Genomic DNA, 72089 nt, shown 5'->3' on the forward strand with positions numbered 1-72089 from the left:
AGAGTAAAGTGGAAAAAGAAGAAGTGCAAGGTGAACTAGACATGGCTATTTTTGAGAATGCAACCTTGAAGGAATCCAATGCTGCTATTGCCAAAGAACTCATTAAGTCAAAGGAAATACTTGGCAAATTCAATAAGAGCACTATCAAGCTTGAGTGGAAGCTTGAATCAGCTAAACCGGTAAAGAATACCAATGGACTTGATTTCTCTGATTATGAGGAAGGTGAGACCTTTGGAACAAAACATGGAGCATCAAAGAAGCAACTGACACCAAAGGATAAAGGTAAGAAAAAGTTCAAAGTTGTTTTCTTTAATTGTCTCAAGGAAGGACACACTGCCAATGTATGTAGAAGTAAGGCTTACAATAATTTTCGTTATTTTCTAAATGATAAGCCTAGACCTAATAGATTCAATGGTAATTGTTATGCATGCAACAAGTTTGGGCATAGAGCATTCGAATGTAGGTCTGTCATGCACAACATCGGAAGGTATACTCAAAGGAGTCAAGGAGTGTTTTCTGAACCCTCTAGGAACTGGAACCCAAATTGGTTTAACACCTATAATCATTAGTGTGGAAGCGGTGGATATCAAGCAGCAACCGGATGGAGAGCAACGTGTTTGTTTTATTATGGTTATGGTCACACTACTGCAACATGTAGAAGGAAGAATGGAAACATGAATAATGGACCTTGGAGAGCACCTAGAATGGTTTGCTATCATTGCAACAAACCAAGTCATACAACAAGATTTTGCAGAACTAGAAAGAATATATTGGATGATTACTTGGTCACTCCAGAAGGAAAGATTGATGTTGAAACTGTTTAAGTGGATATGAAGAAAACCTAGAAGAAGAAGCTCGAAGAAGTGATTCAAGAAGAACCGATTTCTGCACCTAGTGTGGAAGTCGCTAAACCAACAAACTAAGCATCAGAAAAGCTTAGGGGGAGCAAATGGTGAAATGTTTCGAACCCCCAGTTTACAATGGTAAAAGACCTTAACTGGTATGTGATACCTGTCAGTTGGAAGAAGACCAAAAATGGTAAAAGGCAAATTAGGGTTTAAGCCCTAATATTGGAGCATTTATTAGGGTAGGTGAAGAACTTGTTTAAAAGAATTTTTTCAAAGTTATTTTTCACTTATCAGTTCTTAAGAGAAAAAGTTTTCAAGCACCGAGTGAAGAAAAGCGATTTGGATTGCGATTCAAAGAATTTTTCAAAATCTTGAAGAAGAATCAGAAGCAAACATCTGTTGGTGAAGTGTAGAACACAAAGCAGCATTTCAGTAACCAAGGGAGTGTGTGGTGAAGTATAATTTGCGAGCCCTAAATTTTTATTTACGAAGGTACTTTTCAAATTTTTCTGTTTATCATGGCTTCTGCATCACACCCTAGCTCTAGTGCACCCATTGATTCTGTAGACTTCATTCAATGGAAGACAAAATATAATGCCCTATCTCAAATACCTGCTGGTGTCATAGTCAAGGAAGGCATTTCCGATTACATTGACTCTAAGATTGAAGATCTAGGATCTGTGGTGAACCATTCTTAGTTGAGTTTGTTCTATGGAAAGGACAAGAAGATTAAACTAGAATTTAGCATCCTAGAAAAGAAGAAACTTCACAATACAGTCTACTTCTTTGAAGAGTTTTCAGATGATCACATCCACATCATGCTGAGCAGAGTGCATGGTCATAAAATGTACTTAGAGTGGATGCATGACATCACACCAAAAGCGATTCATGTTGTCACTGGTTTCTGCAACGTCGGTGAAGTGTCAGCTCTAAGGAAGATCAGCAAGACGAAAATGACCAAGCTCACCAGTTCTGTGAGTGCTCACGGGGAATGACTGTCAATTCCATCAAGGATGATCTAGTAAAATATGCATGTATGGTGATAGGATACTAGATGTTCCATGCCAGTAGAATCAACTTTGTCTCTAATGTAGCGATAAATGCGGCCTATAGGATGATCAAGGAAGATGCATCGTTTGATTTGTGCACCTATATGCAAAGACAACTTCCATTGAACCTCAAGTCGATTAAACAGGACAATGTCTTGAGATTTAAGTTTGGACAACTATTGGTTGGGTTGTTCTTCTACTTCCAAGGTTACTTCATAGGAGTCAGAGATATTCAATGGTCTGCCGACCAACTGGTTATAAAGTAAATCAAGGAAAGCCTTCAAGTGGTTGGAACTGGTTATCCAGAAGTTCTAAACAAATACTTTGATGAGTTCAAATGCAAAATGAATCAAAGAGTAAGAATATATGGTGATATTGTCAAGAAGTATGAGGAGGACATCTGCTTCACCATCAAAGTTGATGAGTGCATAATGGAGGCCGTTGAGCTTAGACATGAAGAAGTGGAACCGATGGGATATGAGGTAATGCATGACATGCTAGATGGGTATGCCTCTACCCTACTCACCTCACCCCTTGATCCAAAGGCAAAGAGAATCAACACCTATTTGGAAAGGGTGACACCAGTTGAAGAACCCTCAGTAAAGAAGGGAAAGGCAGTGCCTTCAACATTGACACTGGTTATTGCAACCATTCCCAAAGTGACCAAGCAGTCACCAACAAAGAAGAAACCAGAAGCTACACCCGCTAAAGTCTTTGAGAGGAAGCGGAAGACAAAAAGTAACACACCAGACTCAGAGGACACTGTGTCTGAAGAACAACCTAAGAAGACTAAGCAAACGAGGAAAAAGACAAAGAATAAACCGGCAACATTTGCACCAGTAAATATTGATATCTCCTCCTACATACCTTTGACACATTATCAAAAAAATATTAAGAATATTCAGAGAAAAGTGTTTGGTGATTTGAAAGAGCGCTTTGATGATTTTAATGATGATGAAAAGAAAGAAGTTGAACAGGAAGTCATTAATTATTTATGTATTAATGACCGATGGCCTTCAGAAATTAAGTCTCAGACACCTGATTCTTTATATAATTTTTAGATAACAAATGATGCATTGTCATAGAGAAGGAACGGGAAATAAGAGAGGAAGTATTTGTATAATACTTTCCTGATGTGCCTAAAACAGAACTTTATGAAGTGATGGAAAGTTATAAGGGCCTCTTCTTCATGAGAAGGAGACTCCTATTGCTTGAAGGAAAAGTCCCAAAAGTGGTCAAAGATACCCACTCCCTTGATCAATATGCTTTAAGGTTGCATCAAATGGCTGAAGCCAACGAAGAGGCTGAGCAAGAACCAGAAATCAATCAACTGGATGAAGTTTACGACAGTGAAGGAGAACCGGTCACTACTCAATTAGAACCTATTGATGTCGATGCCTTGAACAGTGAAAATGTTACTCCATATGCACCAACAAAAACAACAGGTTAGGAGAAATAGGAGGAAGAAAAGAGAAAACAGGCAGAAGAGGAAAAGAAGCAAAAGGAAGAAGAGAAGAGAAAAGAGGAAGAGAAGAGAAAAGAGGAAGAAAAGAGAAAAGAAGAGGAGAATAAGAAACAATAAGAAGAGGATAAGAGAAAGGAAGAGGAGAAGAGGAAGCGGGAAGAGGATAAGAGAAAGGAAGAGGAGAAGAGGAAGCAGGAAGAGGATAAGAGAAAAGAAGAGGAGAAGAAGAAGAAGGATGAGGATGAAGTGAAGTGGAAAGAAGAAGAAGAAGAGAAATGAAAAACAGAGGAAGAGGAGAAAAAGAAGGCAGAAGAAGACATGCTAAGTGCAAAAGAGAAGGAGCAAGTGACACAGAGCACTCAAGTGGAGACTCCAAAGGCAATCGGTAGTCAAGCTAGACCGGCTGACATTACTAGTCCCATTGACCTCCAATCTACAAATGAATTGGAGCTGTTGCAAAGCATTAAGCTTGCTCAAGAGCGATTGGATGCTCTAAGGAGGAAAAATGAGGAACATGTGATTTAAACAACAATGGAAATACTCACCAATTTGATACCCGATACCAACCTCCCCAGTACTGATTCCTCCCTTGCACAATTGAAGCTCCTATGCATAGTTGTAGATGACCAGGTGAAAAGCCTAGAAGTTGCTGAAGCCAGTGCCCAAAGGAAGCATCAAAAGGCTCTAGACACTGTCTTGGTGAAAAAGTTAACTGAGCTCTAGTCCGATCTACAGAAGGCACATAAGGACATCAGAGATGCAATGGATGAGGGAAAATTACTGCTCAGTAAGATATGTCAACCCCATCTATTCTGTGATGATGTGCTTGCTCAAAAAGACAAACTGCAAGCTGATATGCAGTCATTCATAAGCACCTTCAAGACTCCCTATGATTCCTTCACCACATATGGACAAACCGCTCACTGATTTCAAATCTAGACTGCAAGGATAGAGGCAGAGATAAGCAACTGGACATGAAATTTGCAGGAACTTCTACTGGTCCTACTACTAAGACTACAAATTCTCCAGAAATGCTATCTCAATCTGGATGCCCTAACGGTCACTCAAGAGATGAGTACCTTGGATGCCATGGAAGAATAGGTCTATCAGATGCAAACAGAAAATGAGGTTGCTACCTCTTTGCTTGAGTCATGGTCCTTATCCATGAAGACATTTATGCAGGACTTTAAATCAGTTTTTGACAAGTTTCACTCTTTATTGTCATAAACTCTTATTATTTTAATGCTAATGGAACAGGGGTTATTCAACTGTACTTTATCATTGTTGGCAAAGGGAAAGTAGTATTCTGGTATTTAAAATTTTGATGCATGCTATGTATACTTTCATGTTTATCTCTGTAAGGAGTAGTATACATTATATTTTCTGCAAAGGGATAGTGTATATGCTTAGGGGGAGTATTTTTTGTTAGGGCATAATTTTGTTGTAAAACACTTAGCTGTCAAATTTTTTCCCAAGTGTTGCCATCAATGCCAAAGGGGGAGATTGTTGGAATTTTTGATGACTTTGTTGTGATTTTCATTGATGGACACACACTTGCTATGAGATCACTTTTTGAATGTATGAATTATGCTCAACAGGTATTTATTCCAAACCGGTATTATGTTGTAGTCTTTAGAGTATAGGTGTTATGCAAAAAGTGTTTACCGATCTCAAAGTGGTATGAAGACCCAAGTGGCATGAAGAGCTCAAGTGGTTTGAGGATCTCAAGTAGAGTGGAACAATGGAGCTAGAAGAGGCAGTTATCATTTTCCCAGTCTTCATTTTTGTCAACCGGTACTCTGTTTGAACGAGTATTACTCTAAGTTACCAACCGATAACTGGTAAAGTTGTACAAACTGATAATACTCTATGATGAGTTACCAACCGGTATACTTTTGTGATGAGTTACCATCCACCGATACTTTGATGGTAATTTTGTGTCATGTTACCAAATGTGTCTAGATACAATGAACCTAGGAACTTGCAATGTAATCCTATTGGACCAACATGAAATCGGATTCCTTTTAAGACATCATGTATTTTTTGGGTTTTTGGTGGTTGACGAAGTTCTTGTATGTGCGATCTTAACTGAGAAGATCAAGTCTGTGTGCTATAACAGAGTGTGGATTTACTGAAGACTGAAGTAATGCTGAAATGCATTAGCAATGAGCTACAATGGATCTAATCAAGCAGATTGTGCCATTTCCTAGATCATTCACTTGTTGATTACTCACATCTTTGACAAGTTAGAAACCCTTAATCGAGTAGGCCCAGAAAAACCTTTGTAAATCCTCTAACAAGGCGATTCACTTCTGTGGATCTGAAATCCTCTCACAAGGTAGTCTTTAAACGGACTTATCTCATAACAGAGATTGAGATTCCTAACACGATCTGTTCTCGTAAAGAACATTGTATGACCTTAACCAGTATGACCTTAACTGGTTTGGTTACTATTCTACAGATAGTTACTTGTGAGTTTTATCTCACCGTGGTTTTTCCCATTTGGGTTTCCAAGTCAAAATCTTTTGTGTTACGGTGATTGTGCTTCTATGGGTGAATGCCTTATTTTCTATTTGATTTGTATGTGTGTTAACCGGTTTGTTTGTGAAACTGTTTTACCGGTTTACTGCTAGACTGTTAAAGTGTTTAAGTACAGTATTTATTGATATACTAATTCAACCCCCCCCCCCCCCCCCCCCCACTCTTAGTATTCATCACTTAGTTGCACTTAAGGGGGGGTGTTGGTGTAAATAATTAGTCATCTTGGATATTACACTATACTTAAGTTTACTTAGGAAATTCATTTCATAGTAGTTTGGGTATGAGACACTTGGGTGTTTGTGCCACATTGGGATAATGTGTGTAGGAGAATTTCCACCTTTTATGGTGTTGATCTTGTTACTACTCTATCATATCCACTTATTGTGGAGTGATAACTCCACCTTCGGTGGGTGATCCACCTCATGTGGAATATTTTATTGTTTCTCCTACCTACCCACACCTATTTCCTACCTTTCCTTGTTTCTTATTGAGCCACATGTCATGTTTGTGTGCTCACATATCCATATTGCCTTGCTTATATAAGCAGGCTCATCTATATTGTATGTAACAACCATTTTTATCTATTGATGAGAATACAGTTTATTATTTTCTTATATTTTGTCTCTTTATTTTGTACATTTCAATGAGATCTTCATCTTGGCAAAATCTCATAGATACTTTGGTTCCCTATGAATGATTCTAGAAGGTGTTAACATTGGTGCATTGCGTGGAGGTGTATATTCATCATTTAATTGATTATTCAATGATGTCTCTTCTTCAATTGCATTAGGTTAATATGGTAAATCAATTGTCTCTTCTTCAATTGCATTAGGTGCATTATGCTTGTTTGGTAAATTGAATTGAGATTTTGAGGATGACATACCTTCTTGTCCCATTGTTCTTATGTCATGCAATTTCTTGTCTTTCCTTTTTAGCCTCTCGTTGTTCCATCATTCTTCGCTTTCTCTTTCCCATGGTTGATATCGGTTTTCCTAAATAGAATCATATTATATATATGTAAACAAAAGTAATTTTTTGAATCAAAACTATTAAACAATCACAATAATATTGATAAAACTAATAAGAACAACAATTCAGTCATTTGAAATCATGCAAAAACATAAAATTCACTAACTTCTATGTATAAAACAGTGAGAAAAGTGCAGACATAGTTGTAGTGGGGCCTTCAACGACCTCAAAAACTTCTTTTGAGGTTGTTGAGGCTCTTGGGTAACTAAAACTATGTCTAAGTACTGCGTGCGTGGTATATTACTAACCTTGTATGCGGTTTATTATTGACTATGTACGAGCTATTAGTCCCTAAATGTTTGCAAGCCCAACAATATTTTTTGGTATCCTATATGCGTGTAGAACTCATAAATACTGCATGCGTGCTCCTAGGCCTTAAATTTTTTATGGAAGGGCAGTGAACTAATAGGGTTAGTACCCTGTACGCGCTATTTGTAGTAAATAAAATGTGAAGGAAAAGGGAGGGAGGGAGATATATATATATATATATATATATATATATATATATATATATGAAGAGAGAGAGAGAGAGAGAGAGAGAGAGAGAGAGAGAGAGAGAGAGAGAGAGAGAGAGAGAGAGAGAGAGATCAATCTTACTGCATAAGCTAATAAGATAGTTAAATGCAATGGAATTAATTTCATTGGTATGGCTATAAATTGCTACCGAGACCATGAGTTTGGAAAACACTTCGTATTCTAAGAATTGCAGGGGAGCAAATTAGGAAGAGAAAAAGTGCATTACCAAAGATTTCCCAAAGCCCACCTCAGGAGGAGTGTAGTGGAGGGATGATGCACAATGTGTTTTGTACACTAAGGCAAATGCTGAGTCTATCAAGGAAAGCATGGCCTCTCGAGCTCAAACTATGGACCTTGGGATTATTAGGTCTACTATTCATCTAAATGGCGACCACTACATGGTAGACCTAATTGCAATACAACAATATAAAGTAAGAGAGGTAAAGGGGGTAGGGAGAGAGAAAGAGTGGGGAGGGAGAGAAGAAAAGAGAGGGGATGGGGTATGGAGGAAGGGAGAAGGAGAGAGAGGGGGAGAGAGGTAGAGGGCAGGAGAGAGAGAGGGAGGGGGGGGAGGGAGAGAGAGGGGAGAGAGGGAGGCAATACACATACATACACATATATACCTAATATATTATATATTATATAAAATATATTATAATTATTATATACATATATATATATATATGTATATATATATATTATATATTATATTTATATACATATATTATATATACAATACCATATTATACATATTCTGAGGGAGGGAGAGAGAGAGAGAGGGGGGAGGGAGGGAGAGAGAGAGAGGGGAGAGAGAGAGAGACAATACACACATATACACATATATACTTAATATATTATTTATTATTATATGTATATATTATATGTATATACACATATTATATATACAATATCATATTATACATATTCTACACCCAAATTTTAAACAAAAAGTAGCACGTACACGTTGTTTTAGCTTTATTACCGTATACAAATTTCTTATAGCATAGGTACCCCGTACACACTTTTGACTGTTTAGGCTTGGAAATAGGCCTAGATGACAAATCTATGGGTTGGAAGTTTGATTTCCCTCTATTTCCCTCTATTTCCCTCCATTTTGACATGTTTTATTTTATCAACTTGGTTTCTCAACTTTGTCATGATTAGGTTTATACTTCATCAAGTGGGTATTTCTAAAATTACCAACATATTTTCACCCATCTTCTGAGCTTTCTAACCATATAATTTTTTTAAAAATTTGAACATCAATAACATATTTATTGAATCTCTTTTACCAATGTCTTCATAGTTCTCACAGATGTACGTGTATCATTTTTTTAATAACTTTTGATATACTTATCCAAATTTAAAAAACTTAATATATTATTGTAGTGCACTTGATTCTTTACAATTTAAAAAAAATGTATTTTTCAATTTTTTTAGTGCAAGTTATGCTTTGCGCACGAACAGGTACCTAATTTTCAAGATGTGCTCGATTGGAAAAATCATAAAAAAAATCTTCAACCAAAAATTACAAAAAAATACACAACTTCTAGTGCTCACCCTTAACTATCTTTTTGCTAAAGGATTTGTCAAAATACTAAATCTAACTATGACTTTTTTGACATGCACGTCAAATACTATGTTATGTTTTATAAAAAAAATTGGGGTCTATTTTTCGTGCGTGAAGGATTTGACCCCCTTAAGCTTATCCAATTTTAAAATTTTTTAGCAATCTGGAAACTGAATTGAGAGTACTATAATATTTGTTCTTTGATTACCTTCATATCTTGAGTGGATGACTTTCAAATTTTGCCTCCAAGTTTAGGTTCACTTGATTTAAAAAAAAAGTGTCCATTTATAACCCCTTTTTGACCACGATCTTTCTGCACTTACCCAAAACCATAATCTAATGTGGACTTTCATCGCATGTCATCCTTGTAAATGCCCTGGTAGAAATGTACACAAAATGTCGAAACCAACAAAAGGTGGTAGAATTGTTTGACAAAATGCATAAAAAAGAAGCAGTCTCATGGAATGTAATGATTTCATGATGTGCACAAAATTGATTCTTTGGAAATGCCTTAGAATCTTGCAAACAATTGACAAGTGTGAAGACATCTTCAATTTTAGGACCAAATTCTCTAGAAATGTCTTCTGCCATTTCCAATTTCCATTTCCTCTGTGTCATCTTGCAAGGTCAAAGACAATTCGCCTCTCTACACAATTACTTCTTTATAAATGTATCAAAAATAAGTCCTTGCCTCCTCCACACCAATAATGATGTGGAAGATCTATCTAATGTCAATCTCAAAATACCTTGTCGTGTCCTTCATATTAAGATCTAATTTTTATTTATTATAAATAGATTGAAGCAATGATGGGGTTCACCTAGTTTGCTTAACACTTCACCTAGTTGGTGTTGCTCAATTCCACCAACTCACCAATCCTAGTTGCTCTCCATACCTCCAAGTCCTTCTCAGTCTTTTCTAAGGCTTGAATCTTTACCTTTCCAAGGTGTTTTGTTCAGGTGTTTTGGCTAGGAACCCTACCAATTCACAGTGCTTCCCATGTGCTCAATTAGGGCTTCTTGGCTTCCAGTTGTCAAATTGACCTCCTATCATTGTGAGATGATGCAGAGGTTTGGAGGGGTCTTATTTCATGTTTTGAATGAATATAGGGTCCATTTTAGGTTTGCAACTGTTAAGTTTCTTACCGATTTCAAAATCTTGCTTAGAAAAGGGCTGCAAGGAATTAGCCCAATTAGGCCTCCTAAAACCGGTTTTTTTAGGACTTGAGTGAAAATAGTCCAAAAGACCCCCTAGAAATTTTGGTTTTCCTTCAATGGTTCATTTTTTTGGGTTTGGATTCTTATTCCACCATACAATATGCTAATCCCAAAATGAGGGTTTTGAAGGGTTTTCTAGGCCTTTAGCCAGCAGTGAATGGTCAAGTTGGGGTTTGAGTATCAAATGACCTTGTCAAGGCTTCTCCTTGCATTGGAAACTCTGTCACAACTCCTTGGACCCCTCCAAAAACTTATTAAGTGATTTGGCATTCACCTCTACACTTGGCACTTCATTTTCACCTTATTTCCTCTAGCCGGGTTGCTCTTGGACTCGCCTAGAACAAGGTGACAATCACATTGAAGCTCTTGGACTCACATAGAACAAGGTGCCCCTACATATGTACACTGTAAAAGTTTTTTCCCTTCATTTCCCAACAAGATGTGATGGTAGCACATGTGGAGTTCATGGGGCAACCATTTTCACATAAAACTGTTATATACAAGCCAAAAATGGTTGTTTGCAAACTAAAGCAATAAAAAACTAATGGACAATATCTACAAAGCTTGAAATGGAAACAACAATACTATAACACACTAGTGAAACTCAATCCATTGTTGGATCCATGGTTTCAATCCATTTTCAATTACAAAATGAGTAAAATCGAGCCAAAATGCTGCCAACTAGTCTGAAAATGAGTAGTTTCAGATTGTTGAGCTTACATAACACATTCTCCAACCTTGGTAACCATAAAAGAGAGGGTACTTATAGATTTCCCACATTTGGAGTCTTCCTAGGGCATTGGACAATCCATAACTCCATCGCTAACCAATTTAGGACAAAAGTTGTCATGACAACTTTTTGCAAAGTTGTCATGACAACTTTTTGCAACTTTGCAATTTTGCACTTTTTGGTCTTCTCAACCTATAAGACCTATTATAAGTCATCACAAATTACTTTTCAAACATGTTTAAGAATAATTTAACCCTCCCTAATGCCTATACCAAGTTTTGACATCTTCGACCATCAAGAAGGTCAATTACCTACTCAAACCCACTATTTATGCAAAAATGCAAACCTAAGAAGAATGAAATCAACCTAGGCCTACATTGACTCAAAACACTAACTCTTGGACCCTCCAAGAGTCCTTATTCACTACTGACTTCGCTAGGGTCAATACAAGCCGAAATTAAAAAAAATAGATATTCTAAGTCTTAGGCGCTCCTGCACCAAGCAACCATTGTAGGAAGATTGGTTTGGGTTTGGCTCATCTTTTGAAACAATGCCATCCAAAAATACACTGAAAATAGATAGTCCAGGCTAGAAGATTCTGGAATAGATAGTCTTAGCCTAAAAGGACTCTGAGATAGATGGGTGCCAAACAACAGAAATTCCAATCAAACTTTCAGATAAATTATTATGCTAGAATGAAGTAGTCAAATGCCACTATTTTAGAGAGAATTGAATGGATATTTGTGGTTAGAACATTTCAAAAACAATAATAATTTACACAAAACTGTAAGATGGGATGTGAAAATTTTGTGTTCCATTCCAACACAATCCAATTGAAAAACAAAGAACTTAAAAACTTTATTTCAACTCAATTAAAATCTACATGTATATCATCTTAAGAGAGAGAAGGCTTCAAAAAATTGTATAAATTAGTAATCAAAATCAACTTGCTTTACAATTATGCTGTAATGCTACAACAATAATCTTAGAAGGGTATTCATATAGCAATTCAAAAAGATAAATTTGGCCTAATTGCAAGCATATGCACTTAAAATTAGGTCTTGCAGAGAAATTTGCTTAAAAAAAATTGATCGAACTGATGCTAGACAACATTTAATCAAATGAACTGGGAGGTATAAGTGTATCTAAATGCTTTGTCATTGTGAACTTAGGGAATAAACTTGCTTGACACATACGTGCTATTTCTAGAATATCTCCTTCTGATGTGTGTCTACCTATTAATAAATAGACTCACCTGTCCTTGATTCCTCCCTACTATCTTTTGTTGAAAGTGTTCCTTATTTGAAATGGATGGGCTGATTTTTCGAATCAAGGGTCCACATTTCATTGAGGGACGCGAAAGACTGTTGCAACACCCACAACCATTCGATCATTTATCTTGGAATTTTGTATTTTGCCGTTCACGATTTTTTTCCTACCATTTGTTCACGTGTTGACCATCACTGTTTTTCCCTTCTCTTCTAGTATATTTGCCTACGCCACATGTGGAATTGATATCTGTTGATTGGATTGAAATGTATTGATGACGATGGGTAGTCTTCGTTGTAGCTTGGGTAAAATGCATATGAGATTGAGAGATTATTCAAGAAAAAGGAGACCACTTTGAAATCGTAGCCTCCATTTTAAAAGCTAACTTTAAACCCCCCCCAAAAAAACTAATAGCTCTTTTTAAATTTTTTTTATGGAGGTCTAGACCTATGAGCATGATAGCCTAGCAAGAGCATGAAGCCCACGAGCTACCAGTTCAACAAGGGCCTTCACAAAGTACTTTTTGCCACCCTATAGGCTGAACCTCTTCGGCTAAGAGCCAAGGACTTAGGGGTATCCATTCCGCCAAATTCGCCTGGGGCACGATCCCGGTCTCATTCCTTATGATGTCAGAGCCTTCCACTCAGCAAGACTTGATCTTGGTGGGCTCATTTGGAGCCATTCAACTTCACAAAAAGACCAAGGGCCTATTGACAATAGCTCTTTTTTTGGATGTACCTTAATATTATAAAATATTATTTCAAAAGAATTCTTTCTTAAAGATTTTTTTAAAGAGTATTTTGTGATGTATTGTATTATCTTTTATATCAATTATTTTATTATATATATTTAGTTTAAAAAAAAATTATATTATAATTATATTATTATAAGGTTATAAATTATATATTTAAAAATATTTATTATTTATCTATATATATATATATATAATATTTATATTTATCTTATTTAAATTAATGTATAAGAAATCTAATATTTAAACTAATCTTTTAGAGAGATAAAATGATAAGGGTGAAAGGTGACAAATTAGGTAGGAGGCAAGAAGGGAGGGACCAAAAATTATTACTTACCCCAAATAATGTAAGCCATTAAAACTTATTTGTCCAAACACTAGCCAAGTGAATTGTTTAAGCTATTAAGAAGCATTAAGATTAAGAAATCAATTTGATTGTTCTTAGATTTAAGGTTATTTAGTTTACATGGCAATTCTTTTAGGTTCATCAATAAACATATGAGAAGCTTTAATCTCTCTATCTCTATCTCTTTATATATCACTTATTATCTCTATCTTCCTCTTTCCACCTCCTCCTCTCTCTTCCCCCTCTATATCTCCCTCTTCCCCCCTTCTTTTTATCCCTCTTTTTGCCCCTCTCCCTATTACAAACATAACATAAGCCCATTGATAATGAATCTATATGATTTTTATGATTTAGAGGTTTTTTTTCAATCATGTTTGAATCTCTTTACTTCTCCATTGATATCTTTGTTGTACAAACAACATCATTTGCTAAATGATCTATCAATTGACTTTATGTACTCTATAAAAATATACGAAATAATATCAATTTTGTTATCTACCTTCCTATTGTTCGACGTACCCATTGCTAAATTTACAATGTCCGCGCTGTCAAATCGAGGTTCTTGTTTATAAAACAAAAGTCCGCGCTATCAAATCGAGAAAAGGGGGGAAAAGTTCAGAAAACAAATTAAACGAAAATACACATTTGAAGTCCGCAAGGAGGAAAAAATTTAAAGAAAACAAATCAAACGGAAAAACCATGTTCTGCACCGAAGAAGAATTCAGTGAGAAGAGCCATGACTCTTTGCTTTGTAATTCCTGATGCTTTCGGCTTTGATGAGCATGTGCACGGTTAGATTATTATCATTTTTCTCTCTGTTTTGTAGACTAAAACTTACAAGCTCTTTTGAAAAATTGCGGTTGTTAAATAAGCATAGTGCATATTTTCCAAATTTCTGCAACATGCTTTGACATGCATTTTCAACGAATCCATTTTGTTCATAAATCAAGGCAGTCGAAAAGAACACATTTCTTTGAGGCATTCTGTCAAACATTTCGCGTGCCTTCGCTATGCTTTTACATTTTGTAGTCATGTCTCCCAGGGCAGTAGTAACCATAACATCTAACATAGATTCCCCTTTTATTATGCTTTGATGAATGTCCACGCATTGTTTTCCCTTTCATTATGCTTTGATGAATGTCCATACCCTGTTCCAAAGCTCCGAATTTGGCACAAGCAGGAAGGATGCTTGGAAACGTTGCTGAGTCGGACTCTACACCTGCTAAATTGAATTTTTTTGAATGCTTTCAAATTCTTTTCAACAAATTCATTTTCTGCATTTCCTGCAATCATTGCAGTTCAGGAGGACATATATCTTTGAGGCATTTAGTCAAATTGTTCACGTGCCTTGTCTATGCTTCCCTATTTGCAGACATGTCAAATGCATTTTATTTTCTAAAACCATTCAACCTATCATCCCCAAGTTTCTGGGTTAGTGACGGCAGGGGATGGAGATGCATCTCTGAGATAGGATATTTTGTTTGAAGACAGTTATTGAATTGTTTTTTTTTTATTGAAAAGAATTTCAAACATTCATACAATAATATTGGGAGGTTTTTATTATAGATATTAAAATATCTTTATGAACATGGTAATTGAATATGGATTATAGTGTTCGTTTTATATATCGGTATGTATTCAGATATGGGGTTTAATATTCAAGCCTTCAAAACTGCATGTTTTGCTGTCAAATTCTGTCAAACTTATTAATAAAGAAGAATTCTTAAGTAAAAAGATAACTGATTATATTTCAATTGACCTCAAAAGGGATAAAGATGGATTTGTTCTATGAGTTCTCTGTGACATATTTTTGTATTATGAAAATGGCATTTTCTATTGAATATGATTTAATTCTTATTCAGCAGTGCAATGACTATTGTTAGAAATTAGTGTTTAACATATGTTATTGAATAATAAATAATAACATAAATGATTATGTAGAGATAAGTTTCTAGGTAGTTGTTAGGTGGTTCAAAATGTGTTAAAATGAATGATTGAATTGTTTGTTTGATCTTTTGATCTTTGTTTATTTATTTCATTATGACATCAGAGAAGATGTCCCATGAAACCTCTTTGACCTTCCATTCATTCATCTTTCCTCCAAAGTGGTGGATACAACAACCAAACAATGTAGACTATGTACAACAATTATTGATGTCCATCCACTATTCTCGCATTTAGTCGACAAAGGTATAGTGCAAACCATGCAAAAATCTGTAACATCCATCATCCATTTGCATTTCTATTTCTTTCTATTGTATTCATTATTTTCACAGTTTTCACTTCATTCTGTTCATGTTCATATTCAATATATATTCGTGATAAAAGAATTGAAGGATGCCTCCCTGAAAATGAAAGGCTTTTATGGTGGTTTTAGGTGGTTGAGAAAGAGATGTCTACATTGATCTTTGTATGAATATTATTTGCAGATATGAATTTGGTGTTGTTTATTTTCCAAGGAGGCTATTATTTTTGTCACCGAGTTTTGTATTCATTGTTTGTCAAAGTTTTTGGTTCGGAATAGGACAAGTGCAGCCACCCAAGAAGGATCTACACCATCTGTCTTTATATACATACTAATATTTTCCATGGAAGATGAGCCCAAGCAGTGGCGTGATAAGAAGAGGCATTTAAGTTATTTCTAGCCATTATCATTATCAGTTCCAGCTATAACATTGCTCTATTCTTCGACATTTATATTAGTTTGGACAATTATGCAACTGAGTTTGCAAATACAGAGTGGCATTCATACAAGGTGCTTTGAAATACCTTCAACATTGGACGCTATCAGCGAAGAGCAATAGAAAATGGATCTGAAAAAAGGTGAAGAAGATTCGATAGTAATCAGGTTGCGGTGTGATGGATTTTATTCCCAAATAAAACAGAAATCAATGTTTCGATATCAGTTCTTGGAGTTTAACTCTCAATAAAACACAAAATGTACAATGTACAGAGCTGGTGCTCTGTTTGTCAAACAGTTGGCAATATAAATAAGACACAAAACACAGAGATGGCTGGAGACAAATTACACTTTTCTAATAATCATAAAATGATATTTACAAAGTACTTCATACTTAGATTTCAATCAAAACATGTATAGCAATCTGGAGCTGCAATTGATCACTAACTCCTAAAACTATCTGGAGCTGTGCTGAACTCTTTGTTGTTCTGTTTGTCTGGAGTCACATGCTGATTCCTTCTTTCATCTGGAGCCGGCTACTGTTGCACTGCACTCTCTGTTCTTCATTCACTAAATTTGTTGCTGTTACAACAATCCTCTCTTAGAACGTTGTTCAGAAAATTCTAACTATTTGTTGCCACAACATTCTCCTTTTTGTCTGTTGCTGTCCTTAACAAAAAACTTACCTCTTATTTTCAAAATTTAGATTCAAACTTACCTACCTACCTACTTGTTCTTGTTCCCTATTTTTGGTTTTGGGACTGTGTTCGGCTTTGTTGGAGCCTAGAGTATGCAAGATTTCTTTCTTTTCGAGTAGGCTTGTGTTGATCTTCCCTTGGTCCATTTTCATGTGGCTCCTATTGAGGACGATTTTGCCCCTATTGAGGTGAGGTTTATTCTCGTGGCTTCAAGGGGTTTGGCTCTTTCTACTCCTTCCTTCCCCTTTTGAGATTCGTATTGAGGTGGGGTGTTCCCTATGGAGGTGGAGATTTTCCTTGTAGGAGAGGTTGGAAGCTACTTTGACAGGGATTTTCTTGTCTTTGGTTTCTTGAATTCAAACTTGGATCGAGCATGGTTCTTCATCTTGGTGGTTTCTTCCTCTATTGTTCCTATTGAGGTGGAGAGGGGCTTTGTAGGAAAGGTGAGGACTTACTGTTTTGGGGTGGTTGTTGATTGTTGCAAGATGGTTTTGGGAGACATTTTAAAATCCAAGATGAAGGTTGGGGGAGCCTATGAAAACCCTTTAATCCTCTTGAATCTCTTCATTGTTTGGGAGGTTCAGTATTTCCCAGTAAGTTCTTTACACTTTATCTTTATGGTTCTGCAAGTGTTCATGTTGTGAGAGCCTTATTAAAACCAATTGTTAATGTTAAGGGAGCTTGTAAAAACCCTTTGCTCATTATTGTCTGAGTAGTTTGGTTTGATGGATTTTACTTTTTGATTGTTATAGCCAGTTCTTTAATGCTTTCATTTTAGCGGTTGGTTGTGGGTTGGCTATTGGTTGTCTTTGTTTCATCTTGTTGCAGTATTTTGTTTGTGGGTTTTGGTTCCTTGCAAAAACTGAGGGTTTCAAGTCCCCCTAGAAACCTATTTTTCCCTTAATCAAAAACAAAGAATCAACTCTCTTTCAAAGGCTGCCCCTAAATCTAGAACATAGAATGGTAAATGCTATTATTAACAACAATATTGAATAGCCCACTTAAGGCCTTTAAGTTCCCTATAAATTCTTCCAATCAATGTAATGATTCGATACAAGATTTACAAAAATCTATAATAATATTGTAAAAACTACACCATATAAATGAAAATGCTATTTATCTAAAAAAAATACAAGGCAAAGGTTTTGGATAAGAGTATTATTTTCTTGTTAGATTATAAGCAAGAGATTATTTAAGAGATCTTTCTTTCATTTAATTGCAACTTAAGGATGATTATCATTAGAAAGAATATGGGAAATAAGAAAAACATGCAAATAAAAGATACAACACATAATAATCATAATTATTTCACCATTTGCAAGATTTCTGGAGTTTCAAGATCTGAGAGTTGAGAATGTCAAAAAAGTATAAGGTGTGGGCTAGTTGATCTTTTATTAATGTTTTGAAGTTATTGGGTTGCATGTCATATTTATGTGTTGTGAGGCAACTTGGTTAGGTTGTTTGGGTTTTGTGTTGGGTCTCATTTATTATTAAATATTTTACGACTCCTTCAAAACCTATTTTACTCTTATAATAAAATAAAAAATTAAGATGAGAGCATACATGTTAGTTTGAGGACAATTGGATTTCAATTCTCAAAAGGCACCAATGCCTCATTCATTTGGTGCAACTTAGCTATATATCTTGTTTTGACATTTTAGTACATCAACCCATTGCAAATGGGGACCTCCACTTTTTCGCCTTCTAGCATAGTTGTTTTAGCTTAGTTGTCTATCTTGGTAATGTTTTGGCATCTTTAGCCTCTTTCTTTTGAGGAGATGCAGAGCCTTTGATTGTTAGGATGTGATCAAGTCAACATTTCTATGTCTTAGGCTAGGATGAACAAACAACCTTCAACTTCCTTGTGTCAAAGTGTTTGGGTAATGGATGGGAGTTAAGTTCTTCATTGAGTAAGGCTTCACAATGTAGCCTTTGGGCAATAAATGCCTAAGTCAAGGTATGAAATTTGTGATGGATGCTCGAGGTGATTGAATAATCCTCAAGCAAATTTGTATCTCAATAGAGGATAGATGAAGATGAGAGATGAGTGAAGGAATGTGTTATGGTGAAAATTAGGGTTTCACCATAAGAATGTGTAAAACCATTAATTTTTGGTTATAAGACCATTACATTAAGGAGGAGGAGAATCTAATAGATCTAGCTTCTCTAGGATTAAGATTTTGATCAGATTCCTAGTTCCTTGATAGGAATTTATCCTCTTTAGATTGAATTGAATTGTTGAAGATGCTGAAATTAGGGTAAATGAGTGAATATTGAAGAGATCAGGCATAAACAGTGAGCTACAGTCATCACACTGAGCTACAAACTAGATCTAAGCAAAGTAATATGATTCAGATCTACTTCTTGAAATTTGACCTAAATTGTCGGGACTGTATGGTGGTCGCCATGGTTCTCTAAACTTTCTGCCATAAAAAAAGGAACTTATTCGTCTCTGCAAATACTGTCTATCCTCCTCAATGCAACTTTGTACTTGTTCTTGCACATAGTGAAAATGGGAAAATGGTTGGGAATAGGGGTTTGCCTAAGTCAAAGACCGGTTTAGGAATTAACCTTGAATGAAATAATGTAAATACTAAAATAAATATTGGAAAGATATACCTCAGATCTGCAATTGTTGGTGATGATGCTTTGCTTCTTAAATGTAGTCACATATTTTGCATGAAATAGCATGGACATGACAAAACCCTAATCACATGTACAAATGCTTGCTTATGAATGATGTAATTTTGCTTCACAATGGTTGAATGAAGAACATGCAACCTTAAAGATCTTTGAAAATGCTTGATGTTGAATGTTTCGTGGATGCAAGGAATTGATTGCTTAATGTCTTAGAATTGTTTGGAGATTGATGGATGAAATTAAGTTGATCAAATGCATTTATTTAGGGGTATCTAAGCAATTTACTGATTAGGCCAACCTCAAACTATCATGTAGATACCATGAAGATGAATTCCCACCGAACGGATAGGACCCCTGGCCCAATTCAAAATTAGGCCCCACTTAGAGGGACCATAACACTGGGCTCCATGATCCTCAAAAAGGGACCGCAACGAAGTCTCAAGAAGAAGGGTACACCACCAGGGACTCCTTCAATGTTTGTAAATGGCATTAGAATTGGAGAATAGGCACAAAACAAACCTAGATAGGTAATGAGGACAAGACACGCTAAAATAGGGGCACAAACATGAGCTGTAAATTCGCCCAAGGATAATTTACGATACTACATTTAGCCATCACTTTAACAGGAGTATGAATCTATGCAAATACTTGCGGTAAAGTAGATGAAAGAGATGAAAGAGAGGAGCAATCAGGAGCACAATCACAAGGAGTATAAGACTACTAATTTTGAGGAATCAAGCCCCCAATCTTAGGATCTTAACTCACTCAATCGCATGCAAGGTCACACAAAACAAGAAAAAAAAAGACAAAAAGGCAAAATAACACAAAGCATGCAAAAGCTAAAAACCAAAAACAAGACCCCAAGTCAACGAGTCGAAGAGACCTCGATATCAAAACGTCTCAACCACTAATATCATTCTTGAAAATGCCATCTCAAGAACACAAGTGATCACCTAAAAAAATCAAGAGCACGAATCATCCATAAACTACAAATAGCAAAGCTATGAGCTCATGAGATGAAAGAGATAAAGCATGGATACACATTCTAGATGTATTTTTCTAGGTGATCCATGAGAAGAAGAATGAGAGAAGAAATGGATACACATTCTAGATGTGTTTTTCTAGGTGATCCATGTTGGGGAGGAGAGTAGGAATAGTCTAGCTATGTTTTTCTAGTTCCACTCATCCTCGTGCGTGTGTGCAAGTGATGTCTGGTTTCAGGTGTCAACCATCCTATATAAGAGTTTGTTTTCTCTGGTTTCAAGCATGTAACAACTTGTGTAAGACATGTAATGAAAATGCAAAGGTGTGTGTCTAGTATCAGGAACATCTCGAGTAATAATTTGTTTGCTTTGGTTTCGAGAATGTGTAACCCCATGTAAGATTAATATATGTTTGGTTTCGAAGACATCTCGCGTAAGAGTTTATTTGCTTTGGTTTTAAGAATGTGCACCCCATATAACACATATAAATGTTGCATCTAGTTTTGGGCATGAAGCGTCTCATGTAAGAGTTTGTTTTCTCTGGTTTCGCAAATGAAAACCTCATTTAAGACATTGCAAAAGTAAAAAAAATATATTACAATATAGTACAAAGAGGGCGATATGTATGTCCGCCCCTCTTGCCTTAAGATGTCAACATAGCTCTATGTTGATGTCTTAAGGAAGCTAGAAGCAAGGATACCCACCTTCAACACAAAGGAGATATCCTTTTAGGAAACAATGTTCATAGATCGAAGCTAAAGAGGCAATACTCTTACAAGGAAGGATAAGATAGTTGAAAAGATATATATTGAAACAAGTGTAAAGAGGATCCTTGGAGAAGAGATCTTCACTCAAAAGACATGTACCTCCAAGAGGAGTTTCTCGAGCAAACATAACATCTTCTACCAAAAGAAGAGAAGGAGAACAAGAATATCTACCTTCCTCGTATTGCTAGGTGAAAAGGATTCTTGATGAAGGATGACACACTTTCAACCCAATGTGAGGGGTATGTTTATTATAGATATGCATTGCCAAGGGTAAAAGAGATTGTAGTCAAGGATACATGCCTCTTGCATAAGAGAGAATCCTTGAGCAAACAATTACTTCACACAAGGAATGACATCAAACTATAAGCAAACACTACTCAACAAAGGAAAAGTGGATCCTTGAGAAAGGATAAGAAAGATCAATGCCCCCAAGTATAGGGACAATGATAAGAATTACACAAACTCTAAGGATAGATTAGACATAACCAAATGCACAATGTACTTGCATGAAGGAATATGCCATGCAAAAAAAGACATTAAGATATGTAAAATGCAACTCCAAAGAAGAGGTAATCTTCAAAGAGAAAGAGAGAATTAGATGAAGGTTCATAAACTCCCCTAAGGATAGATTAGTCATAAGAGACATACCATTCCATTGAAGAAAGGATATCACAACATGAAAAATGCAACCCCTAAAGGGAATAGTGAAACCTTGGATAGAGAGAAGGAATGGGATAGAGACAAGAAGAAATTATGTTTTTGCCCCAAGATGTTTGTAATTGAAAAAGCATCACCTCTTATGATAAAGAGCCCCCAATTAAGTTAACTACTAGTGCCATAGGGTGAGGAGCAACATGGAGGGAGAATGGAGTGCTAAGTCACTACCTCTTCACCAAGGAAGAGTGCAAGATCGGTTGTAAGAGCTATGTGAGCTCTATCATATTGTTCTTCATCAAATGTTTTATATGTGTTACATTTTCCAAGAGAATGAGATAACTATGATGAAAAAGACAATGTGCATCACCTTCCTTATCCTTAGAATTATGGTTAATTTTAATGAAAGGAGAAACAATGTTTCCAAAAGGTTCTAGCAGCTAATTTCTATTGGTCATCAATGAGATTAGGTCTTGTCTCTTGAGATGTAGGACAAGGGTTGTTAGAAGAAGATTATTTTAATAGTTCCATTATCAACTAGTTCTTGCATACTTTTTTGGAAATCTAGACAATCATTAGCATGATGCTCATGAGTTTGATGATATGAACAAAAAGGAGTCTTTGAAGAAGAAGCACCCTTAGATGGACAATAAGTTCTATGTTTTGCAAGATACTCCTTGATTTTTTGAATTACAAGGAGATCATCCATAAGTGAATCATGATAATGTCCTAGACCTTCGGTACTAGTTTGTGTAGGAGGGTTTATAGGGACTCTAGTTCCTTCTACAAATTTTCCATGTATTGCTTTAGAATGAACAAAAGAACTATATTTCATGAATGAGACATGTAAGGCAAGCTTAGATCACATGAATTCCATTGATCTAGTGATCTAGAATATGTGTGAGGACTATTAAGAGTCAGAATTTAACCACTACATTAATGAATTTGTGGTAATCTCCACCTGCCATCATTGGAATTGTGTTCAAATTTGTACACTTGAGATTGATATTTATTTTGGGGATTAGTTGAAAAATCAAATCTAGTTGTTAATGATTTTGTCAATTGTGTAAAGAAGTAGGTGAGAGTTGTGCAAGATGGAAGTGTTGTAAAGTTTCAAGATTTGAGAGTTGAGAATGCCTTAAAATTCATACCATTTTTGAAGGATTGGGGACTTGGAGTACACCAAACTTTATGCCTAAAAGAAAACAAATAAAAGTATCTTCACATCACTGGCTTTGAAAGATACACGGAGTGAAATGTGGAGAGTTGGAGATCGTAGATATTGAGGAATTCATCTTACAAGGTATGTAAGAAAGAACATGTTCTAACTCACAAACTAGATATGATAAGTAGTGTGAAATGTTGGGGATTAGTAGTGAGGGGTACCTCACAAGTCATGTTTAGAAGTATCATTTTTTAGGTATTCCTACATCTTTGATTCTAAATAATATATATAAGGAAATGTTAGTAGTTGAGTATTGAGGATACCAAAGAACTCATGCCATAAATGATGCATGTAAAAGAATGATTGAAATTGCAACTTCGAAAGATAACTTAGTGTAAAGTGTTAGTGTAAGGATTGCGAAAAGGAATGCTGATAAGAGAAAGTTTGAAACTTCAATAGAGACAAGGGAAAAATGTAAGGTTTGAAAAAAAGGTACGTTGTGATGGAAACTTTGAAACTCCAACATTTGTGTTAGTGTAAGGATTATGAAAAGGAATGTTGATAAGAGAAAGTTTGAAACTTCAATGAAAACAAGGAAAAAATGTAAGATTTGAAAAAAAAGATGTGATGAAAACTTTGAAACTCTAACATTTAATTGTCTTAAAAATTTTAATAAAAACTTCTGAACTTAGATTTTTATGGAACTTTGGCAATTTCTAACATATGATGGGTTCACAGGAATGAAAGAGAATAATACTAAATAAAATTTTGATCAAGGATCCTTTTGAAATTTGAATGAGATTAAATATTTAATCTTGACCCAGCTGATACTGAAATAAAGCCATAGCAAAGCAAGGAAACAATATGGACCCACTCCAAAAATAAATAAAAAATTCAAAATTTGTTATTTAGACTAAGCTGGAATTTCGGACTTAAACCATATCCTGTGCAATATTTTCACAATAATGAATTAACATTCAACTTATAAGACTTACTTGAATACAGACAAAATCATATTTAAAATTAATCTACAGGATTCCATTCATACTTGAGCTTATGGCTGAATGCTGGGAAGTTATCCCTTGTCTTTGGTCAAGTCCCACAATTACATGATTTCGAGGTTCTATCTGAACATTTTCTGCACCCCCACTTTTAAGCTTTGCCCTTCCTTTTCTGTAGCAATTAGAGTACTTAGAGTACTTATTTCAATACAGAAAAAATCATAATTAAAAATAATAGATACAAGATTCCATCCATACTTGAGCATATGACTGGATGGTCGAAAGTTTTCAATCAACATTCAACTTACAAAACTTACTTCAATACTCGCAAAATAATATTTAAAAATAATTTACAAGATTCCATCCATACTTAAGCTTATAACTAGATGCTCGAAAGTTTTAAATCAACATTCAACTTACAAAACTTCAATACAGGCAAAATCATATTTAAAAATAATCTACCGGATTCCATCCATACTTTAGCTTATGGCTGGATGCTCGGAAGTTTTAGTCTGCAGAACTCCAGGAGGAAAATTTCAGACTTGTTAAAGGATTTTTCCCAATCATTACTTACCACTGGCAGCTATGCTCTATCCCTTTTCTTTGGTCAAGTCCCACAATTACATGATTTCGAGGTTCTATCTGAACATTCTCCATACACCCACTGTTAAGATTCGCCCTGCCCTTTCTAGAACAATTAGAGTACTTAGTTTTTCTCCGGGCGCAGCCGGTCAAAAACCCCAGACGTTCCAGTTTCATCCACAGACACTCTATCATTCGGTCAGCAACAAGAGGAGTTACACCATGCAGATGATTGAATCTCGCCATCTTTATTGCAGACTTTATATTCACACAGAGAAGAAGGAGAAAACCACAACAACATATGACGGTGCAGAAGCCAAGCACGAAGAAAGCCAAAGTGTTAATCTTGTGCACAAGCATTGTATACACTGTAGCAACGAAAGCGAACGCCGTGAAGCCAAAGCTGGAGCAAACCAAGATGTTGGTTACAAAGAGGAACATTACTTTATTTCCCGTGGTGAGAGGTGTACTCAAATGCCACATGAGCACAACAAAGAGCGACAGAAAGAAGGCCAGACAATCAAAAATGAGAAATGCTTTAAACGAAACCAACCCAATCAGAAGAGGGGAACCTAACATTTTCTCTGTCTCCCCCTTCTCCAGCTCCGTTTTAAAACCGCCCGGAATGGTGAAGGCGGCTGTAAATGACATTGTTGCTAACAACACGGCCACCACTAATTCTGCGTTCCGCCTGTCCTCATATGCTTTGTTCGCCAGCATAATAGCATTCTCGTATTTTTGTGGGCTCACGTTTGGGAAGGTATACAGGAAATGCCTTCTCTTTAGGGGATAGTTCGCCAGCTTTGCTATCATATTGTGGCATTCGTGGTACTCTGTGTTTTCTCTTGCAATGTCGAGGGCCGTTAAGCCCTTTTTATTAACGGCGTCTTTGTTTATACCTTGTATTTGCAGCAGCGATTCCACCATCTACAAAATACATTATCGAGTTAGACGGCAGTTCATCTTCAGACGACAGTTCAATGAAGATGACTTACATTCTTAAGTTTTGATTTGTTTGGATGATTCATTTGAAATTACATTTTGATCTTATCTAGTTTAAGATGAATTACCTAAACAAATCAAAGCTTACAGTATTATGGAAAAACAAAAGTGTAATCTATGTTGAATTTCTTTTTCATATTGATTGTCCATTGAAAGAACAGAAGTTTTTGAAATAGGAATCAGATGTTTGATGGACATTCTGATATTTCAAGTTAGTTTTTTTTGATAACCATCAATTTCTTTTCTAATAAATTGTTAAACTGCACGAGTAACACAGGTTTCTTCAAATGCACTTTCTTTAGTATGACTCTGTTCTTACCTCGTTGAAAAATTTAAGATATCATGTTGAGAATTCTGACAGAAGCATGTGATAGAAATAACTTACGCGAATGCTTTTGTTCTTTGCTGCAATATGCAGAGGCGTGTCTCCACTTTCAAGACCCTGGTTCACCAGTTCTGACAGGCCTACCACTTCTCTCAAATAATCAGTAATTCGCATTTGGCTAAATTGGACAGCTATGTGTAGCACGTTCATTCCACAACAATTCCGTATTTCAACAGCATCTGGCCTCTCCTTTACCAACATTTTTACTGCTTCCAGATGCCCCAATTTCACTGCCATATAAAGTGGTGTTTCTTCATTGTCATTAACCCAATAACACAATCCAGGTTGAAACTTTATTAACTGGCTCATTATATGCAAGTAGCTTTTCCGAGTGGCTACATGCAAGGCTGTATCGCCATCTTCATACTTTTCCTGGATTAATTCTTTTCCATCTATTGAATTTAACACATGCTTCACCAGATCTGGGAAATAGATATCCAAAATCATTGTCAAGTGATATTTTCCCCTATAAAACATATACGTTGTTAAAACAATGAAATTAAATATGATATCATTCAAGAATGGCTATTTTATCTTTGTTAAAGCGATACAAAGTTCAACCTAAACAAGAACATTATACAGTCTAATCTCATAAAAACAAAATGATAAATGATAGTTGAATTTTAAAAGCGTGATTCTGAAAACGTCAGTAATTCCTGTTCACCTGCAAGGCTCTGCCTCAGACCTCGCGGGACGTGCATTCTCTCGCTTGAGAATGTGTTCTCACCGATTTTTCTTCCAATCAAATCACAAATAAATATTTTTTATATATTTTAGGTCTAAAAACCTTGCACCCTTTTCTATTCGAACATAACATTAAAACAGAATTAGCGCCATTAGTTGGTGCTGCGAAAGATTAATCACAGGTTAAAATTGAAGCCTCTAACAAGATTTGGATTGAGTAGTTGCCATTAAAAATGCTCAACTTGTGTATCTGCTCTAGTTGATTGGCGGTGTTACTCTGTTTTCAAGGTATTACTTAGCTTAAAAAATGGCATTAGAAAAACACTTCTCTTTAATCTCAAGATAACTTTTTAAGTCTCGAATCTTTCATTGAAACGGAGTTGTGCAAGCTTGATATTTATAGAGGGCAAGGTGTTAGGATAAAAGCTTGAATCCATTGCATAAACGAAGGTAGCAGAAGCTGATTTAAGTATTTTAATTATAGAAATAAAGAGAGAATTTGTTTTCTTTTATGGATGAACGTGATTTTTACACAAATCCCAACAAGATTACCTTACACTTTGTTAGAAATTTTTGATGAATTTTTTGAGAGAGGATAGCAAGTGGGAGGATATAAAAGACTTCCTTGAAGATATAGTTAAAATTTACATTTCTAGTGCAAGATGTTTTTAGATAGATTTTTTTCCCTTAAAAAGTCAGCATTTTTTTTCTATAGTCTGTGAAAAAAATATAAAGTTCGATGGGATTTCAATAGAATTTCATTTAATTGTATGATTGTGTGATGATAGATTAAAGGTTCTTTAAGTTCTAATATAATTAATGATTTCATTTTTCTTTTTGTCTAGAGAGAGGAATGAGGATTTTTGAATAAAAACTGTTATTCAAGATATTGTGAGTGTTGAATAAATGATATTTCTTAGAAGGTATATTCTTAATAATCTATTTTTAGCTAGAAGCGTATAAATGACACAAGATTTGTTTGTCAAGTTATATTTTGACAAAGTCTATAAATATAAGTTGATGAGTTCATATCATAAAACTAATACAGTGGCTAGGCTTTGGTCTCAAATTCATATTCATGTTGAAATATTCTTCATAGATGTCAATGCTCATTTGATGGTTAATAAATATCTCTTTGATCTCTTTCCTTTGCAATACTGTGTTACACATGGTTGTTACTTATCATATTTCATCCGAGTAATCACTATAAATGCTTTGGTATATCTATTATCAAATGTTAGAATTATAACTTATCCATGGTACCTCCATTTATCAAAATGCTATTGTTACCAATTCTTTTTGTTGTGGACAACTTATTCTTTTTATAAAACCTAGAAAATGAATTGAAAAATAGTATACATGTTTTCAGTATTTATTGCTCAAGCTTAGATACTCAATTTTCTCATCAAAGAAGAATATTTAATGAGACAAGTTGAGCCTATTCTTCATCAAATTCCAATTTATGGAAACATATCAAAATAGTGAATAACATGTCACATTAAGAATCTTTTTGAAATGAATTTATGATGTAGTCATAGGTCTGGAGGGTACAATAACAGATGATCCAATAGTGCAAACAACACAAATAACAGACACATAAATAGAACAATCATATGAACAGATGCAATATATATCTTAGGAAAACCCTTAGTAAGACGAAAAACCATGCTCCAAAATCACTCAATATATTATTGAATCCTTCAACACGTAACAATTTCCTACAAAAAGACTTTTGACATGCTAGACGACAACCACGTGAACTTATAACGATATTACTCAAATGAATAAATGCCACATGGATCTACATATTCAACACTAATCATAAAAATTATATTGCAAAACTTTCCCAAATAGACACAGTCAAGATTGTAATAACATCTCAAAATTCTCACCACCCACATAATTGTATTCTAATCATGCTTCTTGTTAGTTCATTTTAATTCTCCTAGCTCACTTCCTCATGGTTACACTTATTGTATCTTCCATCCTTAAAATTTTCCTTAAGGCAATCTATAGATGATAATTTATCATCTACTTTCTTACCTGATCCTCAGGGCAATCATAAGCAATATATAAATATAATAACAATCCCCATCCTGAAAGATGATGCGGCCACATAAAATTTGTAGTCAACAATGTATTAACAACCTCCAAATTGAACACAGTGACAATAGAAGAGAATATAATAATGTGGTTATCCTCACAGGTTGGCTTTATTGATTTTCCTTTAAATGTGATCGAAGGGTCTTTTTTAATTAGCGACGCTTCCGGCTGCAACTTCCCTATCCTGAAATTCTATGAAGAGAATTTCTCAATTCTCCATTTGTCTACGTCCCCTATTTTGTCTTGTTTGATAGTGGTCTTAACAAATTCTCTTTAAATTTGATAATAATTGTTATGTAAAAAGAAACAGATAAAATATGTGTATCACTGGACAACATAAAGAACACAACGAATCATGTGATTCACCAATAAATGGTTACATCCATGAGAGAAACAGGATATTCATTTCTAGAATTATTAAGAGCACCAAATATGAAATTCTGATGTATCAATGCAAATGTTATTTCTACAATATATAGATAACCCATCTACGCAGACGAAGAATCTAACAAACAAGGCCAAGAAGCTAAAAAGATTTCTTGACCCAACATAGACAATTGGACTTCAAAATGGATTCCACAGAAAACTTTTTGATTGACATGATCTTGAAACGACATTGAGATTTCTGTTTTGTTAAGGTGCATTCATTATCTATGATACTGTATTTTGAACTTTGTCAGGTTTGAACTGCTGCAGACTGTCACTTGGGCATTTCAGACAACGTATAAAGGTCTCTTTCTGAGCATGTTTTGATGTTGATTCTCTTTTTATCTTATAGAATTTTCTTTAATGATTATAGTAGTAGGGTGAGAGAAGAACATGTTTTCTATTTTAGATGGTCCGAATCAATTGTAGTATGCTTTCTTTTTTCTTCCTCTTCAGGAAAGTTGACCTAAAGTTCTATGTTAAGATGAAAATGGCAGTTCAAGAGGTTTCTTTGGCAATTTATCATTTTTATATCTTGTATTTTCTAATCATTTTGATGATGGATCACAGAGTGTGATTTGAAATGTTGATACAAAAATATGTCACACAATCAAATTCAGAAGCAACTAAGATATTAGTATGCATTGTAGAAATCTAATAAGTTTAATTCAAAAGGTTTACTTAAAAACTTGACGAAAAATGTATTGTTGGTACACATTCATATTGAGATGATTTTGATTTATTAAATAGTATATTTCTAGAGTTCAGAATCGAAGGAACTTCCCATGTGCAAGATTATAAAGAGATGTTTGTTTGGTTTCTGCATATAACTTTGTTGTCATCTATTGATCACTTTTGTGTGTGTTTTTTATATTTTTATGATCTTTGTGATCATGACTTTTAAGTATATATGTATGTGTCTGTCACATGTTAGTTCTCTTCCTAAAATAAGTATATATGTATGTGTCTGTCACATGTTAGTTCTCTTCCTAAAATAAGTGTCATTGTTTGTGTTTACATTTTTATTAATTTTAGACGTGAATTTTAGTTGTTTTCATTTTATTGATATATACTTAAAGATTTTATATCATATAGTTATAAAACTGAAAGTTAAAATTCAAAAGATATAATGACTGAATCAAAGACTAAGATACCTCTTAGTCTTGACCTCGTTCTTTATGGTGGTTTCTTACACTCAATTAAACTTAATGGACTTATTCAAAACTCCGACCTGTTAAAACTGCTATATTCTTCTACTTTAGTTTTGCTTCAATTAAAAAAATCACCTGAAACTACAATTAAACTTCAACATCAAGTTAACAGAATGCATACTAATATAGAAGTGAGAAGTGACATTATAGGCGATCTTAGCTAAATGTTCTTATTTTAGAGGGAGATAGATATTTTCAGAAATCAATAGGCAAAGAAAAATACAAACACGAACGACTGACCTGCATTTCCTTTGTTTATTGCCACATATAAACAGGTCTGTCCGCGCACAGTCTTTTGGTGTATACTTGGCTGATATGCGCAACATAGCAGCTTCACTGTGTCTAAATCGCCGCTCTCGTAAGCTTTGAACAGAGGTGTTTCTCCAATCTTATTGCGAACATTCACACCATTTTGCTGTTGTTGGAGTAGAACCTGCACAACACTACAGAAACCTCCCTGAGCAGCCAAGTGCAACGCAGTATTTCCTTGGGCATTGGTAGTCTTCAGAAGTTCACGATTGAGCTGTAGGAGCTTTTCAATGAATGGTAGATTTCCTACACTGGCTGCCACATGAAGAAGAGTATTTCTGCTTCCGGGTGTAGTACTATTGAGAGCTGCTACAAGTTTGCATCTCTCAATTTTTGTTCCAGGGCATACTGCCGCATTGTACGCATCGCGATCGATCCCTTCGCTGTGATGTCCACGTTCAGTTGCCATGGAAGATTTCTGCAAATTTCAGGAAAAAGGAGAAAAATGTTATCCTAGTACTTTGCGTTACTGAAAATATATTTAAAAGTAAGATACATATCAGATCAATTACATTTAACGATAAGTATCAAGCATAAATTTTAAAGTATTGAAATAAAGTAGATTACAAAATAATATAAGAAGTAAGAATATAAGAAATGGTAATCAGATTGTTAAAAAGAAAAAGCTTATGTTTTATACCTTACTTAAATATCAAATATTAGATATAAATTTTGAAGTATTAGAATAAAGTAAATTATAGATGAATATAAGAAATTCATTATGTCTGATTTTTTAGGAATATAAGACAATTTTTTTTATTAATATTTTTTAAAATTGAAATAAGAAAGAGTACACAAGAATATAAGAAAATATGATCAAACAAGTTACAAAAATTACGCTTGACAATTTATTTAATGATAAAAATCATTCATTTTCAACAATCTATTAATAACTTTTATTGTTATAATTTTTTTTCAATATTAATAATTGATTAAATTTTTAATAATCATTTAAATATTAAAACTATGAATAAATATCAGATAATTTATTTATTAATTAATTAGATTACTAATGTTTTAGTATAAGAAGGAAAAAATTTATTTAATAACTTGAATTCATGAAAAAATGTCTTAATAACTTACATGAATAAATTCCCCCCCACACCTAAGAACTTGCATCAATGGAAAAGAATAAAGTGTAAGCATTACATTACTTAAAATAATGAGCGATTGAAGTGTGTTGTCTGCAATGGTGGGTATGTTTAGTAAGGTGGCGAAGTGTTCAATGTTAAACCATTTTTCCTCGAACAACTAGTTTCATATGAAGTTTTAATTCTTTTATTGCAAATGATTTTAATATTAAAATCATGAAATTTCCATAATCCATAATGATTTGCTTGTTACTCTTCTAAATTTGATTGTGTAGATTTTGTTGTTGCCAATGTTTATAATCGAATACCATGATCCATCACTAGGGCAAGAGAGCAAGTGTGAGAGCTCTATTTCCTTGGTGATGGATCATGGTGTTTGATTTGAAACGTTCGCAACAACAAAATCTGCACAGTCAAATCTAAAAGAGTGACAAGAAAATTATATTAATATATCATATTTATCCTTAAATATTGAGTATGCAATATAGGAGGTTTTTAATAAAAAGGGTTGTAGTCGGTATCTATGTTAATTTAAACAAGAGTTCCAAAACAATGATTTAAATATGTAAATTAAAATTAAGAAAATGAAGGATATTTATTAGTTTTTTTCTGGTAATAGAGGAGTATCATGTACCTTTAAATGAAAATTTGAGAAAAATTTTAGGTTGAGGATTCAAGCACATCCCATTGATCTTGTGGCTCATGCACAAAAAAGAAATGATCAAAATACCCCACCCTAGTGATGGAGTAATAATAACAATCTAATTGTTGGTTTATATGCCAATCTCTCCATTATCTAGATGATGACATGTAACAACTCCAATTATGAGAGTAGTTGTGCTAGCAAGACATAGGAAGTAGGATGGTTTCAATATTCCAATTCAAATGGACTCCTCATAGTCTAAGCTACTCTTCCTTTGTGATTGAGGAGATCTCACAAATGTTGGAGATCCTATGCAACCTCATCAACTTAGACTTGAGTTTGTATGTACAATAAAGAGATACGACTAATCTTCTCATAAATAGAAAGATAATAATAATCTTCAACATTAAAAATTGTACCATTTCAATTCAGCCATAAATGAGATAAAATAAAATTTTAAATTAGAAATACTAAATTGTAGCAAAACATGTATGGGACTAGGTTGAGCAATCCTCTAGATAAATAAGTCTAGGTGGAAGGGTGGGAAAATACCACAAATCCATTTCAAAGAATCTTTGTTGTGAGGGCACACCAAAAAATATTTTTAAACTTGAGTCTATTGAAATATGGGTATCTATGATAAGAAATACACTATGTGTTTGTCTCTCTTTTAGTTACAATCAATGACAAACTAAGAACTAGAGAAAATGAGAATTTTTGTGCCCAAGTTTAGGCTTCTAGATCCTATTGAATCTAATAGATAAATTGCAAGAGAAAGAGATTAATCATTGCCATTTGTAAAATTTCTATGAACTTGAGAGGTAAACAAGTTTGTGCAATAGAAAAACATGAAATAAACTTGATTTCAAAAGATAAAGGGCAATTTTAGATCCACCATAATATTTTTTTAGCTAATCCATATTGGTGTTTCCAACTGATTATCCTGTAATTCTAATGAAATATCCTATTTCAATCAACAGATATTTGGATCAGTGTCCAACAAATGAAATTCAATCACAAGACTAAAATCTCCTCAACTTCTAACTCTACCACACCAAGGGGGTCACCCTATACAATATTTTAAGATCTTAGGAAAATGTTGACAAATATTATAATTAAGTAGACAATTCTTAATGGATTTCAACCATGTAAACATAATTCAACCTTGAATTGGCTCTATTAATGGTTATTAATATGTATTTTTACAATTGAGTATGTTCAACCTTGAATTGGCTCTATTCATGGTTATTTATCTATATTTCCACAATTGAGTACAAAACCTAACCTAATTTACACCTAAGAATAGAAAATTAAAAGGATTTATCAATTTGAGTTGTTTTTAAACCTAATATGAACATTCAAATGGATTGGTGCATGAATCCTTGGGCAATAGAGTCAAGTTACAAATCATAAACACATTTATGTAGTAGAATTAACTTAAATCATTTAGACATTAGCATTCATGTATTACATAAATGTGTTCACATCGCTTACCATAGAATTCTACTTATGGATCCCTATCATCCTCTCAAAATCATTGTAATATAAACATAGAATTCAATCCTTTCATTAAAAGAAACCCACATACACATCACACAATTACAAGAAAATTGTAATGACAAACTAGAATATGCTTGATATATTTAATTTAAATGAAAACTGAGAGTACAATTGGTAGACAACTTTGTAATATTCAAATTTCACTTCAAAACGATTGAATCTATTGCATGAATACACAACCTCTCCACAATGATCTTCTACGAATTTGGCTAGACACTTTTCTCTATTTATGTACCTAAACCAAAACTTTAAAACTCATACAAATAGTTTGGACTTCCTATTTATAGGATCAAGGGACGAAAACAAGCTTCGGTCCATTATACACATGTCACAATTTGGTTTGACAATCTTAAAAATGGTAAACTATGCCAAAGGCATCTTTTTTTGCATATTAGACAAAAATCATTTACTTGTTGGAGGCAAAATCGCTTTGTTGCAGTAGCACAAACTTTGGTGTTGACTCATACTTTGAACTTTAATTTGCTAAGGTGGATTAACTGAAACAAAAAGTGGAAGATGACATGTAACAAGAAGAAAATGAGAGACCACTAAAATATGATGACAAATCATTGATGTGCAGATTGTGTAGATTTAGTTGCTTGTAATAAAAAAAGCGCATTGGTGATCTAACTGATCTAGCAAGGTCTCATCCCTGATACTGAAATACAACCCAACTTTGCATCTTTCTCTATTCTTTTCTCAATTGAATGTGAAGTGCCTTCTAACAAAAATCAACAACATGAAAGTAACAAAGAGAAACTAAAAACTAAAAAACTAATAAGAATGCTCAATTAAATGTATTCTTTTCTCATTAAAATTCAATAGAAACCCGTGACCTTAGGGTCTATCAAGGTTATGTATTCTATAAATTATAATTTTAATTGCATTCTTTGTCTCTCTTGATCAGACCACGAGAGCTTCACTTAGTGAACCTAGGTTATAGCACGTGCATTCATGGAAAACTAATGAATCTCGCTATTTTAAGAAAATATCACCCTAAAATCCTTTTTGTCACCCCCTCCCAATGCAAAGCCAGAATTAAAAGCCCCCCTATTTTCACCAAATATTGTATTTTTTCATAGTCGGAATTAAAAACCCATCTATTTTCACCAATAGGCAATATATTGCACCCTCATTTTTGGGATATTAAAACCCCCAATATGAATGTACGTGATATAATATTGCCTAGCCTATGAAACCCTCGTGGATCAGACATATCTTTGAAAAAGGAAATTTAATTGGGACAAGTGTTCAACAAATTCGTAATTGGCATATGCAATATTTACTATGTTGATATGCTTCATCCCATACACAAGTGCAAATAACTTGTCCAATTGGAAGCTCAAAATATCTACCATCCTCTCCTCATCGCTATTTACAATGCTATCAATTTTTGGTAGCAGTTGTATGATCTCCATCTTCAACTCCTCTTGAATTTCCCTATTCTATCATCTTAAAGAGAGATGGAAGAGGGGAATCTAGATCATCTAATCATATCTTTTAGCTTCTCTCACAATTTTATCACAATACTTCTCTTGTTGACTTAGCAATCTGTTAATCATTTTCATGATACCACTAATAAACTTTTTTATTCTTCTCAGCGTCTCCTCATTACAATTGAATTTGTTTTCCTTAAGGATGCAAAGAATAATTTCTTTTTCCTCGGTTACTCAATTGGTTTTGTCTGGATATACATACTTATCATGCAATCATTTAAGAACTAGTTGGACCCAGTCCTCCATTGTGAAATCTAGGAAGTCTTTGAAATCATTGAGCCCCTTCTCCTTGATATGGGTGTACTTTGATTTGTATTTGTTTGTTCCTTTCTTCAAGAATATATATCTTTTCTCCTCAAAAGTGGTATGGTAGGTTTCATCTGGAGGCGAATGTATGTATTTGAAGACATATTTTGTATATATCACCTCAACTGGTACTCATAAGAATGCACCCTCCAGATCAGTTTGCATTGCCTTATAGGGACTTTTGTGTATTCTCAGCATATCTTAGCTATGGTAGAGATTGAAACAGGGACAACCATGGTGGCAAGCTGCATCATGAGTGCAATATAGTTGCTTAGGGTCTGAAGATTGGAGAAATTTGATTTGTATACCTGAGAGTATGATTAGCTTTAGGGCAGAAAGGGAGTTGAAAGAGACAAGTGAATCAATGAAAAGTATAAGGGTATTTTATATATTTTCTTTTGGCAACTAAATTAAATATTGTAGCCATTGTAAGTTATTTCCTAAACTTTTCTATCTATTATTTTCTAAGGCTAGCATTTTTTCGCTGATAGCATATACTTTTCCTATGCATTTATGATACACTATATTACACTATGTTATAATTTTTTATATTTTATGTCGATGTCTCCCTTATCTTTGTTTTCCTCAATGCCATGTCAGATTCTTCTAGGATTTTATTTCATTATTAGGGATGTTAATTGTAGGCTACCAACTATCATCTTGGGTATGTTATAGTTAGTATGATCCTTATAATTTATCCATTGTATTGATGTGTGTACTTGGATATGTCTTTTATAGGTCACTCAAAATTCCCAAGGTTTGGTGTATTGTTGTTTGGACAATGTGTAGGTTGGTTTCTTTTGTAGTTTGAATAATGGAAAGTTTTAGTTTTCTTTGTGTATAGTGCAAGGTTTAGTTTGTATAAGAATTCTCTCCAGAATCTATATACCTTATTTGATGTCAATTTTGACTTACTTTTTATCGAAACTTCTAAAATTTCATCACTTTCTGTGCTGTAATTATCACTTTCTAGCTCTACTTCTCCTCCCCTATTTAGATTTTCTTCTTCTTGCCCATTTGGAATCTTAGAAATAGAATAAAGATTCTTAACATCTTTCTTTAATATTCTTGTGCTATTTCTTCAATGTATATGTATATGTATGTACACACACACACACACACACACACACACACACACACACACACACACACACACACACACACACACACACACACACACACACACACACACACATGTATATATGTATCTACATATATGTATGTATATATATGTATATATTAGTGCGAGAAATAAAAGTAAGGATATAAATAAAATTATTTATTAAATTATTTTTTATGAATATGATAGTTTGTTAATTGAATTTAAAAAATAAAATAGTTTGGTTAAGAAATTTTTGAATTTTAAAAATAGTAGAAATAAATATATTTAACTTATTTTAGTGGTCAATAAATAGTTGTCTAATATTTTGATCATTTGTTTTGAAGCATAATCTAGAATCATAACTTCTTATATTTGCGAGAATAATAATGCAAAATCTATATTGGATTAGTTACAAAATTCTATGTATTAATCACATAGACAAATAGGCCATGAAATTGATCCAAGAGTCATGGATGCAACCTTTCGAGCATATTTGACCTATAACATGCAAATTTGAAATGAATAGCTATAGAATTTTCTAACTTGATTTGCCTTAGTCTCTAATGTTTGAGGATGTGCAATCACTAACAGTGTTTAAAATTATTGTGGGGAAATCATTGAATTGCAAGAGTCATGTCCTCTTAGATTGGCCACTTGACCAGACTTGCTTTCTATGGGAAGGATTAAAGAGAACACTTTTTAGACAAGTAGATATCAACATATTATTTGATACAAAATAAGGTTTCTTTTAGACAAGTAGATGTTAACATATTATTTGATGCAAAATAAGGTTTCTTTTAATGCTCATAAGAAAAGTATTCCTTAAATTATTCTCTTCCCAATGAATAAATATTTTTAATATTAGTTTCTTGTGATTTAATGCATATTGAATGCCTTCTATTACCAAAACATAGTGACTAATCAGACACAATACGTATCAAGTGCAACCATAAAGAGTATGAAAGTGGGTCTAGTGGACGTATCAAAAATGAGGATAAAGTGGTTAATAAGGTCTGAAAAAGTAGCTTTTACAAGTTTATGAAAAGATTCTGCATGACTTATGATTGTATTGAAGTCAATGTTAGAAGATGAATGTTTCCAAATATTCTACTATATTACTAAGACTACAAATTATATATGTTTTACTTACACAAATCAGATACTTAGCATGTTTCCAGTAGATGTCCTATTTATATGTTTTAATTTTTTAAAACGGTTTAATATTTTTAGGTTAGTTTAATTAAATATATTAAAAATATAAATTAAGTTAAAGTAGTTAATTAGAGTTGGCTAATACAAATTTAAATGATTGTATCTATCTGAAAAAAAAGAAAGATAGATAGGGGTATTTGGTTGCTTGATCAGATATTTATATTTGCAATTAAGATTCTAGATTATTTGATCTTTCTATCTTGAAAATGTATTCTCTTAGTTGTAAGAATATCTCAAATTTTGAGCTAATTTTCAACTATGTGATTAGTTAAGTTTGAAACTTTGAGCCAAAACCATGATCATAATTTCTTCTTGTACTTGAAAACTTGACCCTACTAAGCTATTGTATGATATTGTTTCACTTGCCTAGTGAAACTTAGTCTACTCTAGTTTTGAAGATCTATAGACAACTGATATTAAAGATATCTTCTAAGGTGTCATTGCATTAGAAGGAGACAAGCTCTCATTAGATCAACTCTCGTTAAGAATATAAAGATCAAAGATAATAGGCAAGGGTCCTAAAATGCATATCTGTAATAAAAAAGTTTCACAATTTATTCTTATTTAGTGCCTTAAGGTGAGAGAGTATGCTTGAGAGATGAGAGATATGAAATTAATGCACTAGCACATAAAACAAAATAACTTAAACTTGTATTTAGTCAAATTTGGGAATGAAAGGTAAAGGGTACCAATAAACTCAGTACACCCAATGACCAAGAGTGATCATCCCTTCAACCAAAATATTGATTCTCTCAATCTGTGAGGCTGATAATAGATCCCCTTATAGACTAACATAACTGCCAAAGTTTAAAGTGACCTTTATTTGACAGACTCATCGGTTGCTGCATCTTTAAACTCTAGTTTGAGCAACTTGCTTGTGAACCTGGCAGCTTTGTAGTCGAACCTAGGAGCCTGAACCACCATGTAGAGTAACCTCTCTAACAAGACTCCATCATGCACATGCGCCCCTGAATCAGAATCACAACCCTGAAATTTATGTATTGTAGGCAGGATATAGTCTTCATCAACAATGAACAACCTGCGAATTTGAGTATTGGAGTCCCCCTCTACACAGTTGCATTTGATCTCCAAATACTTCATTTTCGTCGTAGCTTTCTATTCTTAGAAGCTTATCTCGATACACGACCACAACATAAGGGTATTTATATAGCCTAAGAGATAGGCTTGCCTTGTTTTTCGATGGCTACTTCAAAATCTTGAGGAAATCCCATCCTTAAGTTAGGACGAAAATCTTACAATGCATCTTGCAAGCAGATTTCCAATCTGTTTCAAACATCCCATATCTTGTTGTTTCTAAAGCAATTTGATGATCTTGCTTATGTGTCTCTGTCGAGTGCTTTCAAATAACTCAAGTATTTCTGATGGGCCTATACTGTTACTTTGAAATCGAGCAGAAAAATATGACAATCAACAATAAAATAGAGAAATAAAACAGAAACGAGAACATAAACGCACAACACGAAGTTTAACGTGGTTCATCACTAAGTGGCTACGTCCACCTGAAACATAGGGAATTGGTTTATTAACCAATATCAATTCTACAATCATACATGACTGCACTCAGTCATTTATAGAGACATCTCAAATATGAAATGAAGAGTCTTTTGGGGAAGACAAACATCCATGTGATTGTTGGGCTTCATATACCCAACAATCTCCCCCGTGAAGTCCAACCGACACAGCCTGTAACATTCCTGCATCTCCATTCCAAAGCTCAAACTACAATTAATTGACAAGACTTTAATTTTACAAAGTCTTGTTCACGAACACTGCGAACTAACCTTCTCCAAATCAAATTGGATTTAATAAATTCTAACAGTCGAACAACTTCTCTTACAATTGTTACAGATGCAAAATCATCCATAAATTCATGATCAAAAATAACATCACCCTGATCTTCTTCCTCATTTCCCAATTGCATATTCACAATCTCTTTCACTTGCCCCAGCTCTACCTCAACCGTAGACTGTACGTTAGATTTGTTGGCATAATGATTGTTGGAAATGGCCAAAATTCCACGGTTACACATTCTTCTGCAAGCGTTGAGAGGCAGAATGTCTGCCACTTGGATCACGAATTCCTCTGCCTCGGACACCAACTTATCCATCTTAACTGAGTGGTGAAAACGCTTATCCACCTGAACCGCCTCTGCAAGTTTCAGTTAATCTGTAGGTTGGATGACTGATTCGCCTACAGTCCCGTATGGACCGTTCCACGAATTCAAAATTGCTCTTCCTGTATCGTGCAACAAAACTGAAAACACCTCCATGATGCTCACCAGGTTTGTAACCGCAAAATTTGTTATGGAATTTGCCACACTTGAAAGCACCTCGTCCATCTGCATGTGGGTGTCATCCCAGTCTTGCTTGACTACATCCAAAACACTCTCATATCAATTTATAGTAGCATACATGCAACCACCATTTGAGGCCACCTGTGAATCAAAACCCTCTTCACGTAAATCCTGATTTGGCCATATCATATCCACGTGTTCCTTTGAAGCACCCATTCGTGTTAGATGTCCCACTAACCGTGAAGGTTGCTTTAAGCCAAGCAGCGTAGACTGGGACGCAAGCCGTGGGATATGCTTCAAGCCAGGTCGCGCATCAAAGGAGACACCTTCTACAAGTCGTGGTTGCCCTGTTTCTGAAATGGGGGATGCCGTGGGGTATGCTCTGTGTGCCACACTAGGATAGATTTGTTCATCACCAGGGTCATCTTCCATAGTGGGCATTGTTGAAGCCACAGAATCGGTGTCAGTCTCCACATCATTTCCGAGCTCAGCAACCTCAGACGACACTGCTACTTCCAATGTCGACTGGGAGTTTTCATCTTCCTGGAGCACAATAAAACTACCTCTGAGAAAACTCACCTTAAAAGAGGGCTTGGACTTATGGCACAAATACCTCGATGTCAACTCGACTCGACATCTTCTTTTGTTAGCCTAGCAGAAAATAACAATCTGGAATCTCTGTTAGCAGCAGCTAGAAAAAAGAATGGAAAGAATGGCCCTCTGAATATAATTTGTATTCCAATAAAAAAACTGTACATTCAAAATAAAATAAACAAGTAGATATAAAGAGGAGGCAAAAACAGTTGTAAACTGCTATACAAAACTACCGGAACAGAAAAACCTAATAAATAAACTAATGAAAAATTAATCTGAATAAAACTAAACCCGTGAAGAGAACTAAACCCGTGAAGAGATATTAACATCCCCCCCTTAAACTGAAGGGGTTAAGCCGAGCATTTCTCTGAACATCTCAAACTTTTCTCTGCCCAAAGCCTTGGTAAGAATATTTGCTGGTTGATCTACAGTGGGGCAATATTTAAGGTATATGGTGCCATCTTTCACATAATGTCGAATCAAATGAAACTTTGTATTGATGTGCTTGGTGTGATCATGAAATACTGGATTTTTAGCCATTTTGATAGCAGATTGATTGTCAATGAAGAGTGAAGTTGATGAAATCTGTGGTGTCTGCAAGTCTTCAAGAATTCTTCGAAACCATAAGATTTCCCGAGTTGCTTCAAAGGCGGCCATATATTCAGCTTCAGAAGAAGAGGTAGCTGGAACAGATTGCTTTTTAGATCAACAAGAGATGAGAGCAGATCTAAGATACATTAAATATCCAGATGTAGATTTTCCATCTCTAGAATCACCTGCATAATCAGAATCGGAATGGCCAACCAAAGAAAATTGGTTTTTCTTGGAGTATTTGAGCCCATAGTGCTGAGTACCTTGCAAATAACGAAGAATGCACTTGACAGCTAACTAATGAGTTTCTCTAGGTTGTTACATAAACCTTGAAAGAACTCCAACAACAAAAGAAATATTCGAATGGGTAGTTGTAGCATAAATCAAACTACCAACAAGTTTCCTATAGATAGTTGCATCAACCAATGTTGAAGGGTCATCTAAAGAGAGCTTAAGATTTTGCTCCATAGGAGTACTAAGGGGTTTACAATCAGCCATGCCAAACTTATGCAAAAGTTCACCAATATATTTTTTTTGGGTGATAAAAATAAAATGAGGTGTTTGAGTTACCTCAATACCCAAATAGTAATGAAGATGGCCCAAATCAGTCATATCAAAACCTTGCTTCAGTTGTTCTTTCACATTTTGAATATTATTCTCATCGGGACCAGTGATAAATAAATCATCCACATAAAAAATAAGATAGACAATAATCTTATCAAGTTTTTTAACAAAAAGTGTGGTATCATCAAATTCAAAATGCTAGAAATTCAACTTTAAAAGATACTCGGTAAGTTTTTCATACCAGGCTTGAGGAGCTTGTTTCAAACCATAGAATGATTTGACAAGCTTGCATACCTAATGTTCTTTTCCATTGACTGCATACCCATCTGGTTGAGTCATATAAACTGATTCTTTGAGATCACCATTTAAGAATGTCGTTTTAACATCCATTTGGTGAATTTTACACCCATATTGAGCTGCAAGGGCCAACAAAGCACGAATGGTGGTCCATTTTGCTGTAGGTGCAAAGGTTTCATCATAATCTATCCCCTCCTTTTGAGCATAACCTTTGGCAACAAGTCGGGCTTTGTGTTTGTCAAGTGTACCATCTACTTTATATTTATTCTTGAAAATCCACTTGCAGCCAATAGGTTTACAACCAAGTGGAGGATCAACCAACTGCCATGTGCCATTTTTCAAAAGAGCATCATACTCATCTTGCATAGCTTTCCTCCATACTATAATATTTTTGGCTTCATTATAGGATGATGGTTTAGAGTCAATTATGAGATTGAGTTCACCAATGGCCTCCAAGTTATCTGCACTATTGGTTTGAGCTTGGAGCCTTGCTTTGTAAGAGCTTCTTGTACCTGTTTTACCTATTTCATCAGGTCTTAAATCTTTCAATGTTTGTTGGACTTGTTTTACCCACTTATGAGAAGACTTTGGTTGCACAAAAGATGTGACCATTTCATTACTAGATGTTGTATTAGTGGTTAATAGTTCAGAGAGTTCAAGCTCATCATGATGGGCTTCTTCTTGGTCATTTATTGATGGAGCAACGTGAATTAGATCACTTGGAGATATAGATTCTATATGTGGAATCTCACAAGAGTTTTCTATCAAAGGAGACAAATTTGTAATTGTATCAAGCTGTTTGAATTTACATTCATCATTTTCAGCAATGTTGGAGGTTTCAATAAATACAACATCACATGTAATAAAGAAAGTTTTTTTGACTTCATCATACAACCGATATGCTTTGGAAGATTCTGAATAACCAAGAAAAATACACTTAATACTGTGATGTTGTAACTTACTTCTTTTGTCCTTGGGAATTAAAGCATAGCAAGTGGAACCAAAAATGCGGAGATGTCGAACAGAAGGAGGATATCCAAACCACACTTCATATGGAATAGATTGATGTAATGCAGATGATGGAGATCTATTATGAAGATAAATTGCAGTTCTTGCTGCTTCAGCCCAAAAATGTAATTTTATTCCTTTAAAATATAACATTGCACGGACCATATTCATGATAGTTCTATTCATTCGTTCAACAACACCGTTTTGTTGAGGAGTACCTGGAACAGTAAGATGATGTTGGATCCCATTTTGACGTAGATAGTCCTCAAAAACTAGAGAAGTAAATTCTCCACCATTATCTATTTGAAGAGTACCAATTTGAGATTGAGCTTGTTTTTCAATCATAACACGAAACCTTTTAAAAATTTCAAAAGCTTCTAATTTTTGCTGCAAGAAATAAATCCAAGTCATGTGACTATAATCATCAATAAACAACATGAAATACTTAGATCCTCCCACAGAAGTTATTGGTAAAGGCCCACATAAATCAGAATGAATAAGCTGCAATTTTCTTTGTGCTCTCCAAGTGGAGCGAGGAAAAGAATTTCTATGTTGCTTGGCAAGAATACATGCTTCACATTTTTCAATTGTTTTAGGCAAAACAGGTAAGCCATCAACACCATGCTTTTGCAAGATATGAATGTTATCATAACCAATATGCCCAAGTCTTGCATGCCATAAAAGAACAGGAGATAGACTACTTTCTTCAGTAAGATATGCAAAATTTTTAGAAAAAGAAGTGCCATTTAGTTTTAATAATCTCCCATCCTCACATCCAGTGAATACAATTTGATTATTTGATTGTTTTCTAACAACAACTTACCCATCTTTTAACAGAATAGAGTAGCCTTGTTGTCGAATCAATACTAGTGATAACAAATTACGTTGCAAGTGAGGAATAAACAATACATCATGAAGCACAAAGTTTGGAAGATTAGGCAACTTAAATCGAACAGTTCCTTTTCCAATAGGTTTTAGACTTGATTTATCAGCTAAATAAATTGGACCACATGCACTTTCATGAAATTCCTCGAAGTAATCACGCCGAAATGTCATATGTTGTGTGGCTCCAGTATCTAAGATCCAAGAATCATACCATGAGGAATTAGATGCAAAGTCAAAAACAAAAAGCACATATTGATCACCATCACTATCACAAGCAAATTGGGCTGCTCCTAGAATTTTATCATCTGAATGTTTATCATCATTATAAACTTTTATTTTATCTTTTTGCTTAAAAGTATTTTCTTTAAAACTTTCTATCTTATCCCATGACAACTTGCATTCATGTGCTTCATGACTTCCTTTTCTACCACATCTTTTACAATATAAATGTTGCCTATCATTTTGATTATCATTTTTCCTCCACTGACCTCTACCTTTGCCTCTATCATTATAACCTCCTCTTGAAGAGCTCTTATTTAGAGGTTTTTCTTGGTGAGCAAAACAAACATTTTCATTAGTATTATCTATTTTCCTTCCAAAAGCTTTTTCACGTTCAACCAACTTTTCAACCAATAAATCAAAAGTAATGGTTTTCAATTGGTTACTTGCTTGAAGGTACTCTAGATAAGTAGAATGTGTTTGAAGGAGTGCCTTAATAAAAGTAGTGAGATAAATATCAACTTTCCCACCAGTAGCATTAACATCTTGTTTTATAGCTCTAATTTCAGAAGCCAAACTCATAACATCACCATTTTTTAATTCAAGATTGAACAATTTTAATTGTAATTGAATAAATTCTAATTCTGAATGAGAATCAAATAAATTTTTTAATTTGTTAAGGGCTTCCCAAGCAAATTTGCATCCTTGTATATGATGATATACATCTCCATTAACTGAAGCTCTTATCAAAGCCAAGGCTTTTGAATTTTTATAATTCCAAATTTCTTTTTCTTTAACATTTGTTGGCTTTGTAGGTTGGGTATCTCCATCACATATTTTATACCATAAATAATTAAAAATTAATGTATTTTCCACTGTTCTATGCTATTCCAACCAAGTATCTTTTCCAGTTAATATTTCCCCAATCAATGAAACAATGGACTGCATTGTAAATTGAAAATAAATGTATATAGAATTTGTGGAGTTTGCAAATTTATAGGATTGCTCAAAATCTCTTGCCAAACTTTACCAAATATAACAAGATATAAAATTCTTGTACAAATAAATAAATTGATTTCACTTGAATCAATTTTTTTTGTTTCCGTATTTTGATTCTATAGAAAGCTGCAATCTTCAAATGCTTCACATAAAAATATACTCCAAACTCCAAAGCTCTGATACCACTGTTAGCCTAGCAGAAAATAACAATCTGGAATCTCTGTTAGCAGCAGATAGAAAAAAGAATGGAAAGAATGGCCATCTGAATATAATTTGTATTCCAATAAAAAAACTGTACATTCAAAATAAAATAAACAAGCAGATATAAAGGGGAGGCAAAAACAGTTGTAAACTGTTATACAAAACAGCTGGAACAGAAAAACCTAATAAATAAACTAATGAAAAATTAATCTAAATAAAACTAAACCCGTGAAGAGAACTAAACCCGTGAAGAGATATTAACACCTTTGCAGTCCCTGAACAATTACTGTCCACCAATTCCAGATCAATTTCCTTCAACAAATCGAGCTCTGCCTACGTTTTGGAATTCTCCACCCAAAAAAATGTATTGGCTGCATATTAATATCTCCAGCCTTTGAATGTATAACATCTTCATTGAGTGATGAAGCATCATTATTAGAAGCAAGTGTCCTTGCAACACATTCTAGAACTCCATCCGTCACTATGGGAAACCAAACCAAACATTCGATGCCTTGCACTCCTCTAGCCACATCGCTTCCAGTTCCTTCACAAGTTCGCCCTCACAATAGTTTCCCTCACCCTCTTCATCCTCTACAGGCACATACTTTTCCAGCTTGTTGTAGGTGTTTGCGTACAAATCACACCTTGACTCTACCTTCATTCCATTCTGCAATCTTCATTAATAAATCATCACTTCTGCAATCTGTCTCTTCTTCTTCAGGGTCATCCTCATTCGCTAGATTCAAGACTACATCCTCCTCACCCTGGGAGGCATCCTCCTCATCTTGGAAGGGAAACAAATCAGTCTCTTCTTCTTCAAACAATGAATACAACAAACCCTCTTCTTTTTCAGTCGAAGTCTCTTCCTTTTTCTAGCCTTCCCACCAATGATGTTTGGTTTCAACCTCCTCTTGGACATCAGTCTCTATTGAGTCTAGATTGCCAAGAGATTCTTTGATGACTGATTCAGCTTCATCATCTGATTCGGCCTCATCATCTGAAACTTCGACCTATTTTTTGATAATATAAAATCACCTAGCTCCGAGATCAAACACAAAGTAAGGGCACCCATCTCCAGGATCAACCACCCAATCGAACATCTCTGCTCAAAATTTCACCATAGCTCTTATACCAATTGTTAGTTTGAAACCGAACAGAAAAACCTGACAATCATCAATAAAATAGAGACGAAAACATAACAATGCATAACACGAAGTTTAATGTGGGTCGCCACTAAGTGGCTACGTCCACTAGAAACACAAGGAATTGTCTTATTAACCAATATCAATTCTACAATTATACATGACTATACTCAGTCATTTATAGAGACATCTCAGAAATGAAATGAAGAGTCTTTTGGGGAAGACAAACAGCCATGTGACTGTTGGGCTTCATATACCCAACATATACCTACTTAGATATTAAATTCATTTGGCTTCCTCAAATTGTCATGGGATATGCACTTCTCTTATCACACACCTATTTGATGTTGAATTTTGAGATTAGAATGATCAATTTCAATGATCTTTTGGAGATCCTTCTAGTGTTCAACACTATTTGTCACAACTTCTTTGCACCTTGAGATGACACCCATGTTTGCCCAAAAGCCTGTAGCTTGATTAGATTCTTGGTATGTATGATAAAATATATAATTTGGGATCCTACTAAGATTTTGAGAGATATTTTTTATTTTATGTGCTAATTTCTAGTTTGAACGTTTCCCATTCTTAACAACATTAACTATGACTAGTGAATAAATTTCACCAATTTTGAGTTTCATAGGAATCTTAAATCAGCATTCATCTCAAAATATGTAACACAGAAACATATATTAAATTTAATATTTGGACAATAAAGGATATGAAAGGATATACATAGAAATTTAATGGAACTTGCTAGGATATGCTCATGTAAGTATATGTCCTTTAATCATACGATCTCCATGAAAACATACAAAATATAAGAGTAATATATCATGAGTAACCATTGTCTCATAAGTAAAAATTAAGTACCAAATCTTAAAAGATTATTGGATTGTGTAATAAATAAAAAAAAAGGAAATGAGAATGTGAAATTTTCTTACTTGGAAATTTACAATGATTTGTTTGGTATAGTGACCTTTGAATGACACAAACATGAAACACAAAGCACATCATTTTACATTGTTTTTTTAAGTCACAATAATGAGTCTCTACAATACTTGTGACTACTTAGAATATCAATATAAGATTTTTTTTTGATAATATATGCCCCCTTAAATTATTTGTATCCATAAGATGTAAGGATTTGAGGAATAGGTGAAGCCATACATGAAATAACTATAATCTAGAGATAAGAATATGAATAAAGTAATAGTAATAACAATTACATTATGTAATGACCATCTAAACATCTAGAATGAGAGGGCGTGGAAGAAACATATGAGATGGATATAATATCAAGAAGGTTAGGCTAGTTCATCATAGAATTTTTAAGGCAATGTGGTGATTTGAACTTTAGTGAATAAGAATACTCATGTAGGTATATTTTTCACTAAGATAGCCATATATATCCTAATGTGGTAGCCAAGAGTATGAGCATATAGATATATAGGTAAGGTGATAAAGTCCTAGTAGGAATATGTAAGAAAAAGTAAATTTTGGAGGAAAGTGTGATACTTGTAATTCATACAATTAAATTATAAATATAAGATGAAATTAAATTATATTTATTAAAATTAACATCGCATTAAAATATTATTTTCATTAAATATAAATAATTTATTATAATAACTTAAGATTACTTTTAAATTGATGACTCCTACAACTACCATTCAATACTTTATAATTGAACTTCAGGAAAGGTTTATTTTCTATTGTACATATATAGGTACTCTAAAGTATAACAAATTGCACTGAAAGATTAAAAAAAAATTAAATGTATAAAATCAATGCCTTATTTTTACCCAATATTTTATCTAATTTCAACTTCACAAAATTCTAAAATGAAAGATTGTTACCACTCTTGTGCCTGCATTTATATATTCTAATTTGTTGAGCCATATTCATTTAATAACATAAATACTATATGCCATATTATTTTATGATATTATAAAGAATCATGTTGAAGGTATAAATAACAAATAAAATTCATGGTAATTGAACTGGAATAGACAAAGAGAGTTAAAAATCACTATAACATTGTAATTTTTTTTTAGTGTTGTAGTCATGGGATTAATTTTCTTTACAAAACCTATGTCATTTTTCCACATCTCTTTTATGGTTATGTACATATATTTCTCATGTCTGTACACTAGGGCTAAATATTCTCTTCTATAGGGCCATGTCAATTTCACAATATAATACTATATAGTGTATTATAATATTGACATTACAAAGAAGTTTATTGCCTATTTTGATTGCAACAGTCATAAAAATTTGGCCTAGGAAATAAGCATGAACAACCTAGAAGAGTGAACAATTACAAGATATCCTTTGCCTTCACTATTGATATACACCCATGTCAAAAGCTATATTTGAAAATAATTTGTTATTCTTTATGAATCCAAACCCACAAGTATCTTAGGACTTGGTCCTAAGGTTGTTGATAGTTTTGGATTCCCACCCTCAAATGCTTTCTCTATCCTTAGGATTTTGAGGTCTTGGAAGATATGTGGGTCTTGAGCTTAACCATTGCATTAATGGTGGTACCAAGTTTCAAAATGGGTACTTAACTTGAATTTTGATCCCATTCAATACACTTTTCATTTTAATTAAGAGATAGTTTGAGACCTAAAAGTGATTAAGCTATCAAGACCTTAACTGTCAATGCTAACAAGGCCATCATTTGTGCCCTAGTATTTTGAGACCTACAAGTGATTAAGCTACCAAGATCTGAATTTTCAATGCTATCAAGCCCATAATTTGTGCCCTAGTTAGTTCTTGTGCATGTGTGTGATTCTTTGGTAATTTCATTTGATTTTTTGAGTTTCAAAAGTAGATAGGTCCTATACTTGTGTCATAGAATGGAATTCCAAAATGATCTCCAAGAGTTAAGGTCATAGAGGCATGTTAAGATATTTTACTAGTCATAGTTGATTTGTGGAATTTTGGATCTTTAGAGATCCTCAAGACTTGTAATTCCACAATTGGTGTAGTGTCAAAAAATTGAATATATCCCTTTGCAATTCAACCTATGCTTTTGTATTCATTTTAGTGTCCATTACCCTAACATTCGAGTAGGCTCATTTCAGTCCTTGCATCAACCTTTTACCTTGGATGCTCAAGACACTTTTTCTAGCACCTATCTTTCAGCTTTAATTTCATGTTAGCCATGGGTTTTTCTTGCCACTCGTCATCTTTTAGCGTGATTCATATGGAGACTAGCGCAATGCGTGGACACCTATGCTTCCAGGTGTAGTACAATTGAGAGCTGCTACAAGTTTGGATCCCTCAATTATTGTTCCAAGCCATACCACGACATTGTATACGTCACGATCGATACCTATGTTGGGTTGTCCACGTTTAGTTGCCATGGAAAAATTCTGCAAATTTCAGAAAAAGATGATATGTAAACAGACATACACCTTGAATGGAAGAAAAAATTATCTTAATACTTTGCGTTACTGAAAAAATATTTAAAAGTTATATATAATCAGATAAATTAAATTTAATGATAAGTATCTAGCATAAATTTTAAAAGTTGACAAATAAAGTAGATTACAGAATAATATAAGAAGTAAGAATAGAAGAAATGGTAATCAGATTGTTAAAAAGAAATAGGTTATGTTTGTATTGAAATAAGATATATTACAAAATAATATAATAAGTAAGAATATAAGAAATGGTATTTAGATTGTAAAAAGGAAAAACGGTTATGTTTGATATAAAAATGAGTACATGAGAATATAAGAAAATATGATCAAATAGGTTAAAAAAAAATATGCTTCATAATTTATTTAATGATACAAATATTTCTTTTTCAAGTACCTATTAATAACTTTTATTTTGATAATTTTGCTCACTCTTAATAAGAGATAAAAGTCTTAATAATCATTAAAATATTAAAACTTTGTGATTAAATACTAGTTTATTTATTTATTAATCTGATTATTATGGTTTTAGTATAAAGAGGAAAAAATATATTTAATAACTCAAATTCATGAAAAAATGTCTTAATACCTTACATTAATAAATTCCCCCCACCCCTAAGACCTTGCATTACTGAAAAAGAGTAAAGCATATGTATTACCCTGCTTAAAATAATAAGCGACTGAAGTGTGTTGGCTGCAATGATGGGTATGCTTAGTAAGGTGGTGAAGTGTTTAATGTTAAACCAATTTTTTTAGACAGCTAGTTTCGTACAATATTTCAAGTTTTTATTGAAAATGATTTTAATATTATAATCATTAATAATCCATTGTTCATAATGTTATCTTTCTCTCACACTTGCTCTCTTTCCTTAGTAATGGATCATGGTGTTTGATCTAAAATGTTGGCAACAAAAAAATTTACATGGTGAAATCCAAAAGAATAACAAGCAAATGATTTTAATATATCATATTTATCCTTAAATATTGAGCATGCAATATAGGAGGTGTTTAATAAAAAGGTTATAGTTGGTATATATGTTGATTTAACTAAGAGTCCTAAAACAATAATTTAAATATGTAAAGTAAAATTAAGAGAATGAATTATATTTATTGGTTTTTCTGGTAATAGAGGAGGATCATACATCTTTAAATGAAAATTTGAGAAAGTATTTAGGTTGAGGATTTAAGGGTGTCCCACCCATTTTGTAGATTGTGCACAAAAAAGAAATGATCAAAATGCCCCAGCTTATTGATGGAGTAATAATAACAATCTAATTCTTTGTTTATATGTCAACCTCTCCATTATCTAGATGATGGCAAGAAGTAGCTCCAATTATGAGAGTAGTTGTGCTAGCAAGTCATAGGAAGCAGGATGGTCTCAATATTCTAATTCAAGTGGACTCTTCATAGTCTAAGCTTGTCTTCCTTAGTGATTGGGGAGATCTTGTAAATGTTGGAGTTCCTAAGTAACCTCTTCAACTTAGGATTGAATATGTATGTACAATAAAGAGATAGGAATAATCTTCTCATTAATGATTTAAGATAATAATATTCTTTGAAATTAAAAATAGTACTATTTTAAGTCATCCATATATGAGATTTAAAATAATATATCAAATTAGAAATACTAAATTGTAGGAAAAAATGTACGTGGCTAGGTTGAGTAGTCCTCTAGATAAATATGTCTAGGAGGAAAGGTGGGAAAATACCACAAATCCATTTCCAAGCATCTTGGTTATGAGGGCACAACTAAAAATATTTTTAAATTTGAGTGTATGGAAATATTATGTATTGTAATAAAGTCACTATGCCTTAGTCTTTGTTTTAGTAACAATCAATGACAAACTAAGAACTAGAGAAAATGAAAACTTTTAATCTTGAGTTAAGGCTTTTAGATCATATTGAATCTAATAGTCATTTGCAAGAGAAAGAGATTAACCTCTATCATTTGTAATCTTTCTATGATCTTGAGAGGTAAACCAAGTTTGTGCAACATGAAAACATGAAATAAACTTGGATGCAAAAAATAAATGGAAATTGTAGAGCCAATATTAGTAGATTTCCACAATCCATTTGTATGTCTATATGAGCTTCTCGATTTGATTATGTGAGCTTTTTTGCATCAAATTTTTGGATCACACTCTATGATCCATCATTATGGTGAAAGAAAAGAGAGAGCACAAGTATTTTTATCATGATGATGGATCACAGAGTGTGATCTGAAACGTTGATGCAAAAAAGCTCACACAATCAAATCTAGAAGCTCATATAGACAATTATAGAGGCACCAAAATGTTTTTTGGCTAAGCCATGTTGGTGTTTCCACCTGATTATCTAGAAATCACTATGAATTATCCAATTTCAATCAACAAATCTCTAGGTCAATGGCCAACGAATGAAATTTAGTCATAAGACTAATATCTCCTAAACTTCTAGCTCTGCTAGACAAAGGGAGGGCACCCTATACAATATTTTAAGTTCTTGTGCAAATCTTATCAAATATTGTAATTAAGTAGATAATTCTTAATGGATTTCAACCATGGCAGCATACTTCAACCCTAAACTGTCTCTATTCATGGTTATTTATCTGAATTTGTACAATTGAGTACAAATTCTAAGCTAATTTATGCCTAAGAACAAAAAATTAAAAGGATTGATCATTTTGAGTTTTTTTATAACCTAATATGAACATTCAAACAAATCGATGTCTGAATCCTACAAAAATGATGTCAAGTTACAAATCATAAACATATTCATGCAATAGAATCAACTCAAATAATTTAGACTTTAGCATTCATGAATTACATAAATGTTCTCACATTTGTTATCACAAAATTTTACTTATGGATCACTATCATCCTCTCAAAATCACAATGATGTGCACATAGAATTTAATCATTTCACTAAAATGAAACAAACATAAACATCAAATAGTTACATGGAAATTATAATGATAAACCAAAATATGCTTGATATATTATATCTTTATGAAAATTGAGAGTACAATTGGGAGACCAATCTATAATATTCTCATTTCTCTTCAAAATGATTGAATCTATTACATGGATATACAAACTCTCTACAACTATCTCCTATGACTCTAGCTAGACACTTTCTCTATCTACTCCCCTTAACCAAATATTTAGATACCATAAAAATTCTCTTTAATTCTCCTTTATAGGAATAGGAGATCAAAACAAGCTTTGGATCATTGTACACATATCACAATTTGATTTGACAATCTTCAAAGTTTTAAAATGTGCCAAAAGCACCTTTGCTTGCATATAAGAAAACAACCATTTACTTGTTGGAGGTAAAATTGCTTTGATGCAGTAGTGCAGACTTTGGTGCTAACTCATAATTTAAACTTTCTTTTGCTAAGGTGGATTAATCACAATAAAAATACAAGATGGCATGTAATAAGAAGAAAATGGAAGACCAAGGGACTAAAATATAATGACAAATCATTGATGTGTAGATTGTGTAAATCCAGTTGCTTGTAATAAAGATAGGGAACTTGTGATCTTAGTGATCTGGCAAGGTCCCATCCCCAATAACCAACATATAACCCAACTCTACATCTTCCTCTATTATCTACTCAATTGAATGTGAAGTTCCTTCTAACAAAAATCAACAACATGGAATTAACAAAGAGAAATTGAAAACTTAAAAACTGATAAGAGTGCTCATTTTAGTATACTCTTATCTCATTGAAATTCAATAGACATCCATGACCTCAGGGTTTGACAAGGTTTGATAATCTATAAGGTATAATTTCAAATGCATTCTTTATCCCTCTTGTTAAAAAATATATTTGAATAAATAAATTAATTGGGATAAGTGTTCAAAAAATTCATAATTGGCAAATGTTGTATTTATTTTGTTGATATGCTTCATCACATACTCAAGTGCAAATAACTTGTCCAATTGGAAGCTCAAATTGTCTACCATCCTCTCCTTGTCACTATTTATAATGATATCAATTTTTGGGAGTAGTTGTATGATCTCCATCTTCAACTCCTCTTGAACTTTTTCTATTCCGTCATCTTTCAAGAAAGATGGAAGAGGGGAATCTATCATCCAATCATATCTTTTAATTTCTATCACAATTTTTTAATAATACTTCTCATGTGGACTTAGAAATCTCTTAATATTTTTAATGGCACCGCTAGTAACAATTTTTATTCTTCTCAGTGCCTCCTCATGACAATTAAAATTATTTTCCTTAAGAATGCACAAAATATACAAATACTTATCATGCAATTATTTAAGGACTAGTTAGTTCCACTCCTTTGTGAACTTGAGGAAGTATTTAAAAATAATGAGCTCCGTGTCCCTGATATGGGTTTAATTTCATTTGTATTTGTTTGTTCCTATCTTCGAGAGTGTATGTGTCAACTCCTCAAAACTAGTATGACAGGTTTCATCTAAAGGTGAGTGTATGCATTTTCAAACATCTTCTCTATTTATTACCTCAATTGGTACTCTCAAGAATTCTCCTTCCAAGTTAGTTTGTATTGACTTATAGCGGTTTTTTTTTTGTATTTTGGGCATTTCTTAGCTATGGTAGAGATCAAAATAGGGACAAGCATGGTGGGAAGTTACAACATAAGTGAGGGTATAGGTGCTTAGGGTTCAAAGATAAGAGGACTTTGAGTTTTATGCATAAGTATGTTTTTAGCTTTAGGTCACAATGGAAGCTAAAAGAGACAAGTGAGTCAGTGAAAAGTATGAGGGTATTTTATATGTTTTCTTTTGGGAATTTCATTAAATATTGTAGCCATTTTAAGTCATTTGCCACATTTTTTGTCTATTATTTCCTATGGCTAGCTTTTTCTGGTTTGTAACATCTAGTTTTCCTATGCATTTATGATACCCTTGTTCATATTTTATATCAGCTCACCATTATCATTGTTTTCCCCAATTCCATGTTTGACTCTCCTTGGATTTTGTTTCATTGTTAGGGTTATTAGTGCTAGGCTACTAGTTACCATTTGGGGTATGTTCTAGTTAGTATGATCCCTATAAATTATGTTTTGCCTTTATGTGTGTACTTGGATATATGTCTTTTATAGGTCAATTAAAATTCCCAAGGTTTGACCGTGTATTGTTGTTTAGTCAATGTGCAAGTTGGTTTCTTTCGTAGTTTGAATAATGGAAACTTATGGTTTTCTTTATGTGTAGTGCTAGGTTTTGTTTGTATTTAAATTTTGTTCGAAATTTGTATAGCCTTTGGGATGTTAAGTTAGGCTCACTTTGCGTCCAAGCTTCTAAAAAGTTATCACTTTTTGTGTTGTAATTATCACTTTCTAGCTTTATTTCTCCTTCACTATTTAGATTTTCTTCTTCTTACCCATTTAGAATCTTAGAAATAGAATAAAGATTCTGAAAATATTTCCCTACCTATTCTTATGCTATTTCTTCAATGTGTGTGTGTGTGTGAAATAGTAGAGAGAAAATTAAAACATGTGAGAGGAGATTATTTTTCTAAAAGAGTAACGAAATAAATAATTTTATTTACTAAAATTAATTTTTTATGAATAGGATAAGTTTTTAATCAAATTTAAAGATGAGATAGATAGATTAAAAAAAATGAAATTAAAAATAATCAAAATAAAATATTTAACAATTTTAATGGTCAATAGTAGTTGTCTAATGTTTTAGTCATTTGAATGATAATATAGAATCATAACTTCTTGTATTTTCAAGAAGAATTATGTAAAATCTAGATTGGATCACTTGCAAAATTTGATGTATTAATCACACACACCATGGAATTGATCCAAGAGTCATGGATGTAACAGTTCAAACATATTTGACCTATAACATGCAAGTTTGAAATGACTAGCTATAGAATTTTCTTCTTTGATTTTCCTTTGTCACTAATGTTTGAGGATGTGCAAGAACTAGCATTGTTTAAAAATATTGTGGGGAAATTATTGAATTGCAGGAGTCATGTACTACTAGATTGGCCACTTGACTAGACTTCCTTTAAGGTTGTGTAAATGATTAAAGATAACACTCTTTAGTTAAGTAGATGTGAAAAGATTATTTAATGTGAAATTAGATTTCTTTTAATGCTTGTAAGAGAAGCATTCCTCAAATTATTCTCTTCCCAATGCATATAATTTTTTAATATTAGTTGTTTGTGATTTAATGCACTTTGAATGCCTTCAAATACCAAAACATAGTGACTAATCACACATAACAAGTATCTAGTGCAACCACAAAGAGTATGAAATAAATAGTCAACAAATTGTAAATTTTGAATTTTGAATATGAAGGGTCAATTCCACATGCTCCAAATTTACTTTCACACACAATAGGATTGACCTAAAACATGAACGTATTAATACATTATGTTCCTTTTAATGATCACAAATAGTTTTAGAATGATCAATCACAACACATGATTTCCGAATACTAATTAGTTGTGAGCTATAATATATTGAATGAATTTCAATATCAAGATATAGCAACTAATCACATGTAATGTGTGTCAAATACGATTATAAAAAAAAGGGGATACCACTTACGTCAATAAATAAATAAATAATATTTTAAATGTTAAATTTAAAAACAAATTTCACATAACATACAATTACTACTATAGAATGCAAAAAATATATAAACATAAAAAATACTAATATCAAAGTCATAAATAAATATTATAAAAATAAAATAAAATTTATTGAAAAATATACTATCTCTCTCTATATGTTTATAATCTATATAAATATATTAAACGATTGCACCAAAATGAATCCAAAACTATATCTAAGTTCATATTACAAGTGACATTATAAGATTTAAACAAATTTAAAATTGTAAATTCAATGCCTCATTTGCACCTACTCCACGTCAAATCTTATATATGATTCCACCTAAAGAAAGCTATGAGTCCAGCTATACAAAGTCGCCTAAGTCCTCATGTGTCTCGTTTAAAAGGAAAAAGAAATCTACGATAAGGCAACGAGGCTCACGTTACCACTCTTTCCGATTTGGAGTCTTTTTTCTTCCACGTCTTTTTGACTATTTTCCCCATTTCTTCGAACCGAGGCTACGTATAATAAAGCGATTAATAAATTTTTGAGGCCCCAGCTTTGGTACTATGTAAATGGCAAGGAAGAAACTCCTCTTTGTATGGCAGCGAAATTGGGGCATCTAAGGGTAGCACGTTCATTCCAGATAAAACAATGTTCGCACTTGGAATGAACGTGCTACACTTAGTTGCCCAAGTTAGCCAAGTGCAAATCGTTGATTACTTGAGTAGAACAGTATGCTTACTAGATCTGGTCAACAAGGGACTTGACAAACCTCCAGGGGAAGCACAGACCCGGCTGGAGAAAATCCTCTGCAAATTGCAACCAGGAAAAACAACTTCAATGTAAGTTTCTTTCTACACTAATCTTCCATTGTCACTGAAATTGTTTCCTTTAACCGGATCTCGTGAACTATTAAAATGGGTAACGACAAAGTGAAATTAATGAAAGTATTTCCTCTGGAGATTTGATCTGAAACACATCTGTCGCTTTTCGTGGTGCTGATGTGGCAGATGAGTACACCAATCACCACAGGAGATAAAGTAATGTTCCTCTGTGTCACCAACCTATTGGTTTGCACCACCTTTGTCTTTACGGTCTACGGCTTCAGCTTGGAGTGTACGCCATGCTTTTCAACTAAGCTCCCAAACTGGGTTGGCTTGTTCTTGGGTCCTGCATGTTCATCTGCTCCTGTGCTAATTTGGCTTTTTTCTACATGGTTGCAAAGTTTTCGGTGAAGAAGGCTAGGTTTAACCACCTCAATGGTCTGTTTCCTTATCTTACTGAACGGGTGGGGGAGTACGTGTGGACGAAACTAGAAAGATGGAGGACTGGTGCAAAACCATATGGAAGATAGCAATCAGCCTAAAAGTGAGTCTGGTCGAAATGGTAATAACGTTTAGATGAAGCGTCAAAATCGTGTTATTGTCGAGAAACAGGAGAGAGGGGTTTAAATGAGAATTTTTGTCTATGCAGCATGTAGGATGTATTTTTTATTATATTTATTTTTTAATTAAAAAATGCTTAAATAAGATTGTGGGGATGGGATGCATATACTGGAGTATGCACATGTATGTGACTATGCAAATAAAACATGTTTTTAATTAGATTTTAAATTATTTTATATTTGTAAAAGAAAAATAAACTTTTCTCTATGATTAATTTAGGTAAATTAATCATATATTATTTAATATTAATTAAATCATCGAAGGCGTCTTATATGAGACAGGCGATCTGTTAGAGTAGATCAATGACTAGCATGACACCTCTACTGATGCAAGATGATTGTGATAACTTCAATCGTCCATCGCTTTCAATGTTTCTTTCTAACACAATCACATGGAAGGACAAACAAAACAAGCAAAGACAAAAGACACATAATACAAGGGGTTAGTACTAAAAAAAAAGGGCTCCAAGTCAAATAGTTCAAAAGAGCCTGATAATCAAATGTCTCAACCACTAATATCAATCTTGGAGCGCTATCATAAGAACACAAATGGTCACATAAAAAGAGCAAGAGCATGCATCAAATGATGAACAATGATTCATAAATAGAAAAGCTATGAGCTCATGGGGAGGAGAAAAGAGAGAATATGGATGCCACAAGCTAGCAAGTTGTGTTATGCTAGGTGATCCATGAGAAGAATAGAAAGAGAGGTCGTGGAATTGACATTCTAGCAAGTAGTGTTATGCTAGGTGACCCATGAGAACAAGAACACTCATGGGACAAAAGCTATATTATGTTGTGTGATTTATATAAAGAGAGAGTCAAAATATTCTAGCACATTTTCTTATGCTAGTTCCATTGTATGAAAAAGGAAGAGCTGAATGGTCTAGCAAGTTGTGTTATGCTAGTCAACTCACCCTACTATATTTGTGGTTGTTTGGTTTCAGGAGTAACCATCTTTTATAAGACTTGTTGGTATTGTTTGTAGCATGCAATAACTTGTATAAGACATATAAAAGGTTGCATTTGGTTTTGGGAACGAAGCATCTTGTATAAGACTTATTGGTCTAGTTTTGAGAATGAACACCCCATATAAGGCATTAAAATTTAAAAAATAGTACAAAAATAGTGTTATGTATGCCCCCCTTAAGATGTCAGCATAAAGGTGCGTTGATGTCTTAATGAAGCTAGAAACAAGGATACACACCTTCAACACCAAGGAGATATCCTTTAGTCTACAACATACATAAATCCAACCTAAAGAGATAGGACTCTTAGAAGCAAGGAAAATATATTTGTAAGAGAAATATCTTGTAACAAGTGTAAAGGGAATCCTTGGAGGAGAAGGAGGAAGAATTCTTGCTCAAAGACATCTACTGCCAAGAGGAGATTTTGAACAGAAATGACATCATTGACCAAAAGGAAGGAGAACAAGAATTCATACCTTCCTCCTACTACAAGGAAAAAGCGATTCTTAATGAAGGATAACACACTTTTGACCCAAAGTGAGGGGTTTATTTATAATATAGATAAATAAACAAGAGAAGAAGAGGTTGTGCACAAGAATACACATCTCTTGCGTAAGAAAGAATCTTTGAGAAAACAAACAACTTCACACAAGGAATAACATTGTATCGCAAGCGAACACCACTCAACAAAGGAAAAGTGGATCCTTAAAAAGGAAGAATGAGTGAAAGGATATTCTTTCCCCATAAAGCATGAAAACAAGAATAATAATGCTATTATGTTGTTATCTAAGTATGATTATACTTAAAATTGTATCACCATGATTGACAAAGAGCCCCCAATAAATAAGCTAGCAATGTGACTTAATGAAGAGCAATATAATAGGAACATAAATGTTATTTGAAAGGAATAAGATAGGAGTCCAACTCATTACCATTCTACAATAAGTTGTTAAATTTTATCCTCTAAATCATGACATTCGTTAGTGGAATGATAATGAATTCAATGATACTTGTAAAAATAAGAATTGTGTTGGTTTTTATTATGATTCTTTATTTGATTGTTTAAAGAGAGAGTAATCAAGTTGGCTTTAAGAAGCTCATACAAGATACTCTCTTGTTGCGATGAGTTGTTGTAACAAGACATAGATGTATTCAATAATGGGGGAGGGGATGTCAAAAAGGGAGGACTTTGGAAACCTAGACCCTCTTTGAAAAAGTGCGATGTAGATTTCTCATGACTATCAAAAAATTGTTGTACATATCCTAAACCATGTCCACTGTATCCATGTATCGAATGTATTAAAATTTATAGAGGAGAGGGCTCATTCTTAGTGTCAAAGTATAAAGATCCCCCATCATCATCAAGACATGTGTTGGAAGGAGAAGTGAGAATTAATTTAGGTAAAGCTTGGACAAATGATACATGGCTCCTTCAAGGCTTCATTCTTAGATTGAGATATCTTACAACCATTGAAGGAGGGTTTAAAGTCTAATGTTCACAATTCCTTGGCGAGGAAGCAACATTGATAGGAGATTGTATTGTTGAAGGAATCATAGTATTGAATGGGGAAATACATCCCACTATGCATCATGAATGAAATTAATTAGCCTTGATTATGTGAAGTTCATTATTATATATGAATTTGATTGTGCAATGAATAGTAGAAGGGACTGTTTTCATAGAATGAACCCATGGTCTACCTAGAAGAAGGTTATAATTAAGATGGTTGGGCATGACATAAAAAAGGAGTAGGTAAAGTCATGAATCCTACTTTGATATAGGTAACATGACTATACTAGGTGACTCTCTAGGAACATTATCAAAGCCATGAACACAAAGAGGATTAGGTTGAATAGAAGAATAATCCTAATTTATCTTATTCAATAAGTCAAAACGACAAATGTTAAGTGTCAACCATTATCAATTAAGGTACCTCTTATTTTTTTCTCATAAATGCAAGGAGTAATCATAAGGGGATCATCTCTATTTTTAACCTATATAGAAGGCAATTCATCTTACGAGGATTTAATATAATTTGGTTTAGAAGAAGGATGAGGAATCACCATTTGTAAGCCTTCTTGGATAAACTTATGGTATGTTGGTGAAGTTTGAATCAAGTCACAAAGGGAAATATTATCTAAGATATCATGGAATTTCTCAGCAAGATTAAGTTCTTTATTAACATTCTTCTTAGGATGTGGAGGTGAAGGAAGGGAAGTGAGAAGAACATTGGAATCTTTCTTTGTTTTAAATTTAGGCACTTCAATACCATATTTTTGTGATAGTTTCCTCTTCATAGAACCTCTTTCACATATGTATTTTTCAAGTTTTAGGATATTGGGAGGTTTCTTGACCTAGGCTTCTTTTAACTATAAACATGAATGGTATTTTCTTGATTAGGTTGTTTGTTCTCTAAGGATAAATCTTTAGAAGGGAGAGATTCAAGGAAATTGCTAATGGTTTCATCCTTTTGCTCCAAGTTATCTTTATGGGTAAGACAAGCTTTATGAGAAGGTCAAACATAACTCATTAATGGTTCAGCTCTAATGGAAAATTTGTTAAAATGAAAAGAGGGTATGGTATCACTAGGAAGGGTAGTGAAAATATCATCCACTTGCACCAAATTATCCTCATGGGGGAAGTACATTTTAGGAGATAATGAACATAATTCTTCAAAGCTTTATCCTTAGAAGGGAGAGTTTTGAAAGAAAAATTTATAACCTCTTCTTCCACCAATGTGCCCTCATTGGTAGGACAAAATTTGGGAGTGGATAAATCAATGTCCATCAACACTTTTTCCCTAGGAGAGCTACCATGAATGGAATGTAAGGTAACATTAAGGAAGGTGTTTATGATATCATCCTCTTCCTCTAAGATACTCTCATGGGAGAGACACATTTTAGGAGAAATACCAACATCATTAATCAAAATTTCATCTTTAGGAAACTTTTGAAAAAAGTGTTAATGGTTTCTTTTTGCACTAAAATTTCCTTATGAGTAGGAATATCTTTAGGAGAAATATAAAGTGAAACACAAGAGGATAATCCATTGCCACATCTATGAAATAAATGCATCATGGAACTAACTAAATGAAAACAAAATGACAACAATTTTCTTTTTCAAATGATAACATATACAAAAACATGATTGAAAGTGATAATAATGTGTAATTTTTATAATTTTTTAATAATGCAAGTACATAAATAATTATTGAATGCATCTAAATCTGAACATAACATGTCATAACAATTAGATATGAAAATATAATTATAAAATTATGCAACTCACAAGTTAATTTTAGAGTAATAAATTAGGGTTTTTACTAATTTTACCTCTAATTTTATTAGCTCCTCTCCACCTCCATAGGACAAGGGCCCACCTCAATATGAGCTAAAGAGACAAAGACAACCATCTGAAAAAAGCCAAGCTCCATTCATCCACACCAAATCCAGTTGCAAAGTAGTGATACCACACCGATTTTCTAGACCATTAGTTCTAGAGAGGCTCCCAAAACCTTAAGAAGAAAAAGAGGCAAAATAAAGTCAAACTCTAGGAAAACAAGCTCTACCAAAGTCTCCACCTCCATAGGAGAAAAGTGACAGAGACCCAACAATCCGGAGATGAAATAAAATAGATAGGAGGCCTAAAAAAAAGAATAACAAAGATCCCTAAAGGACTCCATCCATCTTTAACTAGTCAACCACTCTTCCCCTCAATAGAAGAGCGATTCACCTCTATAGAATAGGCTGAGGGGAAAAGAAAGATGAAAGCTAGAGACCCCATAAAAACCCTCTTGAGAAAAATAGAAATAGTGAAGTTCACAGTCCACACTCCTACCAAAAAGAAGCAGGATTGACATCCCTCTAGAGGACCACCAAAAAAATGAGAAAAGAGGGCCAAGAAAACCCCCAACACAAACAACAAAGACTGCAGAATGTAGAGATCATGGGAATGAACTTCCTGCAACACCAAAGCCATATCCGTGAGAAGAGGATCACTGGCTAAAGAAAATCTCAAGGGGAGAGAAAATCCCACATTGACATCTCTACTCAGATCCCAAATTCTCCCATCACTGCAACACATGATCATAACAAAACCATAGCTGGGATAGAAACATAGGCCCATAACCCCGCTTTGGCTCATGCAGATCAGGGTACATAGAGCAATGTTGAAACAAAAGAAACCTAAAACATGACTCCATCTCAACGCCCTCACAAAGTCTTGAGCCAAAACAAAGTTTCCCAAATAGAGAAAAAGGGCAAATGACCAAGAGTAGACACCCTCCTCGAACAAAGCCCTCGATGGAACTGAGAGAGTGCAAGCCACACCCTCCATATTCTCCAAACCACCATCATCATCCTCGTGCACCTCCTCTGCATGTTTATCTTCAGTAGAAAACCTTAACCCTTGGACCACGCCCGCCCTTGCTCCCGCTTATCTGTTTTGCCATTTATAAAATTTAGTCTCCACAACATGTTATGTTGGGATTCCATTTTAAATCAATCTATAATGTACTATTAGGAAAAAGATGTAATAAAGGATGACCCAATCATGCAACCAAGATATAAATAACACAAACATAAATAAAATAGCCACAATAAATTGAATCAAGATATACACTATGAAAACCTTTAATGAGGGAAAAATTCAACCTTCAAAATATCACTAAGTGTAAAATTCAATCCTAAGTATGTAACAATTTGCTAGAAGTGGTCTTTTGACATGCTAGAACACAACTGCATGATTATAACAATATTACACAAATAGATAACTAACACATAGATTCTACATACGTTCAACATAGTTCATCGAAAGTACACTTAAAAACTTTCCAAAATGGACACACTCAAGATTGTTAACATCATAAAATTCTTAGACTCTCTACTCACATAATTTCGTTCTACATCATACTTCTTGTAGTTCACTTTGATTCTCTAAATTCACTTCCTTGATCTCTTCGAGAAGGCATTCTATGGATGATAATTTATCATCTATCTTCTTCCTTGATCCTTAAGCAATTATAAATAATGTATAAATATAAATCACGATTCTTAAATATGATGTGTCCAAATGAAACGTGTAACCACCCATATATAAACAACTTCCAAATCAAACACATTGATAATAGATGAAAATATCCTCATGTAGTGCTCCTCATAGGTTGTCTTTTTTTATTTTTCTTTCAACATGGTTGAAAGGAATTTTTAAATTAACAATGTTTGGAATTGCAATGGTTGAGCTTAAACAACACACAATAAGCAATGACTAGTGTGTGTTGTCATATACGAACCTGCTTCTAAATTTTATTTATACTTCATGAAACAATTTCCATTAATATGCCTGTATATATTTAATTGATTAAATATATATTATGTAATATAATATAAATATATATTATAATATGATATATTATCATACTATAATATATTATATAATTATCATACTCATCTATTAATTATCATTATATATGAATCTACAATTATTTTTTGTTGAATACGAGAGACTTTGCAATATAACCATATATTGTAAATATGGAGGTTGCACATTCTTTACAGTGGAGGTAGTTTCTATTGTCTAGCGAATATGGGGTATCAATAGAAATGGTCGAATGAAACGAAATGAAATTTAGAGGAAGGTTTATACAGGAAAGCACACATTAGTCAATATTGAGTGTACGCTGTTTAAGTTGAATTGGTTGCAACTTCCAATTCTGAAATTTTGTAGGAGGATTCTTCATTTCTTCATTTGTTGCATTCTCTATTTTCTTTTGTTTGATAATGGTTTTATCAAATTTTCCTTGGCCGAAAAAAATAAAAAATATATATATATCATTGAGTAGAAAAATAAAAGCAGATTGGATGGAGTTGTGCATGGTGGGAGTCGTACGTGGGCTAGGACGTCGCAACCCTAGCTTGTGAGTGGAACCTGCATGTTGGTGCGATGGCAGGAGGGAAACGTCTGCAGGTGTGGGTGTTGCTGCGGGAGGGGTTAGCTCTAGGGCTGCGGGGCTGGAAGGTGGTGCAGTGGCTCCGAGTGGTGGGAGGTGCTGCGAGAGGTAGGGGCTTGGGGTTCCTGTGGATTCGTAGCCTATTCGCAGGGAAGGTAGTGGGGGTTTTAATATGCATGGTGAGGAGAGTGTGTGTTCTTGCAAGGGGGTGTGGCATCCTTGCCCATTTCCTTTCGAGAGGTGAGATCTCTGAGTGGTGCGATGTCTAGATCTAGTTTAGAGGCCTTGAAGGCATCTCACGATATAGATTTCTGAGTTGCGGTGAGTTTGAAATCTCCACCCCAAAATGTAAAGACCTTTGATAATAACCTTTTTGCCTCAGAGTCCAGGGCTGGAAGTGTTGGGGGCTCTCTGATCTCGAAGATTAATGGTTTCCTGGAGAAGTGCAGCAAGAGGCCAAGGTTGAGTATTCCTCTAGAGATGATAGCGGAAGATGTTGATTACTTTTCAAAACATTCATTATACTATAAGTTTATAGGGATGAGGGTTTCTCTGCAGTTTTTGGAGAACTGGGCTCAGAGATGTTGGGCACTGGAAGGGCAAATGGAGATTTTGTTACTAGCAAACAACTACTTCATGGTTACCTTCAATTGCATGGAGGATCGGAGTAGGGTTTTTGAAGGAGGGCTATATTTTTACAACTAGGTGGGGTTGTTCATCAAACCTTAGTATGTAGGGTTCAACCCTTCATAGGAAATCTTGAATAGGGTCCCAGTGTAGGTCCATTTACTATGTTTTCTGGTGGAATGTTATCGGGAGGATGTGCTACGGATGCTTGCTTCAGTGCTTGGGAGGCCAGTTGGAGCCTCAACACAAACCCTGGGGAGAAGGGTTATGACCTTCGCCCATATCTGTGTTGAAATTGATCTTAGTAAGCCTCTGCTAGATGCTATAGATATGTGTGTGGGTTCTTAATCCTAGGTTCAACAACTTGATTATGAGACTTTACCATTGCGGTGTCGTATGTGTCATGAGTATGGTCATTTGTAGTTCAAGTGTCCTAGGTATAAACCGATGGTGTGCCAACCTCAATAGCCAACCCATAACATAGATGGGGCTGACAAAGGAAATGTCATCATGACTAGGGAAGTTGTGGGTACTGATGGTATTGTCCCAGTTAAGACAAAGAACAAGAATCAGGGACAAAAGAGGCCCCTACAGGAGAGATAGGAGGAGGATACCTTTAATAGGTTTGAAGCCCTGGATGACCTCACCCAGTAGGAGGTGAACCCTGGGTTGACTCCTTTGATCAGGGTGCATCAGGGTTGGTCAATGATAGTGTGAATTGAGCCTCAACCCAGGCTCTGCAAATTGCTGGGAGCCAGCAAATGGAGATAGATCTGCTAGTTGTGGCTCAGTTGGAGACCATTCCTAGTGCTATAGTGGAGTTGGCTAGGGGGGATGTTTCTCCTTCAACTCAAAAATTGGAATCTGTTGGGGCCAAAAGTAACAAGATAGGCTTACATTTGGGTCTCCATCAGAAGGACATTAAGAAAGGATCAATAGAGAAGAGTTCAAAGGTTGGCAGAAAAAAGATTTGGAGAAGATCAAATTGATGGGGGAGAATTTGGTTGAGTCAGGGCCAGTAAAGACTCTGGATTCTAACTTTTCCAATCCTCCTAAATGATTATTTTATCATGGAATGTGAGGGGCTTGAATACTGGCCCTAGACAAAAAATTGTTTGGGAGTTGATAAGGAGTCATTCTCCTAAGATCCTATTTTTGCAGGAGACAAAACTTTATGTGGAAAGTATGATGGATTTGGTGCAAAAGCTATGGGGGAGATGCCAGTGTCAGTGTATTGGGGTTGTGGGATCCTCGGGAGGGGTGGCCTATCTTTGGAACCCTTTAAGGATTCACCCTATCTGGTGGGTGGCCTCTAGATCTTCGTTATCCAGGGTTGTCTCTAGTCTTGAGACTAGGGAATATATCTTGTTTACTAACATATATTCCCCCACTGATCTTCAGGGTAAGCAAAACTTATGGTCCCATATTTCTTGTATGAGAACATTGGTCCCTTCTCATCCTTGGATTATGGCAGGCGATTTCAATGCCATCCTTGAGTTGACTGAGAAGAAAGGGGGTGTTATGCATTTGGAACCTTCATCTTTCCTTTTTCAGGATAATATAGCATCATTGCATCTTGTTTACATTAATCTTGGTAATGGTCTGTAGACTTGGAACAATAGGAGGGGAGGGCAGTATTGGATTGTGGAAAGGTCGGATCATTTTCTGGCTTCTAGTTTTTGGATTAGTGGGGCATGGTCCACAAGCTTTGAGATTCTTGACCGGAGAGGGTCCGACCACTAGCCCAACTTATGTGGCTTTAGGATTCTGCTTTGCAGACTCTTGTAGTGGAGTCATGGAGGAAAGGGAGGCCTGCCTTTGGCACTACTATGTACACTTTTTCCAAGCAACTACAATTTGTTAAGTTTCAGCTTAAATAGTGGAACCGTCAGGGTTTCGGGAATATTTTTCATGCTAAGAAAGCTACTCAGATAGTGTTGAATGGCATCACCAACAACATCAAAGAGCATGGTTTGTCTGAAGCCTTGCTTAGGGAGGAAGACAGGGCTGTCAAGACTTTAGAGGAATGGGAGATTAGGGAGGAAATATAATGGAAATAAAGAGCTCATATTGATTGGCTTTAAGAGGTGGATAAGAACACTTCCTTCTTCTTCAACTCAATGAAAGCAAGAAGACATGGAAATGCCATTCTTGTTCTAGTGAATGATAGAGGTGAGAAGATTTTATCCTTGCAGGAGATCTCTATGGAGTCTTTACATTATTTTCGGTCCCTCTTCAAGGAGGATTCTCAGGGAGAGTTGGTGGAGGAGAATCAAGTTCTCTATTGCATCCCTTCTCTAGTTACTAGGGAGATGAATGAGCATCTTCTAGGTCCCATTTTGCTGGAAGAACTTGAGAGGATTGTTTTTCACATCAGAAAAGGAAAGGCTTCTGGACCGGATGGGTTCTCAATTGAATTATTTCAAGATTTCTGGGATATTATCAAACTAGATTTATGGGAAGTAGTTCAGAAGTCCCAGAGGAATAAGTAGATGCTTCAGGCTTTGAATGTGACTTTCATTGCACTTATCCCCAAGTGTGATGGGGTTGACTAGTTAGGCCAATTCTGACCTATCTCTCTCTGCAATGTGATTTACAATATCATCTCTAAGTTGATAGTAGATAGGTTGAAAAAGTTTCTAAGGGATGTTATGTTTGAGGAGCAGAGTGGGTTTGTGGAAGGGTGCCAAATCCTAGACGAGGTGGTCATTTCTACGAAGACCATTCACTCTATGGAAACTTCTAAGGAAAAAGCTATGTTTATTAAGTTGGATATGGCTAAGGCTTATGATAGAGCTCATTGGTCCTTCCTCCAGAAGATTCTTAGGGTGTTTGGCTTTGCTGATGAATGGATCTAATGGGTTATGTGTTGTGTTACGTCTACCTCTTTCTCGGTGCTAATCAATGAAGATCATACTGAGCTATTTGGTGCTTCTAGTGGTCTTCGCCAGGGGGACCCCCTATCCCCTTACCTATTCATTCTTCTAGTTGAGGGTCTGGGTTTTATTCAGGGATGGAGTTGGGGTAATGACTTGAAGCCGCAGTCACATTTGCAGTTTGTTGATGACATGACCCTGATGGGACTTTCTCAAATCAGAGAGGCCACTAATCTGAGAAAGGTTTTGGATGTTTATCTTGCAGCTTTAGGCCAGCTGATCAATGGCGATAAATATTCTATCCTCTTCTTCAACAGTCCCGGTACTATTCAAAGGAGGATTGCTCTTAGCTTGAGATTCCAAGTTGGCTCTTTGCCCTTGACTTATTTGGGTATTCCTATTTTTCCTAGTAACCCTCCTAGGGAATCTTGAATAAATTTTGCATGAAGGTTGATCACTGGACAAATAGATGCTTATCCTTTGCTAGGAGGGTTTAGCTGATTCAGTCAGTGGTTCAAGCTCTTTTGATTTATCGATATATGATTCAAGTGGCTCGTAAGTGGTTCTTGAAGGGATTGGACTCTTTGGCAAGGCAATTCTTATGGGCAGGCAATCTTTCCTCTTCCAAATGGAGTCTCGTCAATTGGAATTTGGTGTGTTGAGCAGGATCGTGGCTAGGCTAGGATTTTGGCCTACAAATATATGCATAGGATCCCGATGGAGGTAATTCCAAGATATCCACTTGAGGGAAAAGGCTCAATGATTTTGATTACTCCTAAGAAGGGGGATTCTCTAATTAAGGAAGGTCTCTTTTGGATTTATAGAAGGGGGGAAGAGGTCTTATTCTAGAACGACTCTTGGGATGGTTACCCCCCCATCTTGGATCAGTTTCCCAACCTTGGGAATCTTTGTAAAAGGTTTTTGGAGGCAAGGTGGTCAAGGGTGAGTGACTTCAAGGCTGTGTATAGGTGTGGGTGATTGAAGATGGAGCGGTGGAAGGCTCCTAATGAGTGGTTGGTTGTTAGAATAGAGGAATAGTGTGCTGAGTTGCATGGCATTCTGGCAAATAAACACTATAGTTCACTCAAGGGTAGGGATGGACTTGCTTGGTTTCCGAATCCTAATGGCGTCTTTACTATGGCTAGTGGATACTAGGAAATATTGAACCGAAGACTTGCGGGAAGAGAGGTGCTCTGGTGGAAACAAGTGTAGAATAATTTTTCTTGGCCGAAGTGTAACTGGTTCACTTGCACTTTGGTTTTGAACAGATGCCTAACTTGGGACAATATTCACAAGAGGGGATTTTTGGGGCCTTCCATTTGTGCCTTGTGTGGTAATGGGGAGGAAGACTCCTCACACCTGTTCTTCAGACGCCCCTTCTCTATGCTTATTTGGTACTATTGGTGGGGGGTGTGGAACCATTCTTGTGTTCACATGGATTCTCTGGTGGAGTTGTAGAGTAGTTTGGGTAGACCTCCTATCTTCTCCTCCTTCCTCTAGACTATCTGGTACATTGGGCCCATTTTCATGCTTTGGCAGATCTGGCTCGAGAGGAACAAGAGGATATTTCATGAGGTCAGATCAGTAGTTTAGCAAGTGTGGAATATAATCATTGTTATGATTCGAGAGATAGTGGAAGCTAAATGTGAGGTGCATTTTCTTCTTAATAGAGATGAGGTGGATATTATGAGTAGGTTGGGATTATAGGAGTTGTCTCTTGTCTCAGCTTGTGTCAGGAGAGGTAGACATACTATGAAGAAGGTTCAAAGGGTGGGAAGATGGATGCCTCAACAGGATGAGTTTATCAAGATTAATATCAATGGCTCCTCTAGGGGTAACCCAGGCCTTGCTGGGGTTGGTGGTGCTGGTAGGGATCATATGGTGGAGGTGGTCTTCTTATTTTCGGTACATAAAGGATGGCATTCTAATAATTTTGTGGAGGATTTTGCAATTCTCTATGCCTTGGAGCATGCTTGGGAGCTGGGTCGAAGGAAGGTTATCTATGAATCAGATTCACAAATTGTTGTGAACTTGTTGAGAGAAGAGAAGGTGAGTGGGATTCATTGGCAGCTGGCAAAGATTGTTCATCAGATTCTTCATATTAGCTCGTCAATGGAGTAGGTGTCTTTCATCAACATTCCTCATGAGTAGAATAGAGCAGCAGATTGTTTGGCTAAGTGGGCCTCAAAACATGGTAGTGATTGGAAAGTTGAAGGCTGGGAGCATCTCTCCTTGAATTAGTGTCAGGACTTCCAAAAGATTTTTGCTGAGGACATGGATGGGTATGAAACTGGTTGATCTTGGGTTGGGCTTGTGGTTAATTTATGGGGCCTTGAGGCCTTGGTTCTCTTTGTAATTTTTGTGTCTGATTTTCAATCAAGTTTTTACACCTTTATTTTCAACAAAAAAATAAAATAATTTTTTTTTATGTAAACACAACAAATTATATGAAAAAGCAAAATATTTTTTATTATTATTATTAAGAATAGTAAATGCAAAATTCTCATCAATCCAAATGCTTAAATTTTCAATTTAAAGATAACTCATTGGTGCAGATGAAGAGTCTAAAAAATAAAATAGGGGAGCTAAAGAGGTTTTGTTTACTCAACATAGAGAATTGTACTCCACAACCAAACAAGTGCTTGGATTCCAAAGAAAACTTCTTGTTGACATATTTGAGATGACATTGAGATTTTTGTTTTTTTAAGGTGTATTGATTATTTATGATACCTTATTCAGACTTTGTCAAGTTTCAATTTGCTATAGTCTTTTACTTGGGTGTTTTAGACTACGTATAGAGTTCTCTTCCCAAGCATATTTTGATGTTGATCCTCTTTTTATCTCATAGAAGTTCCTGTAGTGATTATGGGAGTATGGTGAAAGAAGATCATGGTTGATGTTTTAGACAGGGCCTCAATTTATTTTATTATTTTTTGCCTTTTCTTCTTCTCCAGCAAAGTATACCCAAAGTTCTATGTTAAGATGAAAATGATAGTACAAGATATCTTCATAGAAACTTTGCTATGAATGTATCGTCTATGTAGGCTCATATTGAGATGGATTTGATTTATTAAATACTAGATTTCTAGAGTTCAGAACCAAGGGAACTTCCCATGTGCATGCTTACAAAGAGAGATGTTTGTTTGGTTTCTGTATATGGGTTTATTATCATCTTTTTATCACTTTCACCTTCGTGATTATGTATATATTTGAGTTATGTTAGTTTTTTTCTTGGGACAAGTGTTCCTTCTTTTGGTTTACATTTTAATAATTTTGAACATACGAATTATAGTTTTTTGAGCTACGTTATATGTTTTTTAAAATTAAAGGTTTATATTATAGCTTTCATTATGTTTATCAATTCAATTTCATGGTTAATTTAAAAACTGGGGTTTGACCTAAGGCAGCAA

At 34.5% G+C, this 72089-nt stretch overlaps 1 protein-coding gene across 1 annotated transcript; it reads right to left on the reverse strand.

Annotated features, from left to right (window-relative positions):
* Window positions 1-24236: 24236 nt before the first annotated feature.
* LOC131857147 (ankyrin repeat-containing protein At5g02620-like) lies at window positions 24237-31060 on the reverse strand. The gene is made up of 3 exons (XM_059209294.1): window positions 30551-31060; window positions 25887-26308; window positions 24237-25426 (listed from the first exon to the last, which is right to left on the reverse strand). The coding sequence occupies exons 1-3, from the start codon at window positions 31026-31028 to the stop codon at window positions 24488-24490; spliced, it is 1839 nt and encodes a 612-aa protein (XP_059065277.1). The 5' UTR covers window positions 31029-31060; the 3' UTR covers window positions 24237-24487.
* Between the last annotated feature and the right edge of the window lie 41029 nt (window positions 31061-72089).

This window comes from Cryptomeria japonica, chromosome 7, assembly GCF_030272615.1.
Source record: "Cryptomeria japonica chromosome 7, Sugi_1.0, whole genome shotgun sequence".
Lineage (NCBI taxonomy): Eukaryota > Viridiplantae > Streptophyta > Pinopsida > Cupressales > Cupressaceae > Cryptomeria > Cryptomeria japonica.

Bases quoted from the DNA above. Each gene is read 5' to 3' on its own strand.
- LOC131857147 (XM_059209294.1), bottom strand. From the start codon at position 31,028: ATGGCAACTGAACGTGGACATCACAGCGAAGGGATCGATCGCGATGCG. The intron at 26,309-30,550 runs GTCAGTCGTTCG...TCTATTTCCCAG, and splicing joins AATAAACAAAGGAAATGCAG to ATCTGGTGAAGCATGTGTTA. The intron at 25,427-25,886 runs GTAAGTTATTTC...TGTATTTTGTAG, and splicing joins CAAAGAACAAAAGCATTCGC to ATGGTGGAATCGCTGCTGCA.